General features: G+C 34.1%; 6 protein-coding genes and 2 pseudogenes across 12 annotated transcripts; 5 read left to right on the top strand and 3 right to left on the bottom strand.

Annotated features, from left to right (window-relative positions):
- Nucleotides 1-1982: 1982 nt before the first annotated feature.
- Nucleotides 1983-2933, top strand: LOC115950087 (probable pectinesterase/pectinesterase inhibitor 51). The gene has a single exon (XM_031067337.1). The coding sequence runs from the start codon at nucleotides 1983-1985 to the stop codon at nucleotides 2931-2933; it is 951 nt and encodes a 316-aa protein (XP_030923197.1).
- A 1413-nt stretch (nucleotides 2934-4346) lies between these two features.
- On the top strand, nucleotides 4347-7148 carry LOC115949666 (probable pectinesterase/pectinesterase inhibitor 51). Its single transcript, XM_031066955.1, has 2 exons — nucleotides 4347-5358; nucleotides 6268-7148. Exons 1-2 carry the CDS (start codon nucleotides 4401-4403, stop codon nucleotides 6951-6953), a joined length of 1644 nt encoding a protein of 547 aa, XP_030922815.1. The 5' UTR covers nucleotides 4347-4400; the 3' UTR covers nucleotides 6954-7148.
- Nucleotides 7149-12119: 4971 nt separating this feature from the next.
- Nucleotides 12120-13127, top strand: LOC115950088 (probable pectinesterase/pectinesterase inhibitor 51). The gene has a single exon (XM_031067338.1). It carries the CDS (start codon nucleotides 12120-12122, stop codon nucleotides 13125-13127), a length of 1008 nt encoding a protein of 335 aa, XP_030923198.1.
- Nucleotides 13128-19369: 6242 nt separating this feature from the next.
- Nucleotides 19370-20700, top strand: LOC115993691 (annotated as a pseudogene).
- An 8617-nt stretch (nucleotides 20701-29317) lies between these two features.
- LOC115950543 lies at nucleotides 29318-31052 on the bottom strand (annotated as a pseudogene). Its single transcript, XR_004083067.1, has 2 exons — nucleotides 30989-31052; nucleotides 29318-30556 (listed from the first exon to the last, which is right to left on the bottom strand). The product of XR_004083067.1 is annotated as a UDP-glucuronate:xylan alpha-glucuronosyltransferase 1-like (transcript).
- A 5835-nt stretch (nucleotides 31053-36887) lies between these two features.
- Nucleotides 36888-38715, top strand: LOC115950873 (probable pectinesterase/pectinesterase inhibitor 51). The gene is made up of 2 exons (XM_031068147.1): nucleotides 36888-37913; nucleotides 38012-38715. The coding sequence occupies exons 1-2, from the start codon at nucleotides 36938-36940 to the stop codon at nucleotides 38713-38715; spliced, it is 1680 nt and encodes a 559-aa protein (XP_030924007.1). The 5' UTR covers nucleotides 36888-36937.
- Nucleotides 38716-40213: 1498 nt separating this feature from the next.
- Nucleotides 40214-45609, bottom strand: LOC115994379 (UDP-glucuronate:xylan alpha-glucuronosyltransferase 1-like). 6 transcript variants are annotated; one of them, XM_031118506.1, is made up of 5 exons: nucleotides 45522-45609; nucleotides 45098-45194; nucleotides 43101-43295; nucleotides 42081-42709; nucleotides 40214-41457 (listed from the first exon to the last, which is right to left on the bottom strand). In XM_031118506.1, the coding sequence occupies exons 2-5, from the start codon at nucleotides 45160-45162 to the stop codon at nucleotides 40427-40429; spliced, it is 1920 nt and encodes a 639-aa protein (XP_030974366.1). In that variant the 5' UTR covers nucleotides 45163-45194; nucleotides 45522-45609; the 3' UTR covers nucleotides 40214-40426. The 6 variants fall into 6 exon arrangements, with proteins under 6 accessions (XP_030974366.1, XP_030974364.1, XP_030974365.1 ...); XM_031118504.1 differs by having other exon boundaries at nucleotides 45098-45198; XM_031118505.1 differs by having other exon boundaries at nucleotides 45098-45198; nucleotides 45456-45541.
- A 3575-nt stretch (nucleotides 45610-49184) lies between these two features.
- LOC115994381 (50S ribosomal protein L17) lies at nucleotides 49185-54353 on the bottom strand. Its single transcript, XM_031118511.1, has 6 exons — nucleotides 54189-54353; nucleotides 54031-54085; nucleotides 53695-53745; nucleotides 51507-51598; nucleotides 51356-51433; nucleotides 49185-49628 (listed from the first exon to the last, which is right to left on the bottom strand). Exons 1-6 carry the CDS (start codon nucleotides 54242-54244, stop codon nucleotides 49481-49483), a joined length of 480 nt encoding a protein of 159 aa, XP_030974371.1. The 5' UTR covers nucleotides 54245-54353; the 3' UTR covers nucleotides 49185-49480.
- Between the last annotated feature and the right edge of the window lie 6595 nt (nucleotides 54354-60948).

Raw genomic sequence — 60948 nt, forward strand, 5'->3', positions numbered from 1 at the left:
AACTCACCAAACCAATGATTTTGACCCGCCCAACCGACCTGAAATGACAGGTCCAACCCATATATTCGATCCAATACGAGTCCAGTTCTCAATCACCCGACTCAATTGGGTCAAGTATGGGTCAGCTCCAAACTCGAACTCCAACCCGACCTGTGAACAACCCTACCCACCATGATCATAACCATGTATTACTTGGTTTTTTAATTTTTCACCATTTGTTCGTGAATATAAAATTAAATAAATCATTAGTATTAAAACACTTAAAAATAAATCATGCTCGAATTATTTAAAAAAGAAAAAGAAAAAAAGAAGCCTTTATAGCTTTTATTTAAAAAAATGCACTTAATAAAACATATTCAACTATTAAATGGTTAGGTTTCTCAAAAAGCCGAGAATTTTTTAACTCAACTAGTTGGGATCTCCCGAAATTTTGAATGGAAATATTCACGTTTAAATCCCCCCAACCTCTGAGTATGATTTATAAATAAAAAGAAATTTAAAAGTTTCTCAAAGAAAACTATTTAATTTTTTATTATTGTAGGTAATTTAAGATATCATTTTAAAAATCTAAAAAAGTTACCATAAAAACACAAAAATGTATATGTATTCGACCAAAAATGGTTAACGCTCTTGAGATAAATTTTAGAAAATTTACCACATAAATACTAGGATAGGATATCAAATTTTTTTTTTTTTTTTTTAAAGTTACCGATTGCAAAATTTGGGAAATAATATTATAATAATAATAATTTAATTAGTACTATATTGATATTATTTAGGAATCTAAAATTTTTGTTAAAACTGTGTTTTGAAATTTTAAGAGTTAAAATAGTGTCCTTTTCAGATGTAAAATAGTGACATTTTTAGTGTTGAAATTGTGTTTCAAAAATATAATTTAAAGAAAAATATTAGATCCCAAGCAGCTTCATAATCATGCTAATTTATTTAAATAATTATTTTAAGTTAAAATGCAAAAACACACCTTTAGAATTTCAATTCTTTCTTATAACTTCCTAAGGTTTCCATATCTACAAAATCAACCTTGAGAGTAATTTTTGTTAATTTCTATGGAAAAAAAAAATGTTACCATCACATGACCCCTTTAATAGTAAAAAAAAAAAACTCATGATTTACGTTGTGTGTGATAGTCACATGATTTTTCCGTTCATAAATGCTAATAAAAGTAAGTCCTAAAGTTCAATTTAAAGACTATGAACATTGATACTTCAAGGAGTGCTTTGACAACCAACCTAAAATCTAGAAGATGTTTTTGCAATTATGCAATTATTTTATTAAAGAAATTTAATTTTTCAAATTATTCTATTGTCTTTATTTTTATTTGCAACAAGTTTGACTCCAAATACGGTTGAAACTATCTTGTTTCAACCTATTATGCAGCAACTAAAGAAATTATTTATGTATAATTCTAGTCATATGACTTTTCTAACCAAAAAAAAAATTGTAGACAAATAACACTTGCTAAAAATAAGATTCTAAAAAACGAAACACAATAAAAAATATCTAAAAGTGAAGTAAAAAAAAGGCTAGAGACACTATAATTTAGTAATGGTAATGATTAAAAAAATAATAATAAAAATAAAAAAAAGACAGTTTCAACTTACAAACTAATTACATAGCTGACCCACCCAATCAAATGAGTCTGACCCACCCAACGTTAGTTCTAACTGCTCCTTTCACATTTTAAACAATATTACACACTTTTTCACTCACATATATCAAAAACATTCAAACATCATTACTTACACTTTTCAACAATAAGGCCCAAAATACTTTACTTCTATTTCGAATTCGTCCTGCACCGACAACAAACAGACGCATCACTCACTGCACTTTCCCACTACGGCAAAATGAACCCAGTGAGTCCGTCACACACACACTAACCCTGAGTAGCCAGTTTTCTAATTTTACTATTTTCCCCTAATTTCTCAGTCGAATAGAATTATTCAACGGTTAAATACTCCATGATCTTTACGCTAATTCCATCATCCACATCGCCATACTATACACACACACCTACACCTCCCTCTTCTATCCAACAACTCTGTAAAGCAGCTACTCGGTTCCCTGACCTATGCGTGTGCTGGTTATCCAATTCCAAACAACTCCCTCCAAACCCGACTCCTCTCCAGCTCATCTACTCATCACTCTCTGTCACCTCTGAAACTGCCCTTACAGTCCAATCAAAGGTGAACAACATTATAAACTCCGCCGCAGGGGACCAAAACCGCATAAAAGCCTCGAACAACTGTCTTGAAGTTCTCAAAAGTTCACTATATAGGATCTCTATTACCACCAACGACGCTCTCCCACGCAGCAACCTCAAAAGCGCTAGAACTTGGATGAGCGCTTCTCTAATTCACCATACCGACTGCGTGTCAGCTCTCACGAAAGTAAACGACACGAAGTTGGTGACTAAGACGCTTTCGCTGGTGGGCTCGTTAATAAACATTACGAGCAACGCGCTGAGCCTGTTGTTTTCGTACGATCATTTCGGAAACAACACCGCTTCATGGATTCTGTCGAGGACTGAGCATGTTGGGTTTTGGGGGGCAGTGAAGAAGTCTGGAATTGCGGGGTTTAAAGGCGGGGTTCCAGTAAACTTGGAGGTAGACGTGATGGTGAGTAAGGACAGAAGGAATCCGTCTTATAAGATGGTGCAGGATGCGGTGAACACAGCGCCCAACAACACTGATGATAGAAAGAGGTTTGTGATAAGAATTAAGGCAGGGGTTTATGAGGAGATAGTAAGAGTTCCGTTGGAGAAGAAGAATGTCATGTTTTTGGGAGATGGGATAGGTAAAACGGTCATTACAGGCTCTTTGTATGTGGGCTTGCCTCAGCAAAGCCCGAGCAAAATAGTTCTTGAGCATATTCTTCTTAGACTTGATTACAATTTCAGTTCTTTGTGTTAAGGTGTTTTTCAGATTCTCATATGAACCCTCCCTTTTCTCCCTAGAGGACCTCTCACATTATATAGCCTCTTTTGGCTGATCTTGGCTCTCTATTTGTTGATTATGCAGGTCACTACTCGAGTGTTTATCCTATCAAACGCCATCCCAAGTCCTCTGTCAGTTGCAGCAACCAAGATAGCACTATTCATGGGTATTCTCAACATAAATGCGGTCAGGGGGTTTGGTGCGGTGCATTAAATGTGGTGGCAGTTACCATCCCTCCAACCACATTAGGGCTAACCTCCTCTCTGAAGCTCTTCCTCTACAGTGTGGCCCCCCTCAAGTAATGTGCCATTGACATGGCCATGGCTCACCTCTCTAGCTTTACCATCCGAGTGTATGGACTTCTCGGAACTGTATTGGCCTTCTCGTCCTTGGGTATGACACGTGGCATTATTATCTTATTAAATTTCTGTATCCCACAATTTCAATTATTTTTTTATAACTTCTTAAGATTTCCAAAGCCACGAAATTGACCTTAAGACTAATTTTTGTTAACTTCAATGGACAAAATTATGTGACCATCACATGACCACTTTAAAAAGACTTATCAATTGATTTACGTTATGTGATGGTCACATGATTTGTCTATCCATAAATGCTAATGGCATAGAAGTAAGTACTTGAGGTAAATTTGACGGATATGAAAACTCCATGATTTAAAAAGAAGAATTAAAACTTCAAGGAGTGTTTTTGCAACAAATCCAAAACTTAGAAAATGTTTTTGCAAGTATGCTATTATTTTATTTAAGAAATATATATTTTCAAATTAATTGATTGTCTTGATTTCTACTTGGAACAAATTTGACTTCAAATACATTTGAAACTATCTTACTTTAAGGGTTTAACCTATTATGTAGCAATAGAATAGACTATTCATGTTTAATTTTAGTCAAATAACTTTTCTAACATAAAAGATGGATACAACCAATATTAGACACCAGCTAAAAGTAAAGTTTTAAAAAATTGAACATAATAAATATAACTAATGTGAAGTTTTAAGAAAGTTAGGGAGACTATAATTTGTTGGAAAATATAATTTAATAATTGTAATGAATTAGAAAAGATAATTTCAAACTTCTTCAAATAGATATTTGGAGTCAAAAACATTATCTTCACCTCTATAGTTTTTTAAGAGGTGTCAATAGTTGTTTAGAAAGTTTCTATAGAGTCGGTCTGTCCTTCCTTCTAATCTCTCCTATAACTCCAAATAGTTTCCTTTTCCTTCTGCGTCTATATCGTGTAGAAGAGAATTATTCAACTGTTAAATCCTTACCATCCGTATACCCCAATTCCATATCGGTCCAGCATCACCCATACGATCTATATATACACACTACAAACATTCACCATGAACATCATTCATCACAAAAAACGCATATCCACTTTCTTATATCTCACAAACCTTAATTAATTACTACTTCTCATATGACCATGACCATGACCATGACCATGATCACTAGTCTCTTCTTCTTCATTTCCCTCCTCTCTCTCTCCTCCGCCTCTTTCCGGGTCCATGACCATTCTTCCCCCAACACCACACCCACCACTACTTCGATCCAACAAGTCTGTAAAGCCACTCACTTCCCTGACCAATGCGTGAGCTCCTTATCCCAATCCAAACTCCCTCCAAACCCAACTCCTCTCCAGTTGGTCTACTCATCAATCTCTGTCTCCTCTCAAAATCTCCTTAAAGCTCAATCAATGGTGAAGTCCATCCTAGCCTCCTCCTCAGGTAATAAAAACCGCACAAACGCCGCGACCAACTGTCTCGAATTTCTCCAAAGTTCACAATACCGGATCTCTAACACCGCCAAAGACGCTCTCCCACAAGGCAACCTAAAAAACGCTAGAGCTTGGATGAGCGCTTCTCTTCTTAACCAATATGACTGCTGGTCAGCTCTCAAGTACGCAAACGACACGAAATTGACGAACGAGACAATGTCGTTTTTGAACTCGCTAACAAACTTGACAAGCAACGCGCTGAGCCTGTTGTTTTCGTACGATAATTTCGGAAACAACACCGCTTCGTGGGTTCCAGCGAAGACCGAGCGTGATGGGTTTTGGGAGGCGGTGAAGAAGTCCGGTGGCGTTGGTGGGTTTAAAGGTGGGGTTCCGACGGACTTGAAGGCGGACGTGACGGTGAGTAAGGATGGAAGTGGGACTCATTCGACGGTGCAGGAGGCGGTGAACGCAGCACCGGAGAACGGTAATGGGAAGAAGTTTGTGATAAGAATAAAGGCAGGGGTGTACGAAGAGACGGTGAGAATTCCGTTGGCGAAGAAGAATGTCGTGTTTTTGGGAGACGGGATTGGGAAAACGGTCATTACTGGGTCTTCCAATGTGGGTCTTCTTGGGATGACTACATACTCTACGGCTACAGTTGGTAAGTTTTTCTGTGCATTTGCCTGTTTTGGTTTTTCTAGTCTGTAGTCCTTATTTTGATAACAAAAGATTGATGATACTAAAACATCTACATGCATATGAATTTTGATTTTGATTTTGTTTTTGTTTTTAAAGTTAATTTAAAATTAATGTTATTGTATGAAGGAATTATAGTGCGCCTAATCCTAAATCCACTGTGAACTGTCTCCCTCTAAATTTTACCTTTTATTTTTTCATTTTCTTTTGCCAAATTACAAACTAATCCTTTTAACTTTGATTTGTTATTAATTCAGTCATTCAAACCTTTTTTCTTTCCCTTTCATTTCAATCCTTTCACTTAACTTGTTTTTAATTTAGTCATTCCGTTTAGTTGTGTCCAATCTTGCAATTAGTTTTTAGTATGTTGCATTTTCTAAAACGACATGGTTTAAGACAGAAGTTGTTGAAACAATTACACTAAAACGAATGGACGTCTTTTAAAAGGCTGAAACGAAATAGATGAAACCTAAATAATTGAAATGAAAACATGTCAAAACTTCAAGTTGTAATTTGTAAGTTACAGCCTTATGTTTTTGTTTTAAAGACTATATTATTGAGTTTTTAGCCGTTGTCTTTCTAACCATTGATTTTAACTGAATAAATGAAAAACCCGATGTTATATAATGTTTTCAGTGACATTTACAAGCACAAATCCATCCATTCATGTGAAGCTTATTACGAAACCAAAGTGCTTGTGAAATGATATTTAAACGGTTACTTGCAAGACACTAGTGAGAGCTAAAAATGCAAATAATATCCTTCTTTGAAGGGGAAGAATTAATTGAGTCCAAAAAATGTAAATGTGAGGAAGCAGTTATATTGAGTTTGCTTTGTTGTTCTAATGCTTTATTAATCATCCATTCCTGGGCAGCTGTTCTTGGCGATGGATTCATGGCTAGTGGCCTCACAATCCAGAACACAGCCGGTGTTGGTGCCGCCCAAGCCGTAGCCTTCAGATCAGGCAGTGATTTATCTGTCATCGAAAACTGTGAATTCCTAGGCAATCAGGATACTCTCTATGCTCACTCACTCCGCCAATTCTACAAATCATGCCGCATTCAAGGCAATGTGGATTTTATTTTTGGAAACTCGGCGTCTTTTTTCCAAGACTGCCAGATCTTAGTTACTCCTCGACAAAATAAAACATTAACAAACGAGACTAATGCCGTCACTGCACATGGCAGAACAGATCCTGGCCAGTCAACAGGTTTTGTTTTTCAAAATTGTTTGATTAATGGCACCGAGGAATATTTGAAATTGTACCATAGCAATCCCAAAGTACACAATAATTTCTTGGGGAGGCCCTGGAAGGAGTACTCTAGGACAGTTTTCATACAGTGCAACTTAGGAGAACTTTTTTCACCACAAGGCTGGCTGCCATGGAGTGCCGATTTTGCATTGCAAACGCTTTATTATGGGGAATCTGGGAATACTGGACCAGGTTCAACTACGTCCCAAAGGGTAACTTGGAGTTCTCAGATCCCTGCACAACACATTGACACATATTCAGTTGAGAATTTCATTCAAGGAGATCAGTGGATTCCACCATCCAAATAAGAGAGAGTTTTGAGATTGTTTCATTGGGTATAGCTTACCTCAATTACTTTTTTAACTAGAATCTTCTTTTGTTTTATTGAGAAATTGTCATATTACCCTTTAACTGAATAAAAGGTGGTGATTAAGACTTACAAGTTAAAAATATTTGTAAGGTTAGTACCCATATTTGAGAGTAATATAAAAAGAAAGGATTTAAATTATTTAATCATAATATTACTGTTAAACCCTTGTTTTAACATATGTATGTATGTATGTATGTATATGGACATTTTACATTTTAGAAGTATTAGAGTAAATTTTATCAAACCTCATTCCCTTCTCTCCAATTCCTCCCAATTTTGGGAAGAATGAAAATTTGAGGTTTGAATGAATAGAGAGGAATGAATGTAAATTAAGATCGATTGAACTTTCCAAACTAAACATACGCATGTCTACACAAAGATTAGCACATGACATGTAAAACATAAATAAATAAAGGAAAACAGCAAACATTAATGCCAAGATTAAAGCTTTAACAAGGAAGCGTGAATTAGACCATTAAAACTCTTTATGCAAATTAGTACCAAAAATGCATTTTTGTCTGTTTCCTTAAATTTGTCCAATTTCTTTGTTAAATATTTTTGGACTTTTCAGCCTCCATTTTGATCAAATGAGGTTTCATTGGAAATCTTATGATGTATACTTCCATAAAATCATTGATTTTTATCGCAAACTTTCATGTCGAGTGAGCTTGATACTTTGGAAAACTGGGTAAAAAACAAGATTTAAATAAAAAAAAATTATAGTAAATTAGTTTTTTGAGTTTTTGATAAATTCATTTATATGAAAGAGATTTTATTAAATCAATCTATCCAAATTGAAATTCATCACAAGACCTTTCCAATAATACCTTATTTGGGTTATTTTGGGTTCATTTGCTTATAATTCAATTAATTGAACTTTAATTAAACTTAATGATGTTTTGTCAAAAATTAATCGACAAAAACTTTTTTTCTTTTTATCGTGATATGTTTATCTTTTTAGTTCGATTTGGGCCCATGAACTGTAAAATTGAAGGGAATCAAATTATCTACGAAATGAGTTAGAAATTATTCCGATCAGAAGTTCAGATCTTTTTTGGTCAAAACAAGGCCAAAAAATGGGTGGACTACGGTTAAACTTGGTCAAAATTTTGAACATCGGTTAAAAAAATTAATTTTAACATGAAAAGATGTAGTTTAGCGTTTGGGTAAAATTTTGATTGCAAGTCAACTAGGTCAAAAAATGTCAACATGGGTATTTTGGTCATTTTGACATTAAACATGAAAAACTAGGTAACATGCCATCCAATTGGGATATATTCCATGATTTTAAATATTTCCACAATCTCATCATTAAAGTGGTACTTTTTTGTAATTGTTTTTATGAAAAATACGATTTTGACACAAATTGAGGTGAACAAAATATGATATCAACATAAAATTTCGATTTTTGCCTAAAAATATGTATAAAAGAGAATGAGAAGTAATAGCAATGGGAGTATTAAGAGAGACAAGTGTTTTGGAGGTTATGTGTGTGTGCGCACATGCATGCGTGTGTATGTGTGTTCACGCACGCATACATTTTGGGTGGGTAAGGTGATATCGGATGAGGCAAGAAAATGATTAAATCAGTCCCCACCTAATGCTCAAGACAAGAAAATCCACATAAGGTAGAATGAGGAAATTGCAACACCTAAAATATATTTACTAATGTTGATGTCGAGGACACTTTCACATAGTTCATGATAACTAATGGTCAAATCTTAATCAAATTACTTATTTATTCGATAATTTGATACTTAGGGATGGAGGATTTGAACTCTAAATATTTTTTTATGGAAACACTAAAAAGGTGCTAGTTGAGTTATAAGATTCTTGATTATCTTAATTGATTTATGGTTAATTTACTTATTTTTAAATTTTATAATATCATTAATATTAAAATAAATATTATTTTTAAAAAATTTGTTTCTATATTTATAAAGAATAAAATTTTATTTATATATATATAAGGATATCACACCCACCATTAGGGCTGTCCAGCGAGCCAGGGACCCTACCAAACTGATTGAATCTAATCGAATTGAAGCCTAGCAGGTGGATCCGAATGGCCTATTCGGTCGGATATGGGTCTTTTTCCTTTGAAAACCAAAACTTTGGTTGGGGTGGTAGGTAAAAGGAATTGATACCCGCATAAATCGACCTGATCGAAGTATATTGAAATGTGCTCTAAATTTCTCTCCCCCATATGTCTTCCTCTCATTGGTAGAAAATCTACCGCCTTATCTTCAAAAATTAAATTTATTTCAGCTCTCACCAATTTTTAGGCAAAATAATAAGGTTTAAGATTTTTCCCCACGTGTCTTCCCCTCATTGGTAGAAAATCTACCACCTATCTTCAAAAATTATTATTATTTCATCTCTCATTAGTTTCTAGGCAAGTTGTATACAATTATCTTACACTTAGTATGAGACTTACATGCAAAATAAAAAACAACAACTCAAACTAAAAATATAAAATTTGAATCTCTCTCTCTCTCTCTCTCTCTCTCTCGTTTTCAATTTGCACTTTTCAAGCTCTCTCTTGTCTCTAGACTCCTTTCTAGCAACCTCTGTCATCACCATGTCACTACCTCACTTTCTCTCTACTGAGGTCAAACTGGGTTGAGGCTCAGTATATTTTCTTCCTTTCTCATCTTTTTTTTTCTCTATTTTGAGATATGAGTTTATCGTTTGTTCAAATGACTTAAAACTCAAAGATTAATAGTTATTGATTTGATTTATTTGGTCATAGATTTAAGTTATCACTTTTCAAACTCGAAACATTAACTTAAAAAATTAAAACCCAAACTTTAAAAAATTGAAACCCTAACACATTTTTATTTCGTTTATCTGATTTGTGTTTTTATTCATAATTCATTTGGTTCATTTATTGATAATTTTTTTGATTCATTTTGTTGCCTAATTTGTAGCCCAAACTCACCAAACCAATGATTTTGACCCGCCCAACCGACTTGAAATGACAGGTCCAACCCATATATTCGGTCCAATACAAGTCCAGTTCTCAATCACTCGACTCAATTGAGTCAAGTATGGGTCAACTCCAAACTCGATCTCCAACCCGACCTGTGAACAACCCTACCCACCATGATCATAACTATGTATTACTTGGTTTTTTAATTTTTCACCATTTTTTCGTGAATATAAAATTAAATAAATCATTAGTATTAAAACACTTAAAAATAAATCATTCTCGAATTATTTAAATAAATAAAAAAAAAAGAAGCCTTTATAGCTTTTATTTAAAAAAATGCACTTAATAAAACATATTCAACTATTAAATGGTTAGGTTTCTCAAAAAAGCTGAGAATTTTTTAACTCAACTAGTTGGGATCTCCCGATATTTTCAATGGAAATATTCATGTTTAAATCCCCCCAACCTCTGAGTATGATTTATAAATAAAAAGAAATTTAAAAGTTTCTCAAAGAAAAATATTTAATTTTTTTATTATTGTAGGTAATTTAAGATATCATTTTAAAAATCTAAAAAAGTTACCATAAAAACACAAAAATGTATATGTATTCGACCAAAAATGGTTAATGCTCTTGAGATAAATGTGCTCTAAATTTACCACATAAATACTAAGATAGGATATCAACTTTCTTTCTTTTTTTTTCTTTCTTTTTTTTAAGTTACCGATTGCAAAATTTGGGAAATAATATTATAATAATAATAATTTAATTAGTACTATATTGATATTATTTAGGAATCTAAAATTTTTGTTAAAACTGTGTTTTGAAATTTTAAGAGTTAAAATAGTGTCCTTTTGAGATGTAAAATAGTGACATTTTTAGTGTTGAAATTGTGTTTCAAAAATATAATTTAAAGAAAAATATTAGATCCCAAGCAGCTTCATAATCATGCTAATTTATTTAAATAATTATTTTAAGTTAAAATGCAAAAATACCCCTTTAGAATTTCAATTCTTTCTTATAACATCCTAAGGTTTCCATATCTACTAAACCAACCTTGAGAGTAATTTTTGTTAATTTCTATGGAAAAAAAAAATGTTACCATCACATGACCCCTTTAATAATAATAAAAACTCATGATTTACGTTGTGTGTGATAGTCACATGATTTTTCCGTTCATAAATGCTAATAAAAGTAAGTCCTAAAGTTCAATTTAAAGAATATGAAAATTGATACTTCAAGGAGTGCTTTGACAACCAACCTAAAATCTAGAAGATATTCTAGCAATTATGCAATTATTTTATTAAAGAAATTTAATTTTTCAAATTATTCAATTGTCTTGATTTTTATTTGGAACAAGTTTGACTCCAAATACGGTTGAAACTATCTTGTTTTGACCTATTATGTAGCAACTGAAGAAATTATTTATGTATAATTCTAGTCATATGACTTTTCTAACCAAAAAAAAAAAATTGGAGACAAATAACACTTGCTAAAAATAAGATTCTAAAAAACGAAACAAAATAAAAAATAGATAAAAGTGAAGTAAAAAAAAGGCTAGAGACACTATAATTTAGTAATGGTAATGATTAAAAAAATAAAAAAAAAGGGAGACAGTTTCAACTTTCAAACTAATTACATAGCTGACCCACCCAAACAAATGAGTCTGACCCACCCAACACTAGTTCTAACTTCTTCTTTCACATTTTAAACAATATTACACACTTTTTCACTCACATATATCAAAAACATTCAAGTCATTACTTACACTTCTCAACAATAAGGCCCAAAATAGTTTACTTCTATTTTGAATTCGTCCTGCACCGACAACACACAGACTCATCACTCACTGCACTTTCCCACTACGGCAAAATGAACCCAGTGACTCCGTCACACACACACACACACACACACACACACACTAACCCCGAGAAGCCAGTTTTCTAATTTTACTATTTTCCCCTAATTTCTCAGTCGAATAGAATTATTCAACTGTTAAATACTCCATGATCTTTACCCTAATTCCATCATCCACATCGCCATACTATATATATATATATATATATATATACACACACACACATTCACCATGACAATCAACATTCATTCATCATCACAGAAAACCTTAATTAATTAATTAATTACTTCTTCTCATATATCACCCGCCTTGACCATGACTATGACCATGAGGTCCACTAGTCTCTTCTTCTTCTTCCTTTCCCTCCTCTCTCTCTCCTCTGCCTCGAACCATGACCATTCAACCTCCAACACCAATGTTGCACCTACACCTCCCTCTTCTATCCAACAGCTCTGTAAAGCAGCTACTCAGTTCCCTGACCTATGCGTGAGCTCGTTATCCAATTCCAAACAACTCCCTCCAAACCTAACTCCTCTCCAGCTCATCTACTCATCACTTTCTGTCACCTCTGAAACTACCCGTACAGTCCAATCAAAGGTGAACGACATTATAAACTCCGCCGTAGGAGACCAAAACCGCATAAGAGCCTCGAACAACTGTCTTGAAGTTCTCAAAAGTTCACTATACCGGATCTCTATTACCACCAATGATGCTCTCCCACGCTGCAACCTCAAAAGCTCTAGAACTTGGATAAGCGCTTCTCTTCTTCACCATACCGACTGCGTGTTAGCTCTCACGAAAGTAAATGACACAAAGTTGGTGACCGAGACACTTTCGCTGGTGGGCTTGTTAATAAACATTACTAGCAACGCGCTGAGCCTGTTGTTTTCTTACGATCATTTCGGAAACAACACTGCTTCGTGGATTCCGCCGAGGACCGAGCGTGATGGGTTTTGGGGGCCAGTGAAGATGTCTGGAATTGCGGGGTTTAAAGGCGGGGTTCCAACAAACTTGGAGGTGGACATGACGGTGAGTAAGGATGGAAGGAATCGGTCTTATAAGATGGTGCAGGATGCGGTGAACGCAGCGCCCAACAACACCGTTGATGGAAAGAGGTTTGTGATAAGAATTAAGGCAGGGGTTTATGTGGAGATGGTAAGAGTTCCGTTGGAGAAGAAGAATGTCGTGTTTTTAGGAGATGGGATAGGTAAAACGGTCATTACAGGCTCTTTGTATGTGGGCCTACCTCAGCAAAGTCCGAGGAGAGTAGTTCTTGAGCATATTCTTCTTAGACTTGATTACAATTTCAGTTCTTTGTGTTAAAGTGTTTTTCAGATTCTCAGATGAACCCTCCCTTTTCTCCCTAGAGGACCTCTCACATTATATAGCCTCTTTTGGCTGATCTTGGTCCTCTATTTGTTGATTATGCAGGCCACTACTCGAGTGTTTGTCCTATCAAATGTCATCCCAAGTCCTCTGTGAGTTACAGCAACCAAGACAGCACTGTTTAGGGGTATTCTCCACATAAATGCGGTCAGGGGGTTTGGTGGGGTGCATTAAATGTGGTGGCAGTTACCATCCCTCCAATCACATTAGGGCTAACCTCCTCTTTGAAACTCTTCCTCTACGGTGTGGCCCCCCTCAAGTAATGTGCCATTGACATGGCCATGGCTCGCCTCTCTAGCCTTACTATCCGAGTGTATGGACTTCTTGGAACTGTATTGGCCTTCTCCGCCTTGGGTATGACACATGGCATTATTATCTTATTAAATTTCTGTATCCCAAAATTTCAATTATTTTTTTATAACTTCTTAAGATTTCCAAAGCCACTAAATTGACCTTAAGACTAATTTTTGTTAACTTCAATGGGCAAAATTATGTGACCATCACATGACCACTTTAAAAAGACTTATCAATTGATTTATGTTATGTGATGGTCACATGATTTGTCTGTCCATAAATGCTAATGGCATAGAAGTAAGTACTAGAGGTAAATTTGACGGATTTGAAAACTCCATCTCCATGATTTAAAAAGAAGAATTAAAACTTCAAGGATTGTTTTTGCAACAAACCCAAAACTTAGAAAATGTTTTTGCAAGTATGCTATTTGATAGTGAAGTAGAAAATTAGTCCAACTCCAGTTCGTCCAAAGGCATCGTCCAGAGCCAATATAGCAAGTTGGACCAAAAATCACCCCAGAAGAAGGAAAAGTGTTCATGGACAATAATACTACTCTTGATCAGTGAAGTCTCCATGGACGGTAAACTCGTCCATGAAGGTCATCCATGGACGATCATCAGATATCCAGGGACAACCAAATCGTCATACACTAGATGGACGAATACGCGACACTTAGAAAACTTTCGACTCTCAGTAGCGGTTACTAAACCCGTAGCTATCGCCATGAATCCCTCAATTGAGTTAACTTCCGTTAGCGGTTACAACTTTAGTAGCCGTTGAGGAAGTTAACACCGGATTCATTGGCTTCCACAAATCTTGGGGAGGTTATTGGACAAATAACCGTCCCCAAGATCTCTATATAAAGGACCGGTCTGAACCCAAGAGAGGTATGAACATTCTGAGACTTAACTCCCAAAAACTTGGAACTTCATTCCTGTGAGACTAACTTTGCCATCGGAGGGGGTTTGGCCGGTCTTCTCCGGTCCCCTTTTTGACAGCGTTTGCTTTTTGTAGGCCTTCCACCGCTTTAGTAGCCCACCGAAGCCAGAGCATCCACCTTATTGATTCGGAACGATATCACTATTATTTTATTTAAGAAATTTATATTTTCAAATTAATTGATTGTCTTGATTTCTAGTTGGAACAAATTTGACTTCAAATACATTTGAAACTATCTTACTTTAACGGTTAAACTATTATGTAGCAGTAGAGAGACGTGAAACTTAATGTTATTAACGTGAAACTAATGGCAAGAACCAGAGCCACCGGAGAAAGGAGAGAGACGTGGAACCAAAGCCACCGTGACAGGTAGCTCCATCATATTGCTGCCAATGTCTGGTCGGCAGCTTATGCTTCCACCGCCATTTGTCAGCCACACCTAGTACGTTTGTTTTTTCTTTTCCTTTTTCTTTCTTTCTTTCTTTCTTTTTTCCTAGTATTGGTATTTAAATCTACAAAGAACCCTCTTTTTTTTCTTTTTTTTTTTTCCATGAGTGAATTTCTAGGAATTTCTTGGTGTGGTTTAATTTTTTGGGGTTGGGTTTCTGTGAGCTCTAATCTAGTGAATGTGTATTGCATTATTAATTTTGAGTATGCTACCTACAACTGTTTGATTAAATGCCTGAGAGAGATATCTAAGAAATTTAAGAAAACAGAGTAAGGATTTTTTATTTATTTTTTTTTTCAATTGAAAAGTTTTTAGTTATTTCAAAACCCAACCCCAAAAAATTAAACTCAACCCCAACCCTCGCTTGATCCACATTAGATCGTTTGGTGCCTACGGTCAATGAAATTTAAGAAAACAGAGTAAAGTTTTTTTCAGGCTTCTCCCTCTCACTTTTGGTCTGACAGTCTGTAACTTCACTTAGTTTTTTTTTCAGTTGAGTATGCTACCTACACATTCACTAGACTAGAGCTCACAGAAACCCAACCCCAAAAAATTAAACCAAACCAAGAAATTCCTAGAAATTCACTCATGGAAAAGGAAAAAAAAAAAAAAAAACACACACACACACACAGAGGGTTCTTTGTAGATTTAAATACCAATTCCAGCAAAAAAAAAAAGAAAGAAAAAAAAAAAACAAATGTACTAGGTGTGGCTGACAAATGGCGGTGGAAGCACAAGCCGCCGACCAGACATTGGCAGCGATATGATGGAGCTACCTGTCACAGTGGCTCTGGTTCCACGTCTCTCTCCTTTCTTTGGTAGCTCTGGTTCTTTCCATTAGTTTCACGTTAATAACATTAAGTTTCACGTCTCTCTACTTTTTAATCTCACGTGTATCTCACGTGTTTTTACTCTATTAGTTTTTTAACTCTAAGCTAACAAAAGTATTGATTTGGCAATTGTGAATAGTTTAAGGAGTAAATTGGCCAATATAAAAGTTGAGGGGTCTTTTAGCCGGTAGTTGAAAGTTTTGGGGGTGAATGAGCATTTTTCCCATATATATATAAGGACATCACACCCACCATTAGGGTTGTCCAGTGGGCCAGGGACCCTACCAAATCGACTGAATCTAATCGAACCGAAGCCTAGCAGGTGGATTCGAATGGCCTAGTCAGTCGGATATGAGTCTTTTTCCTTTGAAAACCAAAACTTTGGTTCGGGTGGCAGGTAAAAGGAATTGAGACCGGCATAAACCGACCTGATCGAAGTATATTGAAATGTGATCTAAATTTCTCTCTCCCCCATATGTCTTCCTCTCATTGGTAAAAAATCTACCACCTTATCTTCAAAAATTAAATTTATTTCAGCTCTCACCAATTTTTAGGCAAAATAATAAGGTTTAAGATTTTTTTCCCGCGTGTCTTCCCCTCATTGGTAGAAAATCTACCACCTATCTTCCAAAATTATTATTATTTCATCTCTCATTAGTTTCTAGGCAAGTTGTATACAGTTATCTTGCACTTAGTATGAGAATTACACACAAAATAAAAAACAAAAACTCAAACTAAAAATATAAAATTTGAATCTCTCTCTCTCTCTCTCTCTCTCTCGTTTTCACTTTGCACTTTTCAAGCTCTCTTTGGTCTCTAGACTCCTTTCTAGCAGCCTCTGTCATCACCATGTCACTACCTCTCTTTCTATTGTGGTCAAAATGGGTTGAGGCTTAGTATATTTTCTTCCTTTCTCATCTTTTTTTTTTTTTTCTCTATTTTGAGATATGAGTTTATCGTTTGTTCAAATGACTTAAAACTCAAAGATTTATAGTTATTGATTTGATTTATTTGGTCATAGATTTAAGCTATCATTTATCAAACTCGAAACATTAACTTAAAAAATCAAAACCCAAACTTTAAAAAATTGAAACCCTAACACATTTTTATTTCGTTTATCTGATTTGTGTTTTTATTGATCATTTGTTTGGTTCATTTATTGATAATTTGTTTGATTCATTTTGTTGCCTAATTTGTAGCCCAAACTCACCAAACCAATGATTTTGACCCGCCCAACCGACCTGAAATGCCAGTTCCAACCCATATATTCGGTCCAATACGAGTCCAATTCTCAATCACCTGACTCAATCGGGTCAAGTATGGGTCAGCTCCAACTCAATCTCCAACTTGACCTGTGAACAACCCTACCCACCATGATCATAACTATGTATTACTTGGTTTTTTAATTTTTCACCATTTGTTCATGAATATAAAATTAAATAAATCATTAATATTAAAACACTTAAAAAAAATCATTCTCAAATTATTTATAAAAATAAAAAAATAAAAAACTAAAAACCTTTATAGCTTTTATTTAAAAAAAATGCACTTAATAAAACATATTCAACTATTAAATGGTTAGGTTTCTCAAAAAAGCCAAGAATTTTTTAACTCAACTAGTTGGGATCTCCCGATATTTTCAATGGAAATATTCACGTTTAAATCCCCCCAACCTCTAAGTATGATTTATAAATAAAAAGAAATGTAAAAGTTTCTCAAAGAAAAATATTTAATTTTTTTTATTGTATGTAATTTAAGATATCATTTTAAAAATCTAAAAAAGTTACCATAAAAACACAAAAATTTATATTTATTCGACCAAAAATGGTTAATGCTCTTGAGATAAATTTTAGAAAATTTACCACATAAATACTAAGATAGGATATCAACTTTCTATTTTTTTTTTTTTTTTAAGTTACCGATTGCAAAATTTGGGAAATAATATTATAATAATAATAATTTAGTTAGTACTATCTTGATATTATTTAGGAATCTAAAATTTTTGTTAAAACTGTGTTTTGAAATTTTAAGAGTTAAAATAGTGTCCTTTTGAGAAGTAAAATAGTGACATTTTTAGTGTTGAAATTTTGTTTCAAAAATATAATTTAAAGAAAAATATTAGATCCCAAGCAGCTTCATAATAATGCTAGTTTAAATAATTATTTTAAGTTAAAATGCAAAAATACCCCTTTAGAATTTCAATTCTTTCTTATAACTTCCTAAGGTTTCCGTATCTACTAAATCAACCTTGAGAGTAATCTTTGTTAATTTCTATGAAAAAAAAATGTTACCATCACATGACCACTTTAATAAAAAAAACTCATGATTTACGTTATGTGATAGTCACATGATTTTTCCATTCATAAATGCTAATAAAAGTAAGTCCTAAAGGTCAATTTAAAGAATATGAAAATTGAAACTTCAAGGAGTGCTTTGACAACCAACCTAAAATCTAGAAGATGTTTTTGCAGTTATGCAATTATTTTATTAAAGAAATTTAATTTTTCAAATCATTCAATTGTCTTGATTTTTATTTGGAACAAGTTTGACTCCAAATACGATTGAAACTATCTTGTTTCGACTTATTATGTAGCAACTGAAGGGATTATTTATATATAATTTTAGTTATATGACTTTTCTAACCCCCAAAAAAAAAATTTGGGAGACAAATAACACTTGCTAAAAATAAGATTCTAAAAAATAATTTAGTAATGGTAATGATTAAAAAAAGAAAAAAAAAAAAAAAAAAGAAAAAGGAAGACAATTTCAACTTACCAACTAATTACACAGCTGACCCACCCAATCAAATGAGTCTGACCCACCCAAGGTTAGTTCTAACTTCTCCTTTCATATTTTAAACAATATTACACACTTTTTCACACACTTTTTTACCCACATATTTCTCAAAAGAGAGATGTTACGTGTACAATATTTTTACAACAAATCACAGGTGGTTAGTTGTTATTAGTTCAAATTTGAAACTAACACTAAGATTACGGCAAAATGAACCCAGTTACTCGGTCAGACACACACACACTAACCCCGAGAAGCCAATTTTCTAATTTTACCATTTTCCCCTAATTTCTCAGTCGAATAGAATTATTCAACTGTTAAATACTCCATGATCTTTACCCTCATTCCATCATCCACATTGCCATACTATATACACACACACACACACACACACATTCACCATGACAATCAACATTCATTCATCATCACAGAAAACCTTGACCATGACCATGACCATGAGGTCCACTAGTCTCTTCTTCTTCCTTTCCCTCCTCTCTCTCTCCTCTGCCTCGAACCATGACCATTCAACCTCCAACACCAATGCTGCACCTACACCTCCCTCTTCTATCCAACAACTCTGTAAAGCCGCTACTCGGTTCCCTGATCTATGCGTGAGCTCGTTATCCAATTCCAAACAACTCCCTCCAAACCCGACTCCTCTCCAACTCATCTACTCATCACTCTCTGTCACCTCTGAAATTGCCCGTACAGTCCAATCAAAGGTGAACGACATTATAAACTCCGCCGCAGGGGACCAAAACCGCACAAGAGCCTCGAACAACTGTCTTGAAGCTCTCAAAAGTTCACTATACCGGATCTCTATTACCACCAATGACGCTCTCCCACGCGGCAACCTCAAAAGCGCTAGAACTTGGATGAGCGCTTCTCTTCTTCACCATACCGACTGCGCCTCAGCTCTCACGAGAGTAAACGACACGAAGTTGGTGACCAAGACGCTTTCGTTGGTGGACTCATTAATAAACATTACGAGCAACGCGCTGAGCCTATTGTTTTCATACGATCATTTCGGAAACAACACCGCTTCGTGGATTCCGCCGAGGACCGAGCGTGATGGGTTTTGGGGGCCAGTGAAGAAGTCTGGAATTGCGGGGTTTAAAGGCGGGGTTCCAGAAAACTTGAAGGTGGATGTGACGGTGAGTAAGGACGGAAGGAATCGGTTTTATAAGATGGTGCAGGATGCAGTGAACGCAGCGCCCAACAACACCGCTGATGGAAAGAGGTTTGTGTAAGAATTAAGGCAGGGGTTTATGAGGAGATAGTAAGAGTTCCGTTGGAGAAGAAGAATGTCGTGTTTTTGGGAGATGGGATAGGTAAAACGGTCATTACAGGCTCTTTGTATGTGGGCCTGCCTGGGATTTCTACCTCTTCTAGTGCTACAGTTGGTAAGTCTCTTATCTCTTATTAATTTGATGATGATTCTAATTAATGTTTTGATTATAAAATTAATTAATTTATTAATCATGTTGCTGGGCCCGGGGCAGCCGTTCTTGGCGATGGATTCATGGCCAGTGGTATCACATTCCAGAACACAGCCGGTGTTGATAAAGACAACCAATCCCACCAAGCAGTAGCCTTCAAATTAAGCAGTGATTTTTCTGTCATTGAAAACTGTGAATTCCTAGGCAATCAAGATACTCTTTTTGCTCAGACACTCCGCCAATTCTACAAATCATGCCGCATCGTAGGCATCGTGGATTTTGTTTTTGGAAACGCTGCGGCTTTTTTCCAAGACTGCCAAATCATAGTCAAACCTCGGCAAGCTGCTCCAGAAAAAGGAGAAAAGAATTACATGACTGCACATGGCAGAACAGACCCTGCCCAAACAACAGGTTATGTTTTTTATAATTGTTTGATTAACGGCACCGAGGAATACATGAAGTTGTACCATGGCGCTAGCAAACCTGAAATACACAGCAATTTCTTGGGGAGGCCATGGAAGGAGTACGCCAGAACAGTTTACATACAAAGCAGCTTACAAGAACTTGTTTCACCACAAGGCTGGCTGCCATGGAATACCGACGATTTTGCCTTGAAAACGCTTTATTTTGGGGAATTTCAGAATTCTGGACCGGGTTTTACTCCACCCCGAAGGGTAAACTGGAGTAACCAAATTCCTGCAGAACAAGTTCAAACATATTCCGTTGAGAATTTCATTCAAGGAGATCTGTGGATTCCATCATCCTAATAAATTTTTTTTTTTATAATGAGAAAGCCATCATCTAAAATTAATTAGTCATCATAACTCATAAAAGAGAGTAATTTCAACTCTTAAGCTGTAGTTTTCATAAAAAAAATTTCCCTTGGAACTAAATATTATTGGAATATTCTGAAATTTTGCCTCTAAGTTTGGGGCATTCTTTGAAACATATTGTCCTCATACAAGCCAACTCTTCTCGGTGTATGTTCATTAATTGTTTTGGGTCTTTGTATGTTCATTAATTATGTAATTTTTTTTTTTTTTTTCGTGTACTCTATTATGTGGCCACCAACTACTTATCAGAAATTTGATATTTGGAATTTAATGAGGATTGGAGGGAAGTAGTTTCTACTTTTGTGAAGAAAAATACACGATCGAAGGGAAATTTGGCACAGGTTTAGGTGGAATCCTATGAAATTTGGTATTGGTTTAGTTAGGTGAAGGTTAATTGTAAACTATGAGAACTAGTCGCAGACCCGCGCGTTATGCATGATAAATTTGTTTTTAATAGTGTTATTATTATATATTATTAATTATTAATATTTTTCTATGCATTACTTCTCAAGCTCCATTATATATGTATGATCAATATATTGCAGGATTCATGGTGATTGGAGGCTTTGGTGATGGAATTAATTGTGTATTATTAGAGATTAGTATTTGGAATAGAATGTGGAAATTTTATCCATTGGACATACTTGAAGAAACAATCCAACTTTTGAACTTGCAATTTAATGGATAATTCATAATCAACTGGTAGAAAATATGAACAACCTACATAACCAAAAGATAATATAAAATATATTTTAGCATAGCCTTTTTCATTTTATTTATAATTGAGAGTTAGACTTGAATAAGCAATCCAACTTTAAAATATGCAAATTAACAGGTAACATGTGAGCAATGGGTGGGTAAAATAGTAATTAAAACGGTGACAGGTGTCCACATCATGGAACACCAAGAACTTTTTTTTTAATGAATGAACATAAACACTTGCATGCAAATACACACAATAAAAAAAATCTTATATTTTATGTTTTGGGGTGCATTGATTTTGCTGTCATCTATTTATAGTGTCTTCTTGGTTGTTAAGTAAGTTCATACAAGAAACATGTAGAGCATTTTTCTAAGACTATTTGAAGATTCTTGCCTTATGTAGTTCCATTATAAATGAAACTATCACAAGATAAGACCCAACCCAAATACTTAAACCAACCTCATTTTTAAGACCAACATCAATTTTTTTTTTAAGCTCTCTCTTCTTTTGGTTTTAATCTTGATCCCTCTGTTTTTACTCTTTCACTTTGTGTTAAAAGCTTCCACTGCCTATTTTAGCACTGCCCCGAATTCTCACCCTCATGCTCTATATGCCATCCTTTTTCTTTTGTTTTTTTTTTTTTTTCCTTCTACCGTTTGAAATTTATGAACCCAAGAAAGACAACTTGAGAACCCCTATCTTTTGCACTATTTTATCCCCCTTAACTTTTATACTCTCCTAAGCTGCCCATTTCACTGATCAATGACATATATTCAATCTCATATAGATTTAAGCTATGATTTGTGTCTTTGAAACAATTCTAGAAGTAGCGGTATCTCTTCATTAAATGTTTTGTCTTAATTATAGAAAGCCATTTGATTACACCCACCTAAAAATCATTTCAAATAAGTGGTGGATAATATGAACAGCTTACACCACCAAAAATAATATGAGAACTATTTTAGTAAAAAATTTCATTTTATTTACAACCGACATTTAGTGATACCTAAAGAAATATTCTAGCTATTGAACTTGCAATTTAATAGATAATCCGTGATAAATTGGTAGAAAAACTGAACATCTTACACAACCCAAAGATAACATAAAAATTATTTTAGCATACCGAAACATAATATAAAAATATGTTAGCATAACCTTTTCATTTTATTTATAATTGAGAGTTGTACATACTCGAAGAAACAACTCCAACTTTATTTACAATGGAATTTCCTTGCAAAGCAACTCATTCAACAATGTTCTATTTCTTTTGGATAATTCCTTTGGTTACATAAACTATTCGGTTGACAATGGAATTTCCTAGCAAAGCAACTCATTAAACAATACACTACAAAAAAGGAGAAGTAATATGTTTTGAGTATGTGCAACTGTATCAAGCCCAGATCACTCATATATATGTTTATACTGCTACTTCTGCCTCCATAGTGGTAATAGTTCTGAATCTATCTATGACACTTGTAAATCGCCAATAAATAAATAAGAAAAAAAAAGTAATGCAAGAATGAATAAAAATGATATAAGAATTTAAATCATTTAACTTATTTTTAGTGGACTTCCAAATATATGTGATCAAATCTAATAGTGGAGAAGTTCTTGAGTAAATGTAGCTTATCTTATCAAAGTTTTCCATAGATACCTTTATGATATGAGTACATTAAGAGTAATCATTCAATTATCACTGGCTTGGGCGTGAACATTTTTACAAATGTCTCTGATTGAACAGCATGCAATAGTACTCTAAAAACTGTCAAAATAAAATTTACATATTCCCTATTGAGATACTACCAATAAAAAATTGCCTACAATTTAGGTCTTCCCTCCAATTTCATTAAAAATATATCATTCTCACATGAAAAAGATCTATAAAATTAATTAAAAATATTTTTTCATTAGTTAATTACATACTTTCAACTTCAAATATTAAATGGGAAAGACGCATTGAAAATATATGAAAGATGTATTGCTCAAAAAAGAACTAAAGACGTAATTTATAAAATGTTTGAACTAAAGAACTAATTTGCTCTGCTTTTTAAATTTTTTTTTTTTTTTATAACTAATTTGAACTAAAGAACTAATTTTTTAAAGTATGTAATTAACTAATTAACCAAAGGAGCAAAACATTTTACAATACGTCTTTCAAGTTAATTACATATTTAATGGGAAGTTGAAACTTGCAAGTAAGAACCACCTAGATTAATATGATGCATAAAATGTTTGCTATAATGTTTTGCTCTTCTTGAAAGATGTATTTTAATAGGATGCATCAACTTCCCGGACGTTTTTTAAGTTAATTACATATTTAATGGGAAGTTGAAACTTGCAACGACATATTTTATAGACCCACCCAGATGTTTTACTATAATAACGGTTAGTAAATCATACCTACCCATTTTTCTAGGATGAATAAAAGATGGCATGTCGTTATAATCCCATCTTGATACATCTTAGGTGGGGAGAGAGATTTAAGCCTTATATAAATCTCAATTAAAAAAAATAATCTTAGCAGAAAATAAAAACACTTGCACAATGACTTAAAATTGAAACCATGAATGTCAACCATGTCTAAACCAAAGACCATGATAAACACAATTATGCAGAAAAATTACTGCAGAAAATTGAAACACCAAGAAAACAATTTGCTTTGATTCTAAAACCCAATCAACATGTTATACAATCATGATATTGAAGTAGGCTATGATACCAATAGTTGGAAAACAACAAAAGCAAACACCACAGCACTACGCTAAGAAATCAGAGTCATACTAAGTCATTGGAATCACATGGAATTAAAAAAACCCAACAATAAAAAAACTCAAAATGAACAGACCCAAAGAGGTAAAACTCCAATTAAAAAACCCAACAATCAAAAATTCAACACCCTATGAAAGAGGCAGTAAACAATCATCCGCACCATAGCACGAAAAAGGCAGTAAAAAGAGAAAAAAAAATCAAGCAAAAGAATGGACCACAAAAGAAACTGGGATTTAGAGATACCTCAACCGAATCATCCCGCCTCTGTCAGTATTTATATAGTAGTGTGAGGAGAGGAAGATAAGAAGGAAGGAAGACAGAGGGGCCACCGTTAGAAGGGAGAGAGGCTGGCGTGAAGTAAATGTGAAACTGTAGAACAAAGTGGGGAAGGGGAAAGAACTAAAACGTGGGGAGAGGAAATTGAAACCGTGCAGGAAAACAAAAGGTTGATACCGTGAAAACAGAGGGTTTCAAAAGGTATCAGTTAAAAAGGCTTTGGGTTTGGGTTTTATGGTGTAATTAAATGTATAAGAAGTGGGCTTTATGATGGAGATAGGGCTGTAAAATATTTTATATTTATCAATATTTTAAAATTGATAAAAACTATTTTAAAATTGGAGGAAAAATTTAGCAAAGATGATAGAAATGACATGGCTGCTGATGTGGCTCAATGTGAGCGTAGCAACATTAAATGCTATGCTTCAACTTTTAAAAACTCCAATTAAAAAACCCAACAATCAAAAATTCAACACCCTATGAAGGAGGCAGTAAACAATCATCCACACCATAGCACGAAAAAGGCAGTAAAAAGAGAAAAAAAAAAATCAAGCAAAAGAATGGACCACAAAAGAAATTGGGATTTAGAGATACCTCAACCGAATCATCATGCCTCTATCAATATTTATATAGTAGTGTGAGGAGAGGAAGACAAGAAGGAAGGAAGACAGAGGGGCCACCGTTAGAAGGGAGAGAGGCTGGCGTGAAGTAAATGTGAAACGGCAGAACAAAGTGGGGAAGGGGAAAGAACTAAAACGTGGGGAGAGGAAATTGAAACCGTGTAGGAAAACAAAAGGTTGATACCGTGAAAACAGGGGGTTTTAAAAGGTATCAGTTGAATAGGCTTTGGGTTTGGGCTTTATGGTGTAATTAAATGTATAAGAAATGGGTTTTATGATGGAGATAGGGCTGTAAAATATTTTATATTTATCAGTATTTTAAAATTGATAAAAACTATTTTAAAATTCTAGGAAAAATTTAGCAAAGATGATAGAAGTAACATGGCTGCTAATGTAAGCGTAACAACATTAAATGCTATGCTTCAGCTTTTAGTAATATCTAAATTAGGGTTAAGAGAGAGGTGAGAAGAAGAGAAAAATAAGAGAGACAAGAGAGAAGAAAGAAAACAAGTTTTAGGATTTTATTGGTGAGGCCCCACCTTAGCATATAATTATCTTAAGATTTATAGCATGATTACAAAAATACCCTTATTAATAATGCTAAAATAACTAATTATAGGGTTTCTAAAGAAAAAAATAAATCCAAATATAGGCACATGTTCTCATATGAGCTATTTATTGTTATTTTTATGACAATACGGCAAGGGATTAAGTGTTAAATTCAAAACTTAATTTTGTGTTTCACTAGGAAATCACATTGGATTTTGTGTATTCCACCCCCTCCCAAACTTTATTTATTTATTTATTTATTTAAGGGTGGTTTCAAACTAGCTAGGTTAAGTTCATCTTTGTTTGAGCTTGCCATTCTCAGCATCCTTGAACTCAGGACTATGGCTTTAACGGAATTGAGACTGAGAGTGACTCAGTGAGTATATTAGTATTTGGTGTATTGAGAAGTATAATGGCAATGGTCATGGAAAAGCATCTAGGGCATTTTCTTCTACCAAGACAAGTCAATCTATAGTAATGGGTCCATTTAAAGAAAAGAAGACTTAAGGTAAGTTTGATGCAGCTTTTTAAAATTCAGTTTTTTTGAAAAAATAACAGTTTTATAAAGTGCAATATGAATTTTTTTTTTTTTTTTTTTAAGTAGTGTTTGGTAAAAGTCGATAAAAAATGTTTTTTGAAAAAATAGAGTGTTTGACTAGCACTTATCAAAATTGTAATTTGGGATGTTAATTGACAATATATATACATATACTTAGGTACAATATTTTGGGATTTAATTGATATGAAAATAAAATAACCATCTGTTTTGTGTGCATTACATAATAAGTATAAATTATACAATAAAAAAGAAAAATTCTTGGGATGATTCATGAATTTGATTTTTTTTTTTTTTTTTTTTTTTGATGGGATCATGAATTTGAATTAGATCCATGGGAGTAAGTAGTTATTATTGAAAGAGGTGTTCTCATTGTATTTACTTGTTGAACTATCTTTCACAGCCTTGCGATGTCTTCCATCTTTTCTTTGTGAAAATTGGTAAATTATTATTCAAATATCGTAAAGTGGATCTTGGAAATTCAATTGCTCAGCATGTATCTTAGTAAGTACATTAATGATCCTTTTATCTAAGCTAAATATAGTATTGTAAACTAAATATTATCCTTTTGTTATTAGTTATGCTCAATATATGTTTTAAAAGATAGAGAGATTGAGGCATACATGGTGTGCATATATAGTGCATACAACTTTGAGATCGATCAAGTTGTTTGGATCGCGAGCTAGTGCTATAACCTCAATGGTCACCTACTGAGCTGAGCTATGCGGTTTATTTGAAGATTGGGATACATGCAGTGCTGATTTCATATATGGCTAAAAAGCAGGAGGGTTTATATTAGAAGATTAGTTCTTTGAATCAAAGGCTGCTTGATGTGTGGAAGAGTATTCAAGGGGTGGTGGTGGTTGCGAACTTTATTAGCCAATCAAGTAATGAGAAAGCTACGATGATGGCTGGACTGGCTGTGGCGAAGTCAAATACTTAAATTGTCATTTAATTTGAATTTGAATGTGAATGTGGAGTATGTCGGACCGTGAGCTATGCCATTTCACCTCAAAACCAATTGATGATGAGAAAAACACACTCAAATCTTTTATGATCTTCGACATCACATCACGCGAGCTTGTTTTTAAAGTAGTTGTAGCTCCCGTGACTCGAACCCATGACCATGGCTCTAATAACATTTTTTGGACCGTGAACTATACTATTTCACCTCAAAAACCAATTGGTGATGAGAAAGATACACTCAAATCTTTTATGGTATTCGACATCACACCACGTGAGTCTGTTTTTAGAGTGGTTGTAAGGAGTCAAATTGTGGTCCCCCAACATAGTACTTGTAAACAATTTAACAATTGATAATATACATAGTAAAGGGTAGAGAAAAAGTTGTGAAAATAAAATACCTTTGGCTATATATTCCTGTGGATTATCTTTATATATGTGTGTGTATATATGTGCATGGTACCACATATGTGTCAATTTACAGTAATAAAAAAATTTCAAGTAGAGAACAATGGTTTTTGATGACATTGTTTATCAGGATTCATGTTATAGAACAGTTAAATAAACTCCTTGGAAGGAGCAATTTTGAATTTGACCTATGAAATCAATAAATATGGTGCCACAACTTTTGACTAAGTTGTGAGTGATGAAATTGTGAACCTATATGGACTCACCACTCAAGTGAGTTATAACAAAAGTTGTGGAAATAGTTGTGGTAGTAGACTTTTTGTCTAAGAAAATTAGTGAGCTGATTTGATATAGAAAAAACATAATAATTTGATTCGTTCTCAACTATTTAAATTCAAACATTTTCTTTATGATGTGTTAGGAAGAATTAATAAGGAGCATTACTGCTGATGGCCATCAAAATGTTATAATAGGCAATCTTAGTTTTCAAAATAGAGTACACACAATATAGTCACAGCAATTCATCATTTTAAATGATCAGAACTCTTTGAACCTCAAAGATTTCAAACTCAATTTTGTATGAAATGCAGGTGGACCTGCTTCCTTGTTAAAATGACTTCAAACACAATTGCTTTACTTTATTACTGCAAACCTAGCAGAAATTTTATGTTAGTCATGACCTGGAAATCATCTCTACATGCTCACGGACTTATGACTTGTAAAACTTCCAACACTACATTTAAGTTGTTGGAGCATGTTTCCCTTCTTCTTTGTTTCTTTGTTTTATTTTTTAATATAAATACATTTGTCAACATATAACTCCAATCCTTTGCATTTCCTCTATGACTTGAGCTTTTGCCAGTTTGTTTTATATTATAATATAAATACATTTGTCAACATATAACTTTAATCCTTTTCATTTCCTCTATGACTTGAGCTTTTGCCAGTTTTCATGGTATTTCCTTGGGAAAGTGTATCCTATATGCAAATTAGTTTTTTGATAAGCTATATGCAAACTAGTTAGTTGAAGGGTACGTACACACTTTTGAATGAAATTCTTAGGTACTAGTGATTCTATAACTCCCTAAGAAACTGCTATAGTCTAAAGCATAGTAGAAGTCGTTGATCCTACGAATCAATTCAGAAATCTTGAGTTTGTATTATGTAGGGCTTTATAGCTTACTTTTCTCAAGATGAAACGAGTATACTTACCCACTAACGAAAGCAATAATGGGCTGTTCCGCTATTTGGTGTGACGGTGAAATTGGTAATCAATTTCCAGGTTGTCTGGTCCTTTTTTTAAAAGCAGAGTAGCTTGTAATAATGAATGATATTAAAATGGAACAAGGTTATGAATGGATAAAGTATTCCAACAATCATTGGCTCACTGCATAAACTTCACAAGTTTGCTCGTCAAGTTCGGGTGGGAGGACTTATGGACTTTTATAGAAAGTCTGTTTACCATTAAGAACGTCAGCCTTGAATTCTGCAATACCTATGTTCTAGTTTATAGCATTCTGAAAGTGGCTCTTCTGATACTTGTAATCAAGTGGACATGAAAGTTCATGTCAATTTTGAATCTCAATGTCGTGAATTGGTAACTGAAAATAAGGTTGCCTAAATGGAACAATGAGAAATTATATAAAAAGTGGAAAATCAGGAAGCTTTCTCTTATGAGATGACTAGTAATTCTGGTAATAATCTGTAACTGTAAATATATCAACCTTATCGAAGGTGATGAAGTCTATTATACCCAGAGTAAAGAATGGGTCAAAAACACTTTCAGGAATTAAAAAGATGGGGAAAAAAAAAATGAAGTCCTTGGAACTATGCGATTTACATGATGAAGGCATGAGCATAGTGAGGACACAGATACTGAAGGCAAAGGTTTGATGAGAAGAATAGAATTTACAACTCACATTCTAGAGAGAGATGCTCTTGAAATTGCAGGAGGCGTTGGAGTAAAAGGGTCCTCATCTGTCCAATTTGTCTCACCCCAGTGCTTTAACATGCTCTTCCAGGAGCAGTAAGTGTCTATGCATTTCTTTAAACGTTGATCCTTAACTTTAATCCTCCAATGACCATCTGTGTAGTTTGCTATCTCAGCTTGCCTACGGTCCCATTCTAATTGTGCCTTTTGCTTTGATTGCAACAGGCAAAACTGCTGGAACAGCATTGGCATTGCATCATGTACTTTCCACCACTTTTCGTGAGCTACATCACTGGCAAACTCTTGGAATATATCAACATTCCAATTACAATCATAGTCACGGAAGCACAGCCATGGCTTCACACCCAGATAGTGAAGGACATACAGAACTGGAGGCTCAGCACCGAAGAGCCTAGTTTTCATTTGCTTTACCTCTTCTTCATCACCAATCCAGAAATTCTTCAAGAAATTCTTGTGTTTTGGAATCCTATGCCACCATGTAAAATCTTCATTCAAGTATCCCTAGTCCCCTCCATTGTAGGACTCAAACTCATTAATGTGATCCATCAAAAGCTGGAAAGTACAATTTGATGGCTCAATAACCATTACACCAGAGTTAAAAAGTGTACCATTGTTCCCTGTTGCTGAAATCTGTGGCATCTTAAATAAGAAATCAATGTTTCTGAGTATAAACAAATCAGCATCGATGAAAATGATCCCATCATAATCTGTTAACTGCCATAACCGGAACTTGCTGTAATTCCATTCATTATATGCATCTTTCTCAGCTTTGGGGTTCCTTATCCTTTGGATTGTCCTAATCTTCCATCCTGCAGCCTCAAGTCCACTTCTGTAGTATCTACTGATTGTCTCATCTACAAGTATCACAAGGTCTCAGGTGGACCCAGACATGCGGATGCTCTGGGCAGCAGCAATAGCTCCACAAACATAAACATGAGCTGAATGGAGAATTGTTGCATATGCTCCTCGGTGCACATGTTCTGTGTAAACCATCTCTGTATTTCCAGGATTGCATTAGATTTCTATTTAAATAAATGTTTGAAGGAAATATATATATATATATATATATATATATATATATATATTTATATATATCTTTTTAATTTCAGTGATAAAACTTTTTGTGCATTAATAACATTAAAATGAAGATGGAAAAGCATATGACCAAATCAATACCTATCAATTGAGTGTGTAGCATGTCTAGTTTAATTATTTATTACAAAAATTCAACCAAAACACATAGAATAATAAATCACTCTATCAATATTCTAAGTTCTAACACAAATTGCTATAGTGCTGTGAGACTCAAGTTCAATTGTGTTTTCTTTAGCTGTGTGCCTTGGTGGTTCATGAGTTCTTACATCATGCATCACTATAGTGCTTTTTTTCATAATGCAGGATAAAAGGCCTCTAAAAACTAAAATTACCAGGTTATGATTCAGAGAGATGCTGGCAACAATCATGCATATCGTCAACATGTTGAGGGATGACTAGTAAGCAATCAAGTATATATTCAATGCTCATATTTATTTGTGGAATTTATCCATTCTTTACTTGAAATCATTAACACAATAGAAATAAATAGTAACAACTGTAAACAATTTTCAGTAATTAAATTATGCAGAGACAAAACTAATTATGATAAGGTTACTTACCTCAGCTAGCTCACCACAAAAACTTCTCTCCAACACTTTCTCTAAAATCTTTAGATTTCACCTAACAATTTACAAGTTCCATCTACTCAATATTCATAAAATTCAAGAAAGACTTATAACGTATCAGAAAATCTCTCATAATTGTCTGCTTATCTCACACTTAAAACTCCACCTAATCATAATATTATATATATATATATATATATATATATATATATTCTCCCACCACTTACAAGATTAAGCTAGCACCTAGGAGTAGTGTAGTACTATGTCACTCAAGGATGACATGGACGTGTACTACTCTTACTTTACAGTTTCCTTCCTCTTCATTTTTTTTTTTTTTTTTCCAATTCTATCAATTTGGGCACAGTTCCTTAAACAACCAACTATGCAGAAAGTTGACCTTAAACCTCACACCTAAAATCCACAACTTCCAGCTACTTATCGCATTGGAGCATATATACATAAAAATTTTAGATGCTAAGCACAGAAAAATCTGCAGGTTGTAGCGTCCAATTTACCGAAATATAAATCTAAACTTTTCTTCGTTTGCATCATTAAAATCCTTGAATAAATAAATAGTTTCACCATTGATTAAAATACTCACATAAATAAAATATTCTAATTCTAAATAAAGTTTAGATTTGACAAGTAGAGATTTTTAGGCTCTTACCTCTATTGTGCAGTCAAATCTTCTCTACTTCAGTATTTTGGGTAGTCTTCTCCCTCAAAACATCTGTCAATATACGCTTAAAATTAGACTATATAAACTAGGGTTTCAACCTTATTTTCTAAAAACCTCATAGTAATATTAATTATAAAAGTTGACCACATAAATAAATTTACTTAAAGACCTCTCATTTTATTTTATTTTATTTTTTTCCGGGTATTACAGGTAGCTCCATCATATCACTGCCAATGTCTGGTCGGCGGCTTGTGCTTCCACCGCAATTTGTCAGCCACACCTAGTACGTTTGTTTTTTCTTTTTCTTTTTCTTTCTTTCTTTCTTTTTTCTAGGTATTGGTATTTAAATCTACAAAGAACCCTCTGTTTTTTTTTTTTTTTTTTCATGAGTGAATTTCTAGGAATTTTTTGGTGTGGTTTAATTTTTTGGGGTTGGGTTTCTGTGAGCTCTAGTCTAGTGAATGTGAGATTAAAAAGTGGCAACTTAATGTTATTAACGTGAAACTAATGGAAAGAACCAAAGCCACCAGAGAAAGGAGAGAGACGTGGAACCAAAGCCACCGTGACAAGTAGCTCCATCATATCACTGCCAATGTCTGGTCCGCGGCTTGTGCTTCCACCGCCATTTGTCAGCCACACCTAGTACGTTTGTTTTTTCTTTTTCTTTTTCTTTCTTTCTTTCTTTTTTCTAGGTATTGGCATTTAAATCTACAAAGAGCCCTCTGTTTTTTTTTTTTTTTTTTTTTTCCATGAGTGAATTTCTAGGAATTTTTTGGTGTGGTTTAATTTTTTGGGGTTGGGTTTCTGTGAGCTCTAGTCTAGTGAATGTGAGATTAAAAAGTAGCAACTTAATGTTATTAACATGAAACTAATGGAAAAAACCAGAGCCACCGGAGAAAGGAGAGAGACGTGGAACCAGAGCCACCGTGACAGGTAGTCAATCATATCACTGCCAATGTCTGGTCGGCGGCTTGTGCTTCCACCGCCATTTGTCAGCCACACCTAGTACGTTTGTTTTTTCTTTTTCTTTTTCTTTATTTCTTTCTTTTTTCTAGGTATTGGTATTTAAATCTACAAAGAACCCTCTGTTTTTTTTTTTTTTTTTTCATGAGTGAATTCTAGGAATTTTTTGGTGTGGTTTAATTTTTTGGGGTTGGGTTTCTGTGAGCTCTAGTCTAATTTTGAGTATGCTACCTACAACTGTTTGATTAAATGCCTGAGAGAGATATCTAAGAAATTTAAGAAAACAGAGTAAGTTTTTTTTTTTTTTTTTTTCTTCAGTTCCAAAGTTTTTAGTTATTTCAAAACCCAACCCCAAAAAATTAAACCCAACCCCAACCCTCGCTTGATCCACATTAGATCGTTTGGTGCCTACGGTCAATGAAATTTAAGAAAACAGAGTAAAGTTTTTTTCAGGCTTCTCCCTCTCGCTTTTGGTCTGACAGTCTGTAACTTCACTCTTTTTTTTTTTTTTTTTTTTTTTTTTTTTTTTTTTTCAGTTGAGTATGCTACCTACACATTCACTAGACTAGAGCTCACAGAAACCCAACCCCAAAAAATTAAACCAAAGCAAGAAATTCCTAGAAATTCACTCATGAAAAAAAAAAAAAAAAACCACAGAGGGTTCTTTGTAGATTTAAATACCAATACCAGCAAAAAAAGAAAGAAAGAAAAAGAAAAAAAAAACGTACTAGGTGTGGCTGACAAATGCGGTGGAAGCACAAGCCGCCGACCAGACATTGGCAGCGATATGATGGAGCTACCTGTCACGGTGGCTCTGGATCCACGTCTCTCTCCTTTCTCCGGTGTCTCTAGTTCTTTCCATTAGTTTCACGTTAATAACATTAAGTTTCATGTTAATAACATTAAGTTTCACGTCTCTCTACTTTTTAATCTCACGTGTATCTCACGTGATTTTACTCTGTTAGTTTTATAACTCTAAGCTAACAAAAGTATTGATTTGGCAATTGTGAATAGTTTAAGGAGTAAATTGGCCAATATAAAAGTTGAGAGGGTCTTTTAGCTGGTAGTTGAAAGTTTTGGGGGTGAATGAGCATTTTTCCCATATATATATAAGGACATCACACCCACCATTAGGGCTGTCCAATGGGCCAGGGACCCTACCAAACTGACTGAATCTAATCGAACCGAAGCCTAGCAGGTGGATCCGAATGGCCTAGTCGGTCGGATACGGGTCTTTTTCCTTTGAAAACCAAAACTTTGGTTCGAGTGGCAAGTAAAAGGAATTGAGACCCGCATAAACCGACCTGATCGAAGTATATTGAAATGTGCTCCAAATTTCTCTCTCCCCCATATGTCTTCCTCTCATTGGTACAAAATCTACAGCCTTATCTTCAAAAATTAAATTTATTTCAACTCTCACCAATTTTTAGGCAAAATAATAAGGTTTAAGATTTTTTTTTCCCACGTCTCTTCCCCTCATTGGTAGAAAATCTACCACCTATCTTCCAAAATTATTATTATTTCATATCTCATTAGTTTCTAGGCAAGTTGTATACAATTATCTTGCACTTAGTATGAGAATTACACGCAAAATAAAAAACAAAAACTCAAACTAAAAATATAAAATTTGAATCTCTCTCTCTCTCTCTCTCTCTCTCTCTCTCGTTTTCACTTTGCACTTTTCATGCTCTCTTTGGTCTCTAGACTCCTTTCTAGCAGCCTCTGTCATCACCATGTCACTACCTCACTTTCTTTCTATTCCAATCAAAATTGGTTAAGGCTTAGTACATTTTCTTCCTTTCTCATCTTTTTTTTTTCTCTATTTTGAGATATGAGTTTATCGTTTGTTCAAATGACTTAAAACTCAAAGATTTATAGTTATTGATTTGATTTATTTGGTCATAGATTTAAGTTATCACTTAAAATTGAAACCCAAACTTTAAAAAATTGAAACCCTAACACATTTTTATTTCGTTTATCTGATTTGTGTTTTTATTGATCATTTGTTTGGTTCATTTATTGATAATTTGTTTGATTCATTTTGTTGCCTAATTTGTAGCCCAAACTCGCCAAACCAATGATTTTGACCCGCCCAACCGACCTGAAATGCCAGGTCCAACCCATATATTTGGTCCAATACGAGTCCAATTCTCAATCACCCGACTCAATCGGGTCAAGTATAGGTCAACTCCACACTCAATCTCCAACTCGACCTGTGAACAGCCCTACTCACCATGATCATAACTATGTATTACTTGGTTTTTTAATTTTTCACCATTTGTTCGTGAATATAAAATTAAATAAATCATTAATATTAAAACACTTAAAAATAAATCATTCTCAAATTATTTATAAAAATAAAAAAATAAAAAACCTTTATAGCTTTTATTTAAAAAAATGCACTTAATAAAACATATTCAACTATTAAATGGTTAGGTTTCTCAAAAAGCCGAGAATTTTTTAACTCAACTAGTTGGGATTTCCCGATATTTTCAATGGAAATATTCACGTTTAAATCCCCCAACCTCTAAGTATATATGATTTATAAATAAAAAGAAATTTAAAAGCTTCTCAAAGAAAAATATTTAATTTTTTTTATTGTAGGTAATATAAGATATCATTTTAAAAATCTAAAAAAGTTACCATAAAAACACAAAAATGTATATGTATTCGACCAAAAATGGTTAATGCTCTTGAGATAAATTTTAGAAAATCTACCACATAAATACTAAGATAGGATATCAACTTTCTTTCTTTTTTTTTTTTTTCTTTTTTTTTAAGTTACTGATTGCAAAATTTGGGAAATAATATTATAATAATAATAATTTAATTAGTACTATCTTGATATTAATTAGGAATCTAAAATTTTTGTTAAAACTATGTTTTGAAATTTTAAGAGTTAAAATAGTGTCCTTTTGAGCTGTAAAATAGTGATATTTTTAGTGTTGAAATTTTGTTTCAAAAATATAATTTAAAGAAAAATATTAGATCCCAAGCAGCTTCATAATCATGCTAATTTAAATAATTATTTTAAGTTAAAATGCAAAAATACCCCTTTAGAATTTCAATTCTTTCTTATAACTTCCTAAGGTTTCCGTATCTACTAAATCAACCTTGAGAGTAATTTTTGTTAATTTCTATGAAAAAAAAAATGTTACCATCACATGACCACTTTAATAAAAAAAAACTCATGATTTACATTATGTGATAGTCACATGATTTTTCCGTTCATAAATGCTAATAAAAGTAAGTCCTAAAGGTCAATTTAAAGAATATGAAAATTGAAACTTCAAGGAGTGCTTTGACAACCAACCTAAAATCTAGAAGATGTTTTTGCAGTTATGCAATTACTTTATTAAAGAAATTTAATTTTTCAAATCATTCAATTGTCTTGATTTTTATTTGGAACAAGTTTGACTCCAAATACGATTGAAACTATCTTGTTCCGACCTATTATGTAGCAACTGAAGAGATTATTTATATATAATTTTAGTTATATGACTTTTCTAACCCCCAAAAAAAAAATTTGGGAGACAAATAACACTTGCTAAAAATAAGATTCTAAAAAACGAAACACAATAAAAAATAGCTAAAAGTGAAGTAAAAAAAAGCTGGAGACACTATAATTTAGTAATGGTAATGATTAAAAAAAGAAAAAGAAAAAAAAAAAGACAATTTCAACTTACCAACTAATTACACAGCTGACCCACCCAATCAAATGAGTCTGACCCACCCAACGTTAGTTCTAACTTCCCCTTTTCTATTTTAAACAATATGACACACTTTTTCACACAAAATGAGCCCGGTGACTCAGTCAGACACACACACAAAAACCCCGAGAAGCCAGTTTTCTAATTTTACCATTTTCCCCTAATTTCTCAGTTGAATAGAATTATTCAACTGTTAAATACTCCATGATCTTTACCCTAATTCTATCATCCACATCGCCATACTATATATGTATATATATATATACACACACATTCACCATGACAATCTACATTCATTCATCATCACAGAAAACCTTAATTAATTAATTAATTACTTCTTCTCATATATCACCCACCTTGACCATGACCATGACCATGAGGTCCACTAGTCTCTTCTTCTTCTTCTTCCTTTCCCTCCTCTCTCTCTCCTCTGCCTCGAAGCATGACCAATCAACCTCTAACACCAATGCTGCACCTACACCTCCCTCTTCTATCCAACAACTCTGTAAAGCAGCTACTCGGTTCCCTGACCTATGCGTGAGCTCGTTATCCAATTCCAAACAACTCCCTCCAAACCCGACTCCTCTCCAGCTCATCTACTCATCACTCTCTGTCACCTTTGAAACTGCCCGTACAGTCCAATCAAAGGTGAACGACATTCGAAACTCCGCCGCAGGGGACCAAAACCTCACAAGAGCCGCGGACAACTGTCTTGAAGGTCTCAAAAGTTCACTATACCGGATCTCTATTACCACCAATGACTTTCTCCCACACGACAACCTCAAAAGCGCTAGAGCTTGGATGAGTGATTCTCTTCTTCACCATACCGGCTGCGCCTTAGGTCTCACGAAAGTAAACTACACGAAGTTGGTGACCGAGACGCTTTCGCTGGTGGGCTCGTTAACAAACATTACGAGCAACGCGTTGAGCCTGTTGTTTTCATATGATCATTTTGGAAACAACACCGCTTCGTGGATTCCGCCAAGGACCGAGCGTGATGGGTTTTGGGGGGCAATGAAGAAGTCTAGAATTGGAATTGCGGGGTTTAAAGGCGGGGTTCCAACAAACTTGGAGGTGGACGTGACGGTGAGTAAGGACGGAAGGAATCGGTCTTATAAGATGGTGCAGGATGCGGTGAACGCAGCGCCCAACAACACCGCTGATGGAAAGAGGTTTGTGATAAGAATTAAGGCAGGGATTTATGAGGAGATAGTAATAGTTCCGTTCGAGAAGAAGAATGTCGTGTTTTTGGGAGATGGAATAGGTAAAACCGTCATTACAGGCTCTTTGTATTCGGGCCTCAGGCCTAAGATTACTACCTCTAATAGTGTTACAGTTGGTAAGTCTCTCATATTAATTTGATGATGATTCTAATTAATGTTTTGATTATAAAATTAATTAATTAATTAATTAATCATGTTGCTGGGCCCGGAGCAGCCGTTCTTGGCGATGGATTCATGGCCAGTGGTATCACATTCCAGAACACAGCCGGTGTTGATAAAGACAACCAATCCCACCAAGCAGTAGCCTTCAAATTAGGCAGTGATTTATCTGTCATTGAAAACTGTGAATTCCTAGGCAATCAAGATACTCTCTTTACTCAGTCACTCCGCCAATTCTACAAATCATGCCGCATCGTCGGCAACGTGGATTTTGTTTTTGGAAACGCTGCGGCTTTTTTCCAAGACTGCCAAATCATAGTCAAACGTCGGCAAGCTCCTATAGAAAAAGACAAACAGAATTACATGACTGCACATGGCAGAACAGACCCTGCCCAAACAACAGGTTATGTTTTTTATAATTGTTTGATTAACGGCACCGAGGAATACATGAAGTTGTACCATGGCCCTAGCAAACCTCAAAATCACAGCAATTACTTGGGGAGGCCATGGAAGGAGTACGCCAGAACAGTTTACATACAAAGCAGCTTACAAGACCTTGTTTCACCACAAGGCTGGGTGCCATGGAATTCCGGCGATTTTGCCTTGAAAACGCTTTATTTTGGGGAATTTCAGAATTCTGGACCGGGTTTTACTCCACCCCGAAGGATAAACTGGAGTAACCAAATTCCTGCAGAACAAATTCAAACGTATTCCGTTGAGAATTTCATTCAAGGAGATCTGTGGATTCCATCATCCTAATAATAATTTTTTTTTTTACAACATAGAATTTCTACTCTAACTTAATCTAAGTGTATATGTGTGTAAAACTCCGTCCTAGAGACTTAAACCCCGACCCTTACTCCCCACACTCCACAAGTATTTATACTTGTAGAGTGATCACCGCACCAAGGGTGCACGGTGGTAAAGAAAACAAGCTTTAGGATTTTATTGGTGAGGTCCCACCTTAGCATATAATTATCTTTAGATTTATAGCATGATTACAAAAATACCCTTATTAATAACGCTAAAATGACTCTAATCTACACTATAATTATAGGGTTTCTAAAGAAAAAAAAAATCTAAATATAGGCACATGTTCTCATATGAGCTATTTATTGTTATTTTTATGACAATACGGCAAGGGATTAAGTGTTAAATTCAAAATTTAATTGTGTTTCACTAAGAAATCACATTGGATTTTGTGCATTCCACCCCCCCCCCCCCCCAACTTTATTTATTTAAGGGCGGTTTCAAACTAGGTTGAGTTCATCTTTGTTTGAGCTTGCCATTCTCAGCATCCTTAAACTTAGGACTATGGCTTTAACGGAATTGAGACTGAGAGTGACCCAATGAGTATATTAGTATTTGGTGTATTGAAAAGTATAATGGCAATGGTCATGGAAAAGCATCTAGGGCATTTTCTTCTACCAAGACAAGTCAATCTATAGGAATGGGTCCATTTGAAGAAAAGAAACTTAAGGTAAGTTTGATGCAGCTTTTTAAAATTCAGTTTTTTGAAAAAATAGCGGTTTTATAAAGTGCAATATGAATTTTTTTTTTTTTTTTTTTTTTAAGTAGAGTGTTTGGTAAAAGCCGATAAAAAATGTTTTTTGAAAAAATTGAGTATTTGACTAACACATATCAAAATTGTAATTTGGGGTGTTAATTACCAAAATGAACAATATATATACACACACTTAAGTACAGTACTTTAAGATTTAATTGATATGAAAATAGAATAACCATTTGTTTTGTGTGCATTACATAATAAGTATAAATTATACAATCAAAAAGAAAAATTCTTGGGATGATTCATGAATTTGATTTTTTTTTTTTTTTTGTTTTATGGGATCATAAATTTGAATTAGATCCATGGGAATAAGTAGTTATTATTGAAAGAGGTGTTCTCATTGTATTTACTTGTTGAACTATCTTTGACAGCCTTGCGATGTCTTCCGTCTTTTCTTTGTGAAAATTGGTAAATTATTATTCAAATATCGTAAAGTGGATCTTGGAAATTCAATTGCTCAGCATTGAATTCTGCAATACCTATGTTCTAGTTTATAGCATTCTGAAAGTGGCTCTTCTGATACTTGTAATCAAGTGGACATGAAAGTTCATGTCAATTTGAATCTCAATGTCGTGAATTGGTAACTGAAAATAAGGTTGCCTAAATGGAACAGTGAGAAATTATATAAAACAGTGGAAAATCAGGAAGCTTTCTCTTATGAGATGACTAGTAATTCTGGTAATAATCTGTAACTGTAAATATATCAACTTTATCAAAGGTGATGAAGTCTATTATACCCAGAGTAAAGAATGGGTCAAAAACACTTTCAGGAATTAAAAAGATGGGGAAAAAAAAAATGAAGTCCTTGGAACTATGCGATTTACATGATGAAGGCATGAGCATAGTGAGGACACAGATACTGAAGGCAAAGGTTTGATGAGAAAGAATAGAATCTACAACTCACATTCTAGAGAGAGATGCTCTTGAAATTGCAGGAGGCGTTGGAGTAAAAGGGTCCTCATCTGTCCAATTTGTCTCACCCCAGTGCTTTAACATGCTCTTCCAGGAGCAGTAAGTGTCTATGCATTTCTTTAAACGTTGATCCTTAACTTTAATCCTCCAATGACCATCTGTGTAGTTTGCTATCTCAGCTTGCCTACGGTCCCATTCTAGTTGTGCCTTTTGCTTTGATTGCAACAGGCAAAACTGCTGCAACAGCATTGGCATTGCATCATGTACTTTCCACCACTTTTCATGAGCCACATCACTGGCAAACTCTTGGAATATATCAACATTCCAATTACAATCATAGTCCCGGAAGCACAGCCATGGCTTCACACCCAGATAGTGAAGGACATACAGAACTGGAGGCTCAGCACCGAAGAGCCTAGTTTTCATTTGCTTTACCTCTTCTTCATCACCAATCCAGAAGTTCTTCAAGAAATTCATGTGTTTTGGAATCCTATGCCACCATGTAAAAACTTCATTCAAGTATCCTTGGTCCCCTCCATTGTAGGACTCAAACTCATTAATGTGATCCATCAAAAGCTGGAAAGTACAATTTGATGGCTCAATAACCATTACACCAGAGTTAAAAAGTGTACCATTGTTCCCTGTTGCAGAAATCTGTGGCATCTTAAATAAGAAATCAATGTTTCTGAGTATAAGCAAATCAGCATCAATGAAAATGATCCTGTCATAATCTGTTAACTGCCATAACCGGAACTTGCTGTAATTCCATTCATTATATGCATCTTTCTCAGCTTTGGGGTTCCTTATCCTTTGGATTGTCCTAATCTTCCATCCTGCAGCCTCAAGTCCACTTCTGTAGTATCTACTGATTGTCTCATCTACAAGTATCACAAGGTCTCGGGTGGACCCAGACATGCGGATGCTCTGGGCAGCAGCAATAGCTCCACAAACATAAACATGAGCTGAATGGAGAATTGTTGCATATGCTTCTCGGTGCACATGTTCTGTGTAAACCATCTCTGTATTTCCAGGATTGCATTAGATTTCTATTTAAATAAATGTTTGAAGGAAATATATATATATATATATATATCTTTTTAATTTCAGTGATAAAACTTTTTGTGCATTAATAACATTAAAATGAAGATGGAAAACCATATGACCAAGTCAATACCTATCAATTGAGTGTGTAGCATGTCTAGTTTAATTATTTATTACAAAAATTCAACCAAAACACATAGAATAATAAATCACTCTATCAATATTCTAAGTTCTAACACAAATTGCTATAGTGCTGTGAGACTCAAGTTCAATTGTGTTTTCTTTAGCTGTGTGCCTTGGTGGTTCATGAGTTCTTACATCATGCATCACTATAGTGCTTTTTTTCATAATGCAGGATAAAAGGCCTCTAAAAACTAAAATTACCAGGTTATGATTCAGAGAGATGCTGGCAACAATCATGCATATCGTCAACATGTTGAGGGATGACTAGTAAGCAATGACACAGAACCCCAGTCAAGTGTGGCTATGGTGTGCACTTGAGACTGTCATGCCAAGGAGCTAATACTTCCATGGTACTATTAAAAATTGAGAGAGAAAGAGAGTATTAAGGATACTATATAAATGCAAGATTTGTACTGACCATTGCCCCGGAGAGGAAGTGCAAGTTCGCAAGAACCTACTGGGAGCTGTACTTTTTCTCTCAATGCATTCAAGTGTGGTTTGTATAACCATGCATTTCCTTCACGTGCAACAAGGTCCTTGCAAGTAAAAAGATTTGGTATTGGAAAACAACTGGTAACAAAAAGCAAATGCACAGGATAAAAGCCTTTGGCAGAGGCTGCTAAACCAGCAGCTGCAAGCTGCAGGTGCAACCGAGCCACATCTCTTGACCAATTCCCCTCATTTCGACAAGGAAGTTTAACAGCTATGAGATCAAGCCGTATTCCGGGAGCTTTAAGCCTTGGTAAAGATGGGCAAATGGGAACTTCAGATTCTTCTTCCTCATCAATCCATTCTGGGTATAAGGAATCCCAAGTCACATTTTTTGCAGCATAGTCTAGGTGCAGAACAACGGTTTTGACATCAGGAATAAGCTGCTTCCAGTGATTGATTTCATTCTCATTGAAGTTTAAAAGTCCAATTCCCTGATTTTCATTATTATCAGTCAACTTCTCAAGAACTTTCATAATATCATCCCAGTCAATATCAAGATTTGATATATAACGAGCATCTGATCCACCCCATATCCAGCTGTTCACAAAACTAGGCCTGCATTATTTAAATATTGCTTTAGTCAGTAGCTTAATTTTTTCTTCACTACAAGTGCCAACTTATTATACCTATAACCCAGTTAGTAATATTTGATTTCATTGGTGCAATGTAGTTTCGCAATTGAAAATCAGGTCAGCAAGTGATTAAAGTGTGAACAAAAAATAGTGGAATTGCATAGCATGATTTTACAAATACATCAAGAATTTTACTGACAATCTTGATTCCAACATGTAATTCATCTTTTTCCCTACTACACCACACTACAATATTATTCTTGTGTGTGTACCTTGGCTCTAGTCTTTTCCCAAGGGGAAGAAATGGAAAAATTATGACATAGCAAAAATTCAGATATCAGTAGAATCACATTCAAGAATAGAACAGTACATACCTAGAACCAGCATGTACTGGCTGATTGTTATTGTAAACCTCTGGAGAGTATAGGAGTGTTACAAAAGTGCCAGATACAATAATTAGTAAGACAAATTTCAGAAGAGGAAGTTTGCATCTTGAACTTTTTTCTTGAAAGGAAATATGGAAAGGCTTAGCTTTGCTTTTGTTTGTTCTTCTTTTATAGACGTCTTCACTGTTCCAAGTTGTAAATTCAATAACAAATTAGTAAATAAATAAGAAAAAAAAATTAATACAAGTTTTGTGTAATTGATGACATTCTGGGTAACTGAAATGGTGAAGGCACTTCATGACATTCATGCTGAAACTTGAGATGGTAAAAAGCTTCAAGTGGCTGTATTACCAAAGAACAAACAAATAGAAGAAAACATGGAAGACAGGGAATTGACAACTACTTTAGAACAAACATTAAATTGATGCTACTTTTACTTAATTTTCTTTGTTTCCCCCATAAGTGAGAATTTTATAAAATGTCAACATCCGGATTAGGGTAACAAAAAAAGGTAAACATACTGAACTTAACCTACTTAACTCATGCATGAATTCAAATGCTTTGGAATGGAGTTAGAATCAATTATGTTAACAATTCAAATAATCACTTTGGTCATTCTCTTTTGAGTTTATACTGTTCACAAAACTTTTTCAAAGATAGTACAATTTCACCTCTCAAATGATCATTTTAATTCCTTTGGCACAGAGTTCCTACTCTTCATAATATTCTCCTTCCAAAAATATATAGTCCCTATCTCAAATGCTCCTTTTTTCCTAGTTCTTACCTTTTTCTTTAAAAGTAAATATTATTTTTCCAGGAACAATTTCTCTCATATGTTTCCAGTATAGCCTACATTTAGTTAATATTGGTCAGGTTTCCAACATCCAGTAGTTTCCTTTATATTATTTTTTTTTTCCTGTTGTATAGGCCTAGCTTTTGTGCTTTTGTCACAAACACATCTAGAAGCTTCTCACTTCCATTTCTTCACTAGCATTATAAATAGTACTTGTGTGATATTCACACCTATATAATTTCTGCAAATATGTAATTTCTGGAAGAAATTTGTAAATTTCCTATTGCTAGCCTGGTTGGAAGTGTTAATACTGACTAATTCATTGTTGTTATCAGCACACATCATGCATGCATATTAAATCAGACGTGGTGGAGAACATCTGTTAGTTCATAATTTTCAGATATAATTCCAACCTAAAACTAGAAGTCCAATCTTTGTTCAATTTTTGAAAATTTAAAGAAGATTTAGATCCAAACAAAGGAAAAAATTGTCAAGCTCAGAATGCAGAACTGTTGAATCAATGCTATACCAGGAATTTATCTGGAGAAAGCTGGCACTAAGATTAGATATACCCAAAGATCTTTTCAAGAATTCTCAACTTACACAATTATGATGCATCAAACTCAAGACTCAGAATGTTTATTTCCCACCTAGGCAATGTGATTGAATATTCACATTGTTCAAACCAGTTCCCAATATACAATCAACTTAATAACACAGTTTAATACTTATCTGATGAAATGACAGTGTATCTCAGAAAATTTTGAAACTGCAAAACTAATGCAATAATTATTTTGAAGCATAAACTGTTTCTTAATAATAAAGGAACCATTAAAATAAAGGAGCTTGTAAGAAGTGCTAACTTTAAGATCTCAATTAAAAATTATGACAAAATGTGAGACATATTTCATATCATATCATGTTAATAGCTTCAATCATTAATAATTACAAAAAGATTCAAGATAAAAAGAAAAATGGCATGCCCTTTAATGTAAGCATTTTATAGTTCGAAAGTGTCATGTCATGATTTCTGTAAGCATTGAATCAAAACATGTGGACAGCGAGCCTAAGTAGTAATCTAACCAGAAATAATACTTCATAAAAATTGGAAAATTTCATGGTTAAAGTTGCATTTTTTTTTTTAATAATTATTATATTCTAAATAATGCAAAGGAAAGAAGAATAAACTCACATTGATGCAGACAAACGATGTCTAGCCTCAACAGCCTGAGGGGATGTACCCATTGCTCCTCTCATACTGATTTATCAGAAACAGAAGATTGCAACATCTGTCTAGAAGTAAGTGAGAAAATAAAAACATAAATTTAAGATTTAAGAAAGATATCAAAATTAAGACAAACTTCAAGAATTGGTTATACAAGTTGTTGAGGTTTAATTAAACAGAAGTCAACAAGCAACTAAGTATATATATAGAATAAGAAAGAAAGAAATAAAGATAGACAACGCTTTTGGAAAAATAGCATGCGAGCCACTACCATATTTTAACTCAAGGAACTTAGAAACCAAATTCTAAAACTCAGATGTCAAACCTATGAGTCAATCTATGCAACAAAGAGGCAGCATGCATTTGAGAGAAGAGAGAGATCATAGCAGACCTGTGACGTTTGGAGCTTTGCTAAATAAGAGGATGGTTAAGGGAGGGAGGTTGAGAGCACAGTAAGGTAGCAGAGACAATATAGACAAAGTAACGTCTATTTGAAATATCTTTCCACTTCAGAATTTTTATTTCTGTTTAGTTTTTGTCTGCCACCTACTTTTTTCCTTTCTTTTTTTTTCTTTTTTTTTTTTTTTGGGCATGACATTTTTTTTAGTTATGCACCTTTTCTTCACCTTTTTACCTAGAAGTACAGTTAGGACTGAGGAAATTAAAGGGCATTTTTATTTTTTTTAGAAATTTCAGTCACTAGCAAATGGTGTTGGAATTTTTATGTAAAAGCAATAATGACATCAATTAGGCACAAAATCCTCCACCCATATTTTGAATAAGTGTATTTTGGTCGAATAAAGAAGAGTGAAATAGAATTAGTGATCTCCAATTCTTGAGATGTGGTGGTCTCCATCTGATTGTGTTACACCTTGAGTTCATCTGTGTTACTTGTTACTCATTAATCATGACAAATATTTTTTTTCCTGGTTGATTAATCCATTTTAATGTTTCTGCAGTGTTGACAGATTTAATTAGTATGCAACATGACAAGTTAGACAAACGTTATATGTTAGACCTAAGCTTGTTGGTTTTGGAATTAAATCAATTATTGGTGGTAGCCTTTTAAGGTTACAACTACATTAAAATTCCTCAATTAGAACATTTTTAAGAACGGACAGAGTAAACTTATCAAGAAAAGACAGCAAAAAGTTTATACTAGTTATTATTTATTAGTACTTTCTTTACTTTGAATATGAGAGAGGGAAAAAAAACAAAAGAGAAGTTGCCACCAATCTATCAAATGGTGCGGTTACCAAGTACCACCATAAAACAGTTATTTTATAGTTAAGTGTTTTTTTTTTTTTTCTTATATTTTTAAAAGAAGGCAATAAAAAATGTCATTATTTTGAGAGTAGTTGTAACTAGGCAGATTAGGTTGATGAAAACAATTGTTTTCGTTGATATTGAATTAGATTTGGAGTAAAGGTGTAATATGTCCCGTCTTACTAAGCAAAGAGAGAAAGTAATGATTATTTTGAAGTCATTTTGAGAACATTCCCCAAAATGAGTCTGATTGCTAATACAATCCATGAATTTCCAGTTTTAAATTACCCGATTCGATCAATTCCTTAATCTCTCTCTCTCTCTCTCTCTCTCTCTCTCTCAATTGCATTGGTTAAGTAGCAGGTGAAATGATTATTGTTATTTTCTTACTACTGATTTTCAGTTCAAATTAATTTAGTTTCTGTCATATGTTTTAAAGGAAATGGACGTTGAATGGTTTTACAAGAAATAGGAGTGACAATGCAATGCAACACCTAACTGACAATCAAGCAGATAATTACAGATGACAATTTTCTTATCACACAAGTAATACATAAGTAATATTAATTTTCGATAAGTGATATAGGTTTAGGGTCTTTTTCAAACAACCATGCCACCAGACACAAGGCATCAGAAATAATTAAGTTGGTCAAAGCCACAATAAATAGGCAAAAATGAGAGAGATTAGGAAAAAGCACGATTGCTTTAGATGTGAGATGAACCGCCCATTTCTGGTCCAACTCTTATTATAACCTTTGCATTCACGTCAAGAGAAACTTCTTCTAGTCAATCCACAAAAACAAAAAACCAAAAAAAAGTTACAGTGTATTAAAAGTTAAAACAATGATGTACAAAGCCTAAGAAAGCAATGTTCGGAGCAACAGACTTGAGAGTTCTAGAAATGGACGCGTTTATGTGATAGAGAGTATGGACTATTTGTTTTATGATGGAAGCCGTGCACCCATCGCTACGTATCTTTTTGTTACTCCATCTCCATCCCGTGCACTGTCTTCACAATAATACACTATTTATATTTATATAAAGATTTTAGAAGAGTACATTATATTCTCTTTTTGTTTAAGGTAGAGGAAGTATACCAATCTAATACTAAAATAGGAAGAAGGTTATGGGAATATAGAGACGTAACACAGTTCGTATGTTGTATTGTATTGGAAGCAAAGCAACCGAAAGGCAGTCTAATCTGGCTTTTTTTTTTTTCTCTTTTTTTTTTGGTATCATCCATATCCCATACTGACGTGTTGGATTCTGTCTATTTTACTTTCTATAAGATGTGGGCACCATTACCAAATTGATTTTGATGTGGGTTTCTCAGCGCTTTTGATAACTGAGTATCAACAAGAAAAAGATCGATTGGAGTTATGTTATGTAGTGTCAAAGTGTGGTTAAACTGTAACATATATTGACCAGATTGGTCTTATTGCATTTGTCTTTAGGGTAGAATAGTGTACATAAAAAATGCAATATGCTTGTTTCGATTACTAGCAAAACCGTGTAGCCTCTGTAATATTGATACGTTAGATATACTATAACATAATCTCTGCATAATGGCCAAGTTTAAAGGATGTCTACAAAGTAACAAGGAGACTTTGGGCCATATATTTATGCTTGTTGCGTGAATCCTCAACTTTGTAGTAGTTTATAACTAGGATGCTAAAAAGTTGCCTTGGTTTCCAATCCTCAACTTTCTTTTGATGTGGGCTCCGGTAGATTAGACATGCCCAGCATTTCAAGTGATATCATAAATTGTCATTGCTGTGGACAAAGTTCTCAAAATCGGGATCCTACGTAGTATCGCAGAAAGTAAGTAAGATTGTGAATTGTAAGATCTTACCTATTTTTAGATTTGAAGCAAAAAACACATTGATAATGATTTTCTATATTGCATAATCACGTAAATTATGAATGAAGTAAAAAAAAAAATTAATAAAGATTTTGATCATATGATATAATTTGCATATCCTACTTCGCTACGTCTATACTAATGAAACAAAGATATTTAAGTTTTAACGCAATGTATTTAAAAAGTTTAGTGAATGTTTAATTAGAAACCAAGTACCAAAATACTAGGACATTTTTTCCTTCTACAACAGCTCTTGAACCCTCATCATCACCTAACATTGATAACCAAATGATATAATAATGATCACGCATTCACACTATACACATGTAACTTTTTTTTTTTTTTTTTTTTAAATCTATAAAAGAAGACATTAAAATTGTTACTTCATTATCTTCATTAAAATCTATACCATCATCTTCTGATCGACACCCTTTGCTAACCACTCATCATCTGAAGACAAATTCTTCAAACCAATTTCTTCTTTTGCACTTGATGGTTTAGGTATTTTCTCTTTTATCTTCAAGTTTTACATAACAAATACCAACTCATTCATTTTTGAGGATAATATACCAAAGTCATTTGGTCTTACTATTCCAAATATGCTCCAATTACTTTCACAACCAAAAGAGCTATATGTTAAGAGAAAAAAAATGATTTTTACGTTTTGGTAGGATCGGTAGGATCTCCTACGATCCTACATGATCCTACATGCGATCCTACAAGTTTTATGATCCTTGTGCGATTCTAAATGTTTTGGTGAGATAAGATCATAAAATCGTGAGATCCTACGATGTAGATCACGATTTTAACAACCATGGTTGTGGGTGAGTGTCAAATTCTGCTATATACCAATTATAATGTGTATGTGTGCCCTCTACCACACCTCTCTAAAATATACATATTTGTACGTGAGTAATGAGAAATATGTAAGTACAATTCCTTAAGTGTTGATAACTATAATAACCAACAATTCACTAATTCAGTACTTATAACATGAATTCAATCTACCTTCCAATTCCCATTTGGACTCCTGATATTTCTATGAAAACCAAACAAAACAGATGATGAAATTTTTTAAAACTGTGTGAAAGGGTTTACACAAGATTTATTTTACATGATTCAGCACTCTTCAGCTAAAATGAATAGAGCCTAGAAGAAATTAGGATGTTCCAATGGCTCCACGCTAACTATGAAACAAAATCTCATGTTCACAATGTTAGGATTCATATCTCAGGCTCTGATTTCTCCTCTTTAGGTGGAGCGAACTGCTTTTGGAGCCTGGATCTTGTCCAAGGATCAAGTGGAGCTTTTTGTGGTGGCTGAGGAGTTGGGGGCTTCGACTGTCTAAGTTCATTTTCTCGGTCGATAAACCTGTTTGATATTGACTAACAATTTAAGTAACAAGACCAAACTCACAGAAGATTCAGCAAAAACTCAAATAAGTTAATGAGTCTGTTTCAGGCAAATAAGTGAATTTCCTACTGCATTGCATCAACATTATTCTTTTCTTTTTTCGTTTTTAAAAAAACTTTAGAAAAATATTGAGAAGTGTCAAGGATGCATCTAACTATGTAAAGAAAAAATAAACCATTCAATAGAATAAGGATTCTATTGGATATTACCTATCCAAAAAAAAAAAAAAAAAAAAAAGATTCTTTTGGATATCCATTCAAAAGAAGCTTATCCTAGGAACTTGCTAAAAAAAATTCAAACGAAGCTTTTATGAGAATCGCAAATGTTTTCTCTGCCCCCAACAAGCTAACTTAATAGAATCACAAATTTGAAACTGAAAATTTCAATTGTTAAAAAATCCTTACTGTAACATATTATTTAGTAGACAGTCAACATTGCCACAAACAAGACACAAATAATTAAGGTAAATTTCACTAACCTACCCTGATATTTGGGCTAATACTAACTTGGTCCAAGACATTTTAAAATTGACCAAGTTGGTCCCTTAAACCAATGTAGTCCCTAAACACCGTTAATGCCATTAGTCCCTCTCTTCTCTCTCTCCTCTCTCTGATTCTATCTCATCCCTCTATTTTCTCTATTGTCCCTCTCTTCTCTCCCTGTGTGTACACCAAACCTAGCCAAACCCATACCCCTCTCTTTTCTCTCAGTTTGTACACCAAACCCAGCCAAACCAATACCAAATTGGTGAGACATATACACAGAAAATATATACACAAATTTTGACTAATGAATCCATCAAACTCTTCTCCTGAACAAAACCAAACAAATTCACTGCCTCACCACCACAAACAAATCTTACCCATCACTGATTCAGGCACATATACACAGTACATCCAAACCCTTTTGAAATCAACCCAAAATCCCATTTTCAAAACCCTAATAGCCAAAGCTCAAAACACCTAGTACTCCATTTTACAAATCCAAATCAAAATTACTAAATCCATACAGCCAACAGAATACTCAATCCCTAAATTAACCAAACCAAAAACCAATCACAAAACCAAAACACAAAAGGGGGTTTGTTTATGAAAAAAAAAAAGAAAGAAAGAGAGAGAGAAGAGAATAAGAGAGAAATAAAGAGTAAGAGGCAGTGGCCAGCAGTTGTGGTGGTGCTGTTGAGCTCAGCTGCCATTTGTGGTGGCGTGGGCTTTGTGGTGTTTGGCCATGGCTGAACTTGAGAGAGAGAGAGAGAGAGAAAGCCACTGCAGTAAAGGCTTGCAGTGACTGTGGCTTGATGTGGTAGCCATGAGGTTCTGGAGGATCTGAGTTTAGGGTTAAGGAAAGATGAGAAAATTTGAGATGAGAGAAGACAGGTAGACGAGAGAATCAGAGAGAGGAGAAAGAGAATAGATCTGAGCTTCAGTGACTGACGAATTGGGATGGGCCTAACGGTGTTTAATTAGGACCAAATTGGTTTTAGGGACCAAATGGGTCAGTTTTAAAATTTGTTGGACCTGGTTGGTATTAGTCCAAACCTTAGGGTAGGTTAGTGAAATTTACCCAAATAATTACTATTATCACCATCCATCTATTAAAAATATATACCTATAGTTCAACCAGATGGAAAACCAGTCTCCTAGTCAAACAAAAATTACCAGTCAAGAAATAAATTACAGCCTTACTCAATATAGGCCATTGGAGCAGCATCACCAACTCGAATACGAGTCCGCAGTAGTCTTGTGTATCCACCTGTTCTATCTCTGGAACAAAACATTTGCCCAATGTAATAAATATAAGAATAATATCTGAAAAAGTAACAGGTTTGAGATTCACTTGTATCGATAAGCCAGTTCTGTAAATAGCTTGTGAATGACATCATCTCCTCGCACAAAGGCTGCAGCACGCCTAGCAGCACAAAGGGAACCCTGTGATAAGAAAAGAACTAAATATATTAAAAGGCATGAACATATTCAAATAAAGATGGACTTTCCAATTGAAATGATGGATTGCCAATTTTCAGGATTTCACATTTCAGTTCCTAGTTCACAAAAATAGTCAGCACAGTAAAACCCAGGTTGGTTAACAGATTGAGAGATAATCAGCTTCTTTAAATTAAAATTTTATGTTATTTCTTCAGATTAAGATACCAGTAGATTGCATGTAAAAAATTTTGGGACAGAATCTGTCATTTAGAAAATGCAACATGAAAGCACCGAGAGAGAGAGAGAGAGAGAGAGAAGGAATCACAACTTGCAAGGCCCTCCACTCCAAAATTTATTAGGCCATTCGCAATACTATAATATAAATTTTCAAACTCAAACCTTCACTTCATGAAGTTGCACCTCCAAAACACTACATTTCAAAATATAAGAGTTTAGGATCCTCGAGGAGCTCGTTTTATAAAAAAGACATTAATGATCATATTACTCTAACTTCTAATTTTTAAATAACTTTTAAGAAGAGCCAAAGACTAGTAAATTAAGACCATATAAAGAACTACATGTCACTCTATGCTACTCTAGATATCACTGATTTTGGATCCATACAATGCCACCTAAAGAGTCATACTTGTAATCTTAAGAATGTGGCCCACACTACTACATTATTAGAAAAATTATTCTGTTGCTCATGAATTTTACATTAGGTTAAGGCTAAGAGACGAGGTGCTGATGCAACTGGCTCCTCATACAAAGTTATTGAGCACTCAAATCAAGCCTTCACAGATCCTCTTATTGCTCTTTTATATGAGGTTCAAACATGTGAAACTTGGGCCCCATACTAACTATTTTAAGATGAACTAATTAAAGGTATGACAAGCCATTTTTCTTCGGAATATCTTAATTAATTATTTCATTTTTCTATTTTTCCTTCGTGCATTCATATAATTGCTTCTACATTCTCATATTTTTGGCCTTTATGCCTCCAAACTTGGTGGCTGAATTTCTTCACTTCGAAAGAAAATTTTCACCATATCCTATTGAGTCTTTGCATTAAACATTATATAGAATGATTTACAAAGAGAAGGAAATGCACACAGATTTCAGAGAAAGGGGGAAAAAATGCAATTTGGTCTCATCCTAATACCTAAAAAAAATATCAACATACATGCCTATTCCACAACACACCACCCAAATGAAAGCTGGGGGAAAATACCATATGATATAATCTCTTTTCAATAAAAAATTAATAAAACTTCAACAGGGCAGCCACTCTTTTTTTTCCCTTTTAATTCCAAGGATCTTGCAATGTACGTACCCAAAAATTAAACTCCATTCAACTTATCAAGAAAATATTTAAATCTTACAGTTGATTTCAATATTCATATATTAACAAGGTCAGGATGATTCAATACTTCTTCACAAACAGTGGTCATAAGAATTTCAAGTCCACATTCCACACAATGGGGCATCAGGGTAGCACCCTTGGGAGCTTAAAGTATCTATAACTTGATCCTTATGGTGAAGATTACATGAAGCACAGAGTTGCAACTTAAGGCCATTGTGAAATATACTGTGCATATTATAAACCAACTAATTGTTTATTTCAGAAAAAATTTTAAAAAAAATTTCTTTGTCATTCAAAGGTAAATAATCTTTCATTATGTTGCCACATAAATTTCTCCACCCATTTTGAGATTTTGTTTCACAGCAATAACACGAGTACAAATATGTGAGGGAGTTGGATCTATCGGCCTCAGTGCATTTCTGAGATTATTGCAAACCATATCAATATATGACTTGGTTTTCAAAAATTATCATCATCTTTTTCACACAAAAAAATAAATAAATAAATAAACAAATAAACATCATATTGATATCTTGCTTTATGTGATTCAATTCCATACCATCCAAATAGTAAACTAACACACATAATAATATGCACATAAGTAAACCCAGCTAGCTTCATTTTCCTGGATAACTTTCAGTTACCAAACAACATGCCCAGGTAAATTGCATCAAGAAAACAACACTAAACCATTTAAAGAACACTAAATTAGCACAAACCGACCCATTACACATACCTCTTTTCCAAGCTGCACCATGTTATCAGCAAGCCGCCGAATTTCTTTTGCCTGCCAATTTTAGGAAAAAAAAAATCCTTCAATTAATTATTAAAAACAAAAAACAAATTCAGATTTCCCAAATCCATAACCCCAGTTAGCAGGGTAAAAAAACTTGCTGTACATATCAAATTTCACTACAAAATAAACAAACAGGCTTCATTAATCATTTAAAAGAACACAAAAATCAGAACCAGATTGATATATCAAATTAAAAACATTAAACCCTACAAAAACCCTGAAATGGTAAAAACAGCCACACAACCAAAAAAAAAAAAAAAGAACGAAGAAGCGTACCTTGGCAACAGTGGTTTCGATACGCTCATGCTTCACCAACTGGGACACCATTGTTCTAAACAATAAATATAAATAGCAAATTTTTTATTTAAAAAAAAATTGCGATAATTGAGAACCTGAGAAGAAAAAAAAAAAAAAAAAGGAAATGAAATGAGAACCTGAGCATGGAAATTCGGTGCCCCGTGGGCCGATTTAGCTTCCTCAACTTCGTCATTCTTTTTCACAGAGAGAGAGAGGAAATGAAAAATTTAAAAACCCTAGGATTTTGGGTGAAATGAAGACGAAGCAAATAGAGTTAGGCTTAGAGGACTAGTGCTTTTCAGTTCATCTTATTTGGGCTTTTAATTGCACTTGGGCCGTTCAATATTTGACAACATAGCTCATTTCTTCTTTTTACAACGCGCACAAGTTACCACACTATTCATTTATTTATTTATTTCCCTCTCTCTTTCTCTTTCTTCTCTTTTAGGAAGGGTATTTTAAACCCGCATATGCAGATATCCGCCTCACCCGCCTTTGATGGACGGGTTTTACCCACCCTACATAACAAATAAGAGAGGGATGGGGGGTTAACATTTCCTCTGCACCTGCTCTGTTTATATTTAAATAATTAAAAAAATATTTTTATAAGTTTTTTTTTTATAAGAGATACATGTGTTTTTAGCCTATTAACTTTAAATTTATGATGATTTTTTATATTGTATTATTGAATTTATGCTTTTATGTTGTAGTATTTACGTTGTTTATATTTTTTTTAATTGTTGTATTGCTATGTTTGAACTGTTTTTGTATTTCTTATTACTTTTTTTTTTTTTGAGGAAACAGTAATACTTATTAGAACACATGAACACGAAAGTAATATATAGAGTTTTTTTAAACAGACTTATAATATATTACATAACCAGAATACCACTATAAAAGAGCATAACATTTGTAGTAGTAGCTTAGGGTTATAAAGTTTTGAAATGTTAGAACTTTTTTTTTTAATGTTTTATGAGTTTTAATTTAATACGTTAAAAATAAACTTTTAATATATTATATATATATAATATTTGGGTGTGACAGGATGGGTACCTGCTTGAAAGAGGTGGTTGAAGCGAAAGTGGGGCTAGGCGGGAAATAAGAAACCCAATCTCATTGCCATTCCTATTCTCTCTATCTCTGAAGCTCTTTCTTCTCCCTATCTCTCTTCCTCTCCATCTAAATCTATCGCTCCACTACCACTCAAGAAAAATAAATAAATAAAACCACCACATCCTCCAAAAAAATAACAAATAAAAAATTACCACAACAAAACTCACCATCCCCACAACCCACGAAAAGAGACACCAAACCCATTCAAAAACCATAACAAACCTATATCATTCAATCACAACTATCAAAACTAGAAAAACCCATCCAACATCCACTAACAAACCAACGAACCCATGGTGATCTTCACTAGCAAACTAGCAATCACGTCGATCTCCATCGGCAAACCAACCACCACACATATTGAGAGAGAGAGAGATGATTGTGAGAGTGAGACTCAAAAGAGATAATTGAGAGAATAAAAACCAATAAAATAAATATTAAAACTTGCTATAGCAAGTTGGTAAGCATAACTTAATGTTTGTAAAATTTTTATCAACTAGCCACTAGGATAATGCTTGGTTTTTGTGGTATGAGCTTTAAAATAGCCTTTTTAGAGTATTAGAACTCTTAATGCTAATGTTGTTGATGGTGACTGTCACCTTTTGACATTTAAGGTACTACCTATATTGATCTAAATCCTAGTAGTGTTGCTGAAAGCTTGAGTAGATAAAGATTATATCACTAATAGAGAAGAGAGAGTTAAGAATGATTCACTCAAGAGAATAGCTTGGGATTTGAGAAAAGCTTTTCTAGGATCCCCAAAGTTCATACTATTTTAAATTTTGAAGTTGATTAAGGAAGTAAATGAACCTTGTCTAGTGGTTTTGTCGCTTTCAATTAATTTCTTAATCCATTTTTATATTATCATTGATTGAATAATATAAATTTCCAACATTCTAGAAACACGTCATGGAGATTACCTACAAAAGAGTAGGCAATAATTACACAACAAAATATCCTCTCTCTCTTTTTTCTTTTTTTTTTCTCTTTTTTGGTAAATTGGATTACATTCAAAGACCAAGACACATGAATTCCAATAGTAAAAAACACAATCACAAACTATATCAAAGTTGTCTAAAAATAATCTAGAAAACAAATAAGATGGGGGGAATAATAAAAAAATTACAAAATAGATTTGCAACAAGCTTCCCTCCTTGTTAAAGCATCAATACAACTTTGGTTTCCCTGTAGCAATTCTTATAAGTGCAATAAGCTCACCATTAGCTACACTAGTACTATTCATAAAAGTGACTACTAAACTAGCATCAAGCTCTACTACTAAATTTTGAATATTCAAATGAAACTTCAATATTAACTAGTTAGATTGGGATGATGGAAAAGTGGAGAGATGAAAAACTCATTTATTTGGTTGAGAAGAAAAATAAGAGGATGAAAAATGAAATTGGTATAAATTGACTCAGATTCCCTTATTAAAAAAATTGTGCTCAATTAAAAAATAAACAAACAATCAATATAAAAACTTCCACCAAGTTCATCAAAACAAAAACCATGCCCAATTTAAAAAAATAAAAAATAAAAGCAAAGAACCAGGAAAAAAATAAATAAATAAATAAAAGAAAAGAGTTAGCACCTTACTGCATAGTGATAGAAACTAATATAGACAAAAATAAATGAAGAAGAAGACAAAGATTGATGAAAGCAAGATGAAGCTTGTAGGGTAACTAACGTAAAAGAAATGGGTTAATTTTGTAAAAACAATTGGCACCCAACAACCAAGTTTTCCACCTTGTTTTCTCTCTATTTTGGAGAGACTTGTTTTTTGGTGGACCCGAGGAGAAAATGTTTAGGCCCTGTAAGGCCAGGGAACTTATGATCCGGCCCACGCTCTACTAGGGCTCAGGGCCGTGCCGAGGAGGGTATTTGCCGAGGACGAATGGGGAAAGGCCGAAATGTCGGGGGCACAGCTGAGGATGACCCTATCCTCGACACTCCAAGACTTCAAAGGGAAGAGCAACATCTCGTTGAAGGCTGCCCCCAAAAAGCCCCCTGAAGGAGATGCGAGTAGAATGGGACCCACGTGGGGGTACGGTGCGAAACTGGTTCAGGGTAAATACGTCCCCTCCGTATTAAATGCACCCGCCAACGTCCTAACTATATTAATGAGAAAAGACGCCTGAACAGGGCGGCTTCGATCATCGCAACTAAAAAAAAGCAAGGGAAGACAGCTGATGGGACGGTACTGAAGTAGGCACCTGCCTAATCAACAAGTGAAGGGCTAAGATCAACCAAGAAGGGCCATATAATGTGAAGGTCAATGCGCCAAGAAGGAGGCTGGGAAAAATGGCCAAGAACCAGAGCCTCCCAGTCCGCCTCTAGGAGAAAGACTCCTCGAGCGAACACGATTTAATTCTATATGAACACCACAACAAACCACCGTCTGGTGACCAAGGCCTAGCCTTTCAAACCCACGCTCTACAAATGATATTGTTAGGGCATTTTTTACGTGCGAATCCAATATCATTTTGGGTCGTTACAAATTGAGTCCTTACAGGCCCCATAAAAAATTATTCTATTTTTCTCTCCTTACCAAACAACCCAAAAACCTATTTACTCTCATTTCTTTTCTATCTTTTCTATTTCACCTCCAACCAAACACAACCTAAGAGTCCACAATTTAGCAACTATATTAGTTGCAACTCCAAGTCTCCAACGACTATACAATACCCCTTGATCTACTCCCCTGCAACATTTTAATAAGATGTGATGGGGGAGATTTGCAACTAGTGTAACTGTTGCATTAAAAATTTTGTATTTCATAGATTACATAGGGAAAAATGTCCAAACATGCCCTGAACTTTAAGTTAGTGGTCATGACACTCCTTGAACTTTAATTTTATCCAATTTATTCCATAAACTTCACAATAGTCAAATCCAAGGGCGAAGCAAAGTAATGCATTGGGGGCCATGGCCCCTCCAAAATTTTTTAGATCCTCTCTAATTGTAGGTAAAACTAGTTCTCAATCCCTTTGATTTAGCACCCCCCCCCCCTCTCCTCCTACACGTTAGCCATAATAACTCCCTTCCCTCACCTCAAATCCCCACTTTTCAACCATAAAGATTCATTCATTTTGCTTTTTCCATTCTCCATTAAAAGCACAGCCATTGGCAAATCCCTACTTTATTTATTTAATTATTTTTTTGCTAAGAGCCTAAGACCATATCCCATGTCTTGATGTCCATGTCCATGTCCTTTACTATAGTTTTACCCCTCAATTTTACCACTTTTTAGTCATTCAATTTTCCTAATAGGATAAAGTGATAAAACTGAGGTGTAGTACATTATATTTCCCAATTAAACTCTGTATTGAATTTAATTGTCCTTAAAAATGAAAATATTGTTTATATTTTATTTGTCATGGTAAACATGCGTTTGAATTTAATTGAGAAACCTAATGTATTACACTTTAAATACTGTATTTAAGTTTTGCAATTTCCCAAAACTATTACCATATCCCCTTGCACTTTATAGCCACCCAAAAGACTCTACTCATCACCATTACCGAGTGCTCTCTCTTTCATTAATTCTTCCTTACGATGCTCAATTGGTCGATTAGCTTGTTAGTATTTTGAGTGCTAATATGAATTACACTGATAAAAAAATTCTAGCAATAATCTTACCATTTATTTTAGGACATTTTTTTATGAAAATATGAAAAAGCTGTCAAATCAATTAGTTACTTTTTCATTTTTTTATAAAAAATTTCTTAAAATTACTAACTTATGCCATAAGGGCATACGTTAGTAAAACACTCTATATATATATATATATATATATTATATGTTGTATTAGAATCAAGGATCGAAGAGAACTAAAACATGAATTATTCGCACAAACACGCTCGTAGAAATGTAACAGCCCCGAGGACTTCACTAACCTGAGCATGGGAGGTAAAATGGAGAAGCGCTTCATGGAAGCCTGTGCGAAAGATAAAGAACCATGAGGAGGGCAACGACGGTGGGAGGAAGCTTCCTGGAGAAGTTTACCTTCCTCCTTCACATTAAATGTCCTGGAACAACCTTATCAGTTGCATTTAATGAAGAAATGACCCCTGAACAATATCTTCACAGCTAGCAACCCTTTCCACTACCTTCAGCAGAGTGTTGATGGGACAAGTGTTCTTGGAAACGCTTGGAGGCATACAGATGAAGGGTTAGGATATGAAGAAGAGGGGTATAAAAGGAGAGGAGTCTCCCAAAAGGGAGGGATCTTTTCAGCTGAGGGAAAAAAACTAGAAAGAAAGAGAAGGTGTACAGTGTATCATATGGTGTAATACTTAGACCTTATATGCAAGAGATTAATCATCGAACTAGCCTGAGGAGAGCTATTTTTCTTATCTTATACTTGTATTAATCCTTTCTGTTATTTTAGACTCTTTGGTCTTTAACTTGAGTTTAGGTTAGAATTGTACTTGAATTATTTACCCACTCTCTAAAGAAATTCTATTGTTGGGCTTGAAAGACAAGGCAACACTGTTCTAGGTGGGCCTAGGCCTTTAGTTTTAGAGCCCTTACATATATGATACATATATAGTTAAGACTTACTTTCAATTTAATGTTTGTTTTTCTAAACTAATGCACAAAGACATGTATATAAGTATGAATGTCATATTTTGAATTTTCTTGAATTGAAAATCAATATGATTGTTTTATCTTGGCCCTCCAAGCAAAAATTCCTAGCTATGCCCCTGGTCAAATCAACACATCTATTACTCTCCTATTAAAAACTCAAAATGTAATACTCTCGCGCATCTCACTTAACAAATTACCAAGGGCTAAACGGATGAGAGGAGAGAGAAACTTAGGGCTTAATAGAGAAAGAGAGACATAGTTAAAACCAGAAGAACCACCGCCGACAACCACCATGATTACCATCGTTGTCTTGCTGTTGATATTATTCTTCTTCTTCTTTTGTTTTTTTATTATTATTATTATTTTTTTCTCTCTTTGTTTTTCCAATCATCCATGACTTGCGAGAGAGGGAGACGTGCAGTTCAATCCATTTATTCTGGTTTCAGTGGCAATTTGTTATTTTTCCTCTATTTGTTGGTTTGTTCTCTCTTTTTTGTTGGGATTTGGTTGATTTCAAATTCGGTGGTTTGATATTGAGTTCTCTCTTGCTAGTTGTATACTGGGTTTTCGTAAGAGATCTTGTGCACACTATATGTGCGAGATAGTAGGAGTTTAATTGGATGTACAAGAATACTAATGAAGTTGCACATCTTGGCAAAGTGGTCTTTTTCAAAATCTTTTCCAAGTTATTTTGTTTAAGGGATTGGTCCCTTAGCAAGAACAGTCTTAGCATGGCTAACTCTACTGTATAGTTTTTTTTCTATGCAAAAAAATCTTTAATTTATTTAATAAAAATAAAATGAATGTTGTTAACCGTACAATTTCATAATATCATATTCGATATACAAATATTAACAACAACAAAAATATCATTTGTTATTAATAATGAGTAAATCTGTTCAAAAATAAATATAATATGCACTGGTTAACTTATCAAAAAAAAATAATATGCACCAGTTATAATGTTAGCAAAATTCTTCAATTATTTTATTATTATTATTATCATCATCATCAACATTTCTGTATGTAAACATAAGTTACAAGCTAGTTAGTATAATGACAAAGTCTCAAACTGTTATTTGATTTCAAAGGTGCTTTTCGTAAGCTCTTCTAAATGAATTAATTTAAAGAAATTTTGCAATTTTTTAATTTACCCCATGCCATGTTTTCCAAACCCGGACCGTTTAATGAACC

This window comes from Quercus lobata, chromosome 6 (genome assembly GCF_001633185.2).
Source record: "Quercus lobata isolate SW786 chromosome 6, ValleyOak3.0 Primary Assembly, whole genome shotgun sequence".
Lineage (NCBI taxonomy): Eukaryota > Viridiplantae > Streptophyta > Magnoliopsida > Fagales > Fagaceae > Quercus > Quercus lobata.

Excerpts from the sequence above, each read along its gene's own strand:
- LOC115950087 (XM_031067337.1), top strand. The coding sequence starts at position 1,983 with ATGATCTTTACGCTAATTCCATCATCCACATCGCCATACTATACACAC.
- LOC115949666 (XM_031066955.1), top strand. The coding sequence starts at position 4,401 with ATGACCATGACCATGACCATGACCATGATCACTAGTCTCTTCTTCTTC. Across the intron at positions 5,359-6,267 it reads ATACTCTACGGCTACAGTTG|CTGTTCTTGGCGATGGATTC; the intron begins GTAAGTTTTTCT and ends ATTCCTGGGCAG.
- LOC115950088 (XM_031067338.1), top strand. The coding sequence starts at position 12,120 with ATGACTATGACCATGAGGTCCACTAGTCTCTTCTTCTTCTTCCTTTCC.
- LOC115950873 (XM_031068147.1), top strand. The coding sequence starts at position 36,938 with ATGACCATGACCATGAGGTCCACTAGTCTCTTCTTCTTCTTCTTCCTT. Across the intron at positions 37,914-38,011 it reads CTCTAATAGTGTTACAGTTG|CCGTTCTTGGCGATGGATTC; the intron begins GTAAGTCTCTCA and ends GGCCCGGAGCAG.
- LOC115994379 (XM_031118506.1), bottom strand. The coding sequence starts at position 45,162 with ATGAGAGGAGCAATGGGTACATCCCCTCAGGCTGTTGAGGCTAGACAT. Across the intron at positions 43,296-45,097 it reads CATCGTTTGTCTGCATCAAT|TGAAGACGTCTATAAAAGAA; the intron begins GTGAGTTTATTC and ends AACTTGGAACAG. Across the intron at positions 42,710-43,100 it reads CCAGTACATGCTGGTTCTAG|GCCTAGTTTTGTGAACAGCT; the intron begins GTATGTACTGTT and ends TAAATAATGCAG.
- LOC115994381 (XM_031118511.1), bottom strand. The coding sequence starts at position 54,244 with ATGACGAAGTTGAGGAAGCTAAATCGGCCCACGGGGCACCGAATTTCC. Across the intron at positions 53,746-54,030 it reads TCGAAACCACTGTTGCCAAG|GCAAAAGAAATTCGGCGGCT; the intron begins GTACGCTTCTTC and ends TAAAATTGGCAG. Across the intron at positions 49,629-51,355 it reads GCTCCAATGGCCTATATTGA|GTTTATCGACCGAGAAAATG; the intron begins GTAAGGCTGTAA and ends AATATCAAACAG.